Source organism: Ascidiella aspersa, chromosome 2 (genome assembly GCF_963924565.1).
Source record: "Ascidiella aspersa chromosome 2, kaAscAspe10.2, whole genome shotgun sequence".
Taxonomy (NCBI): Eukaryota; Metazoa; Chordata; class Ascidiacea; order Phlebobranchia; family Ascidiidae; genus Ascidiella; species Ascidiella aspersa.
In genome coordinates this window covers 19,843,397-19,915,485 of record NC_139448.1, presented here as the reverse complement: position 1 = coordinate 19,915,485, position 72,089 = coordinate 19,843,397, and the positions used below count along the sequence as shown (strand labels likewise).

General features: G+C 35.2%; 3 protein-coding genes and 1 pseudogene across 8 annotated transcripts in view; 2 read left to right on the top strand and 2 right to left on the bottom strand.

Moving 5' to 3' along the window:
• Nucleotides 1-26,499, top strand: part of LOC146164247 (dynein axonemal assembly factor 1-like) — a 32,945-nt gene extending 6,446 nt beyond the window's left edge. The window contains exons 3-19 of one of the 2 annotated variants that reach the window (XM_083381045.1): nt 13,232-13,262; nt 13,365-13,460; nt 13,895-14,113; nt 14,215-14,314; nt 14,383-14,460; nt 14,534-14,625; nt 17,065-17,173; nt 17,526-17,638; nt 18,087-18,253; nt 18,620-18,720; nt 19,495-19,606; nt 19,744-19,813; nt 20,094-20,297; nt 21,663-21,787; nt 21,967-22,065; nt 22,163-22,232; nt 25,541-26,499. In XM_083381045.1, the coding sequence (XP_083237171.1) occupies nt 13,232-13,262; nt 13,365-13,460; nt 13,895-14,113; nt 14,215-14,314; nt 14,383-14,460; nt 14,534-14,625; nt 17,065-17,173; nt 17,526-17,638; nt 18,087-18,253; nt 18,620-18,720; nt 19,495-19,606; nt 19,744-19,813; nt 20,094-20,297; nt 21,663-21,787; nt 21,967-22,065; nt 22,163-22,232; nt 25,541-25,587 (1,833 nt within the window). In that variant the 3' untranslated portion in view covers nt 25,588-26,499. The remainder of the gene's footprint in view (nt 1-13,231; nt 13,263-13,364; nt 13,461-13,894; nt 14,114-14,214; nt 14,315-14,382; nt 14,461-14,533; nt 14,626-17,064; nt 17,174-17,525; nt 17,639-18,086; nt 18,254-18,619; nt 18,721-19,494; nt 19,607-19,743; nt 19,814-20,093; nt 20,298-21,662; nt 21,788-21,966; nt 22,066-22,162; nt 22,233-25,540) is intronic. The other variant, XM_083381046.1, reaches the window with a different exon arrangement.
• Nucleotides 15,154-15,671, bottom strand: LOC146164248 (uncharacterized; annotated as a pseudogene).
• Nucleotides 26,500-29,853: 3,354 nt separating the features above from the next.
• LOC146164246 (protein Hook homolog 3-like) lies at nt 29,854-63,174 on the top strand. Of its 4 annotated transcripts, none has more exons than XM_083383052.1 (22): nt 29,854-30,209; nt 36,970-37,055; nt 40,352-40,424; nt 40,850-40,900; nt 44,970-45,102; nt 45,246-45,310; nt 45,414-45,581; nt 48,483-48,646; nt 48,860-48,970; nt 49,045-49,162; nt 53,009-53,122; nt 53,188-53,298; nt 53,417-53,574; nt 53,703-53,843; nt 54,227-54,314; nt 57,637-57,671; nt 57,845-57,927; nt 58,247-58,325; nt 58,732-58,861; nt 59,872-59,943; nt 60,071-60,195; nt 62,750-63,174. In XM_083383052.1, exons 1-22 carry the CDS (start codon nt 30,171-30,173, stop codon nt 62,808-62,810), a joined length of 2,205 nt encoding a protein of 734 aa, XP_083239178.1. In that variant the 5' UTR covers nt 29,854-30,170; the 3' UTR covers nt 62,811-63,174. The 4 variants fall into 4 exon arrangements, with proteins under 4 accessions (XP_083239178.1, XP_083239179.1, XP_083239177.1 ...); XM_083383053.1 differs by having other exon boundaries at nt 62,420-63,174; XM_083383051.1 differs by having other exon boundaries at nt 62,075-63,174.
• Nucleotides 63,175-63,387: 213 nt separating this feature from the next.
• LOC146164245 (retinol dehydrogenase 7-like) lies at nt 63,388-70,332 on the bottom strand. Of its 2 annotated transcripts, none has more exons than XM_083383055.1 (8): nt 70,193-70,332; nt 70,066-70,115; nt 69,858-70,014; nt 69,624-69,782; nt 69,452-69,554; nt 68,746-68,909; nt 68,436-68,608; nt 63,388-64,800 (listed from the first exon to the last, which is right to left on the bottom strand). In XM_083383055.1, the coding sequence occupies exons 1-8, from the start codon at nt 70,296-70,298 to the stop codon at nt 64,702-64,704; spliced, it is 1,011 nt and encodes a 336-aa protein (XP_083239181.1). In that variant the 5' UTR covers nt 70,299-70,332; the 3' UTR covers nt 63,388-64,701. The 2 variants fall into 2 exon arrangements, with proteins under 2 accessions (XP_083239181.1, XP_083239182.1); XM_083383056.1 differs by lacking the exon at nt 63,388-64,800 and adding an exon at nt 67,374-67,471.
• Between the last annotated feature and the right edge of the window lie 1,757 nt (nt 70,333-72,089).

Here is a 72,089-nt window from a genome sequence, read left to right as displayed (position 1 = left end):
AATTAAAAATTAAAACAAAAATCAAAAAAAACTAAATAAAAAAAATAAATAATAACAATAAAAACATTAAAAAATAAAAATATTGAAAAATAAAAATAAATAATTAAGTCAATCAAAAATATTAAAAAAAAAATTGAAAAAAAAAAAAATTAAAAATTAAAAAAAAATAACACTAAACCTTGAAAGTATACCCCCTGACAAAATAAACAACAACCGCACCCCCGTCTAGTTCTTTTTTGGTTTCCTATGGTATGTTTCAGACCGCTTTTTGTCCGAAGCTTTATAGAAAAAGTAGACATCGTAGAACCTTCAAATTTTCAGACATGGCGTAAAGTGGTATGTAGGTGCTTTGTAAAAGTTTATGAGGCTGCACTCCCAGGGGCCTTTGCTTGGGGGGTAAAAACCTGAAATATTGCGTTTTAGCACTTTGTAGCTAACGACAGCCATCTAGCAGCAGAAAAACTTTCATACAGAATTCGTTCACATTCGCTTGCTTTGTCCAGCTCGCGTCGCGACGAGGCGGCTGCTGGCATCCCTGCTGCGCCCTATTGTCCCGCGCGTGCAACATTTGTGTTGGAAGTGGCTTGCCTAGTAAAACTATGCACATGCGACTTGCCTTTCATAAAGAGGCCTCTCTAAGTAAAAAAACCTATTGCTCTTACAACACAAAATATTTTACCACCGCAAATTTAAATGCGAATCCTACAGGCAGTGTACACATCTCTGTTAGCACATGTTGTAATTGTTGCACCATTCAAACATATCAACACCAGGTCTAAGCAAATATAATTATACAAGGGCCGCAACAACAAAAAGCTTAAGTTTAACGCATTCTTAACGACGACGTTACAAAGCTACGTCATAACATGGCGTCATAAATAAATAAATCTTGCGTTTATTGGATTTAAATTGGCAAAACTTTCAATATAAAACGTGGCTTATTAGGCACATAAACGTGTTTGCATATTGCTCAAAACTACAGATTTAAACTCTGTTTCAACAGTGATTGCTCAGACCAAGGCATGGTAAAAATTTACACAGTAAAAGTTGGAAAAAGTATAGCAAACCATAGACGTTAAATCATTTAGAGAGAATGAAAATATTGACTTTTTAAACATGCTAGCTGACCAAAATGTAATAACATGGCCGTAAGCATTATCTACGTAAATTTTTATTGATCTAATGTATGTTTCGATCATTTGCCAAAATCTACGCCATATTTGAACCCCCTTCGCTTCAAAGCCATAAGTTATTGCATTATTATACACAACTTATAATTGTGTGTAGATATGTTGGATTGGAGTAACATACAGAACAGGTGCAAATAGCAAATATTCTCCAAATACGATGTTTCCAATATTCTCCAAATCGTATTTCATCGTATTGTCGCGGTAATACACAAAGAGGTAAGGCCGTGAATAAAGTTTCACCCACCGTACAATTAACGGAGGGAAGCATTTCGAGTAGGGATGTTCAAGGCAGAATATCGGCGACACATTTATAGTGCTTGCTTTAAATGCGGCGTCAGCATTTTTTGGGGCGACCAATTACTTCGCGATAAGCTTCGCCTAATAATTAAGTGTCAATAGGGTGTATTTACCGCCGCAAGTTTAAATGCGAAATCTTAAGGCAGTCTACGCCTCTCTGTTAGCACCTGTTGTGCATCTTGCTCCAACCAGCATACCAACATCAGGCCTAAACTTATCTAGCAAAACTTTCGATTTAATAGTTTGCGTATTAGGCACGTAATAGTGTTTTTCATATTGTTTGAAACGACAGATTTAAAGCCTGTTTTAACAGTGATTACTCGGACCAAGCTATGGTAAAAAATTACCTAGTGAAAGTTTGCAAAAGTATAGCAAACCATAGGCGTTAAGCCATTTTTAGTCTTTAAGAGAATGATAATATTTGATTTTCAAACACGTAAGCTGGTCAAAATTTAATAAAATAGCCATATGCATTATCTAAGTAAATTCTATTTATCAAATATATGTGTCGATCATTCCCCAAATTCTACGCCATATTTGAACCCCTTTCGCATCAAAGGCATATTTTAAGTGGGGAAGTTTTCGGCCCATATCTGTTTTTGCTTGCAGAAACAAGTTAAGGAAAATGAAAAACAAAATATATAATATAAAGTACACAATACAAAATATTAAAAAAAAATTAAAAAAAAAAAAAAATTAATATAAAGTAAAAATTGAAAATAAACACTAAGCCCTGAAAATATATCCCCTGACAAAATATACAACAACCGCACCCCCGTCTAGTTCTTTTTTGGTTTCCTATGGTTTCCTATGGTATGTTTCAGACCGAGTTTTGTCCGAAGCTTTATAGAAAAAGTAGACATCGTAGAACCTTCAAATTTTCAGACATGGCGTAGAGTGGTATGTAGGTGCTTTGTAAAAGTTTATGAGGCTGCACTCCCAGGGGCCTTTGCTTGAGGGGTAAAAACCTGAAATATTGCGTTTTAGCACTTTGTAGCTAACGACAGCCATCTAGCAGCAGAAAAACTTTAATACAGAATTCGTTCATATTCGCTTGCTTTGTCCAGCTCGCGTCGCGACGAGGCGGCTGCTGGCATCCCTGCTGCGCCCTATTGTCCCGCGCGTGCAACATTTGTGTTGGAAGTGGCTTGCCTAGTAAAACTATGCACATGCGACTTGCCTTTCATAAAGAGGCCTCTCTAAGTAAAAAAACCTATTGCTCTTACAACACAAAATATTTTACCACCGCAAATTTAAATGCGAATCCTACAGGCAGTGTACACATCTCTGTTAGCACATGTTGTAATTGTTGCACCATTCAAACATATCAACACCAGGTCTAAGCAAATATAATTATACAAGGGCCGCAACAACAAAAAGCTTAAGTTTAACGCATTCTTAACGACGACGTTACAAAGCTACGTCATAACATGGCGTCATAAATAAATAAATCTTGCGTTTATTGGATTTGAATTGGCAAAACTTTCAATATAAAACGTGGCTTATTAGGCACATAAACGTGTTTGCATATTGCTCAAAACTACAGATTTAAACTCTGTTTCAACAGTGATTGCTCAGACCAAGGCATGGTAAAAATTTACACAGTAAAAGTTGGAAAAAGTATAGCAAACCATAGACGTTAAATCATTTAGAGAGAATAAAAATATTGACTTTTTAAACATGCTAGCTGACCAAAATGTAATAACATGGCCGTAAGCATTATCTACGTAAATTTTTATTGATCAAATGTATGTTTCGATCATTTGCCAAAATCTACGCCATATTTGAACCCCCTTCGCTTCAAAGCCATAAGTTATTATATTATTATACACAACTTATAATTGTGTGTAGATATGTTGGATTGGAGTAACATACAGAACAGGTGCAAATAGCAAATATTCTCCAAATACGATGTTTCCAATATTCTCCAAATCGTATTTCATCGTATTGTCGCGGTAATACACAAAGAGGTAAGGCCGTGAATAAAGTTTCACCCACCGTACAATTAACGGAGGGAAGCATTTCGAGTAGGGATGTTCAAGGCAGAATATCGGCGACACATTTATAATGCTTGCTTTAAATGCGGCGTCAGCATTTTTTGGGGCGACCAATTACTTCGCGATAAGCTTCGCCTAATAATTAAGTGTCAATAGGGTGTATTTACCGCCGCAAGTTTAAATGCGAAATCTTAAGGCAGTCTACGCCTCTCTGTTAGCACCTGTTGTGCATCTTGCTCCAACCAGCATACCAACATCAGGCCTAAACTTATCTAGCAAAACTTTCGATTTAATAGTTTGCGTATTAGGCACGTAATAGTGTTTTTCATATTGTTTGAAACGACAGATTTAAAGCCTGTTTTAACAGTGATTGCTCGGACCAAGCTCTGGTAAAAAATTACCTATTGAAAGTTTGCAAAAGTATAGCAAACCATAGGCGTTAAACCATTTTTAGTCTTTAAGAGAATGATAATATTTGATTTTCAAACACGTAAGCTGGTCAAAATTTAATAAAATAGCCATATGCATTATCTAAGTAAATTCTATTTATCAAATATATGTTTCGATCATTCCCCAAATTCTACGGCATATTTGAACCCCTTTCGCATTAAAGGCATATTTTAAGTTGGGAAGTTTTCGGCCCATATCTGTTTTTGCTTGCAGAAACAAGTTAAGGAAAATAAAAAACAAAATATATAAATATATAATATAAAGTACACAATACAAAATATAAAAAAAAAAAAATAAATAAATAAAATAAAATAAAAAAAGTAAAAATTGAAAATAAACACTAAGCCCTGAAAATATAACCCCTGACAAAATATACAACAACCGCACCCCCGTCTAGTTCTTTTTTGGTTTCCTATGGTTTCCTATGGTTTCCTATGGTATGTTTCAGACCGACTTTTGTCCGAAGCTTTATAGAAAAAGTAGACATCGTAAAACCTTCAAATTTTCAGACATGGCGTAGAGTGGTATGTAGGTGCTTTGTAAAATTTTATGAGGCTGCACCCCCAGGGGCCTTTGCTTGGGGGGTAAAAACCTGAAATATTGCGTTTTAGCACTTTCTAGCTAACGACTGCCATCTAGCAGCAGAAAAACTTTCATACAGAATTCGTTCATATTCGCTTGCTTTGTCCAGCTTGTGAAGTGACGAAGCGACTCACCGCCTGCTGCGCTTTATTGTCCCGCGCGTGAGACTTTCATTGTGCGAAGTTGCACGTCCAACTGGGCTCGTGCGACTTGCATTTTAAAACGAGGCTTCTCTTTAGTAAAATTACTTAATGCTGTTAAGAAACAACTTATTTTACCGCCGCAAATTTAAATGCGAAATCTGGTCCAACATATCAACACCAGGCCTACACAACTTAAAATTGTGTGTTGATATGTTGGATTGGAGTAACATACTAAACAGGTGCAAATAGCAAATATTCTCCAAATACGATTTTTCCAATATTCTCCAAATCGTATTTCACCGTATTGTCGCGGTAATACACAAAGAGGTAAGGCCGTGAATAAAGTTTCGCCCACCGTACAATTAACGGAGGGAAGCATTGCGAGTAGAGATGTTCAAAGCAGAATATCAGCGACTCATTTATAATGCTTGCTTTCAATGCGGCGTTAGTTTTTTTTCGGGCGACCAATTACTTCGCGATAATCTTCGCCTAATAATTAAGTGTCAATAGGGTGTATTTACCGCCGCAAGTTTAAATGCGAAATCTTAAGGCAGTCTACGCCTCTCTGTTAGCACCTGTCGTGCATCTTGCTCCAACCAGCATACTACCAACATCAGGCCTAAACATCTAGCAAAACTTTCGATTTAATAGTTTGCGTATTGAGAACATAATAGTGTTTTTCATATTGTTTAAAACTACAGATTTAAAGCCTGTTTTAACAGTGATTGCTCGGCCCAAGCCATGGTAAAAAATTACCGAGTAAAAGTTTGCAAAAGTATAGCAAACCATAGGCGTTAAACCATTTTTAGTCTTTAAGAGAATAATAATATTTGCTTTTCAAACACGTAAGCTGGTCAAAATTTAATAAAATGACCATACGCATTATCTACGTAAATTCTATTTATCAAATATATGTTTCGATCATTCCCCAAATTCTACGCCATATTTGAACCCCTTTCGCATCATAGGCATATTTTAAGTGGGGAAGTTTTCGGCCCATATCTGTTTTTGCTTGCAGAAACAAGTTAAGGAAAATAAAAAACAAAATATATAATATAAAGTACACAATACAAAATATTAAAAAAAATAAATAAATAAAATAAAAAAAATAAAATAAAGAAAAAATTGAAAATAAACACTAAGCCCTGAAAATATACCCCCTGACAAAATATACAACAACCGCACCCCCGTCTAGTTCTTTTTTGGTTTCCTATGGTTTCCTATGGTATGTTTCAGACCGATTTTTGTCCGAAGCTTTATAGAAAAAGTAGACATCGTAGAACTTTCAAATTTTCAGACATGGCGTAGAGTAGTATGTAGGTGCTTTGTAAAAGTTTATGAGGCTGCACCCCCAGGGGCCTTTGCTTGGGGGGTAAAAACCTGAAATATTGCGTTTTAGCACTTTGTAGCTAATGACTGCCATCTAGCAGCAGAAAAACTTTCATACAGAATTCGTTCATATTCGCTTGCTTTGTCCAGCTTGTGAAGTGACGAAGCGACTCACCGCCTGCTGCGCTTTATTGTCCCGCGCGTGAGACTTTCATTGTGCGAAGTGGCATGTCCTAAACTGGACTCGTGCGACTTGCATTTTAAAAAGAGGCTTCTCTTTAGTAAAATTACTTAATGGTCTTAAGAAACAACTTATTTTACCGCCGCAAATTTAAATGCGAAATCTGGTGGCAGCTCCAATCCAATATATCAACACCAGGCCTACACAACTTAAAATTGTGTGTTGATATGTTGGATTGGAGTAACATACTATAGAGGTGCAAATAGCAAATATTCTCCAAATACGATTTTTTCAAATATTTTCCAAATCGTATTTCATCGTATTGTCGCGGTAGTACACAAAGAGGTAAGGCCGTGAATAAAGTTTCACCCACCGTACAATTAACGGAGGGAAGCATTGCGAGTAGAGATGTTCAAAGCAGAATATCGGCGACTCATTTATAATGCTTGCTTTCAATGCGGCGTTAGCTTTTTTTCGGGCGACCAATAACTTCGCGATAAGCTTCGCCTAATAATCAAGTGTCAATAGGGTGTATTTACCGCCGCAAATTTAAATGCGAAATCTTGAGGCAGTCTACGCCTCTCTGTTAGCACCTGTTGTGCATCTTGCTCCAACCAGCATTCTCACATCAGGCCTAAACATCTAGCAAAACTTTCGATTTAACAGTTTGCGTATTGAGCACATAATAGTGTTTTTCATATTGTTTGAAACTACAGATTTAAAGCCTGTTTTAACAGTGATTGCTCTGACCAAGCCATGGTAAAGTAAAAGTTTTGCAAAAGTATAGCAAACCATAGGCGTTAAACCATTTTTAGTCTTTAAGAGAATGGTAATATTTGATTTTCAAACAAGTAAGCTGGTCAAAATGTAATAAAATGGCCATACGCATTATCTACGTAAATTCTATTTATCAAATATATGTTTCGATCATTCCCCAAAATCTACGCCATATTTGAACCCCTTTCGCATCAAAGGCATAAGTTAAGTGGGGAAGTTTTCGGCCCATATCTGTTTTTGCTTGCAGAAACAAGTTAAGGAAAATAAAAAACAAAATATATAATATAAAGTACACAATACGAAATATTAAAAAAAAATTCAAAAAAATACAAAAAAAAAAATTAAAATAAAGTAAAAATTGAAAATAAACACTAAGCCCTGAAAATATACCCCCTCACAAAATATACAACAACCGCACCCCCGTCTAGTTATATGGGCCGAAAATTTATTTTCGGGACATATCTTGTTTTTGCCGCTATTCTTTTTTGGTTTCCTATGGTTTCCTATGGTATGTTTCAGACCGATTTTTGTCCGAAGCTTTATAGAAAAAGTATACATCGTAGAACCTTCAAATTTTCAGACATGGCGTAAAGTGGTATGTAGGTGCTTTGTAGAAGTTTATGAGGCTGCACCTCCAGGGACCTTTGCTTGGGGGGTAAAAACCTGAAATATTGCGTTTTAGCACTTTGTAGCTAACGACAGCCATCTAGCAGCAGAAAAACTTTCATACAGAATTCGTTCATATTCGCTTGCTTTGTCCAGCTCGCGTCGCGACGAGGCGGCTGCTGGCATCCCTGCTGCGCCCTATTGTCCCGCGCGTGCAACATTTGTGTTGGAAGTGGCTTGCCTAGTAAAACTATGCACATGCGACTTGCCTTTCATAAAGAGGCCTCTCTAAGTAAAAAAACCTATTGCTCTTACAACACAAAATATTTTACCACCGCAAATTTAAATGCGAATCCTACAGGCAGTGTACACATCTCTGTTAGCACATGTTGTAATTGTTGCACCATTCAAACATATCAACACCAGGTCTAAGCAAATATAATTATACAAGGGCCGCAACAACAAAAAGCTTAAGTTTAACGCATTCTTAACGACGACGTTACAAAGCTACGTCATAACATGGCGTCATAAATAAATAAATCTTGCGTTTATTGGATTTAAATTGGCAAAACTTTCAATATAAAACGTGGCTTATTAGGCACATAAACGTGTTTGCATATTGCTAAAAACTACAGATTTAAACTCTGTTTCAACAGTGATTGCTCAGACCAAGGCATGGTAAAAATTTACACAGTAAAAGTTGGAAAAAGTATAGCAAACCATAGACGTTAAATCATTTAGAGAGAATGAAAATATTGACTTTTTAAACATGCTAGCTGACCAAAATGTAATAACATGGCCGTAAGCATTATCTACGTAAATTTTTATTGATCAAATGTATGTTTCGATCATTTGCCAAAATCTACGCCATATTTGAACCCCCTTCGCTTCAAAGCCATAAGTTATTATATTATTATACACAACTTATAATTGTGTGTAGATATGTTGGATTGAAGTAACATACAGAACAGGTGCAAATAGCAAATATTCTCCAAATACGATGTTTCCAATATTCTCCAAATCGTATTTCATCGTATTGTCGCGGTAATACACAAAGAGGTAAGGCCGTGAATAAAGTTTCACCCACCGTAAAATTAACGGAGGGAAGCATTTCGAGTAGGGATGTTCAAGGCAGAATATCGGCGACACATTTATAATGCTTGCTTTAAATGCGGCGTCAGCATTTTTTGGGGCGACCAATTACTTCCGCGATAAGCTTCGCCTAATAATTAAGTGTCAATAGGGTGTATTTACCGCCGCAAGTTTAAATGCGAAATCTTAAGGCAGTCTACGCCTCTCTGTTAGCACCTGTTGTGCATCTTGCTCCAACCAGCATACCAACATCAGGCCTAAACTTATCTAGCAAAACTTTCGATTTAATAGTTTGCGTATTAGGCACGTAATAGTGTTTTTCATATTGTTTGAAACGACAGATTTAAAGCCTGTTTTAACAGTGATTGCTCGGACCAAGCTATGGTAAAAAATTACCTAGTGAAAGTTTGCAAAAGTATAGCAAACCATAGGCGTTAAACCATTTTTAGTCTTTAAGAGAATGATAATATTTGATTTTCAAACACGTAAGCTGGTCAAAATTTAATAAAATAGCCATATGCATTATCTAAGTAAATTCTATTTATCAAATATATGTTTCGATCATTCCCCAAATTCTACGCCATATTTGAACCCCTTTCGCATCAAAGGCATATTTTAAGTGGGGAAGTTTTCGGCCCATATCTGTTTTTTCTTGCAGAAACAAGTTAAGGAAAATGAAAAACAAAATATATAATATAAAGTACACAATACAAAATATTAAAAAAAAAATTAAAAAAAAAAAAATTAAAATAAATAAAAATTGAAAATAAACACTAAGCCCTGAAAATATATCCCCTGACAAAATATACAACAACCGCACCCCCGTCTAGTTCTTTTATGGTTTCCTATGGCATGTTTCAGACCAATTTTTGTCCGAAGCTTTATACAAAAAGTAGATATGGTAGAACTTTCAAATTTTCAGACATATCGTAGAGTGGTATGAAGGTGCGATGTCGAGGTTGATGAAGCTGTACCCCTAGGGGCCTCTGACTGGGGGGCCAAAAACCTAAAATATTGTGACGTCATCGTTTTAGCTCTTTGTAGCTATCTACTCCTACCTAGCGGCAGAAAACTCGATACAGAATTCGTTTATATCGCTTCCTTGGTTCAACTCGCGAAGGGACTAAGTGGCTGCTGACATCATGCTGTGCTTCATTGTCCCGCGCGTGCAACGTTCATTATTCGAAGTGGCTGCGTTAGTAAAACTGGGTGCCCCAGTTGTGAAGTTGCTTGTTAGCAAAATGTGCAAGTATTGGCGCATGGTTGTTTCTCGACTCGCTCCTCTCAGAGCCTGCATAGCTCAGTTGGTAGAGCGACGGTCCCGGCTTGACCGGAGGTCGTGAGTTCGAACCTCACTGCAGGCCAGTTGTTTTTCTGGCTTGCTCTGCTTGCATCATAGATCGACAGATTCGGCGAGTCTGCGATGGCTTTTCGGTGTAAAACTGGGTGCGTGCGACTTGCATTTAAGAAAGAGGCTTCACTTAGTAAAATAACCTACTACTGTTATAAAACAACATATTTTACTGCCGCAAATATAAATGCGAAATCTGGTGGCAGTGTACGCCTTTCTATTTGCACCTGTTGCGCATTTTACTCTAATCAAACATGTCAACACCAGGCCTAAACAAATTGAAATTGTACAAGGGCCGCAGCAAGCAAAACATAAAGCTGAATGCGGACCAAGCCAGGGTAAAATATTACCGAGCAAAATTTGCAAAAGCATAGCAAACTATAGGCGTTAAATAATTTTAAGAGAATTATTATATTTGCTTTTTAAACAAGTTACCTCGTCAAAATTCAATAACATGGCCGCACTCATTATCTACGTAAATTCTATTTATCAAATATATTTCTCGATCATTTCCCAAATACCTTGCCGTATTTTAATTTATTATCGCGGTATTACATGAAGAGGCAAGGCCAGTATAAAATGAAGTTTCACCCATCGTAAAGCAGGGAGGCATTGCTAGAAACTTCATTTATATGACGTTCGTGAACTACGTCGCCAGATTGAATCATCAGTTAAAAAAGCCTGAAAATTTTCTTGAAGGTAAAGCTTTCAGGCGTCAAGTGCCAGTTTGTCACTGTCTCTGGAAATCGAATTTTTGTTTTGAAGCGGCCAAAAAAAAAAATAATAAATGAATAAAATATTTTGATTGTAAAACGATTCTAAAATTAAACCCTGGCAACTACCCCTTTCGTATCTGAGACATAAGTTAAGGCGGGTGATTTTCGGCCCATATCAATCTCTCCCCCCCCCCCCTAAAAAAACGCATAATCGCGTGCAGTGTTTTTAATTGTTTTATAAATACTAATTACATGCAGTTAGTTTGGCTGTCCTACAATAAAATCTTGGAAGTATAATATCGTCATTTTACTAGACGAAATACCTGCTGTTGCTAATTTAATTGTTATTTCCCAGTTTAATAACATGACCCCTAAACTTGGGTTGGCAAAAAGGCTTGAACTAAATGCGTTGCCCAATCGATATAAAGTAATTACCGTTGTAATTAACGCAATACGTTGTGTGTTTAAACAAAGCTGTGGCGTCTTTATACTTGCTATTCCCTGTGTATATTAAGGACAGTCGGACACCTCTGTCGATGTTAGATACTGTAAAGCAGTGGTCTCCAACCTTTTCAATAGGTGACCCCAATTTACATAAAATCAGATAGAAATAAAAATATTTTAAATATTGCTGGAACTAAGTAATACCAGTAAATATGCATAAATTATAAACATTTCCAGAGAACTGTCGCTACATATATGCACCAAAATGCTTTCGTTTAGGTAGTTTTATTCAAATTATGAATTTGAAATTGGCACACATAGTGTCCACCAGTTTTTGAATACGCGGCTCCACTTTGCATAAGCATAACCTCCATACTCCACTTCAAGCGATTTACGGTTTTCGCTTTTAATATGCTCGTTGCGTTAAATTTTGCTAAAAAACAAAGCGATGTCGTTGAAAATAGTAACTCACAAAATAAAAATTAATTGCGGGTAAAAATTAATTGCATCGAAATCCAAAAGTAAATATTTTTTTGCTAAAATCTTTGTAACCTACCAGTTCTTAAGAGCTAAAACACCTATTTTATTTAGAAGAAACAAACTTATTTTTGCTACTCAGTCACGTTTATTAGCTTAACGTAATTGTAAAGGAAACAAAATATATAAATCGTACTAAAACAGCAAACATTTAGTGAGTTATGGCGACCCAGAAAAATTTGATGTACGCATTCACGTTTATTAGCGTGACGTCATTGTAAAGAAAACAAAATATATAAATCGTACTAAAACAGCAGAAATTTAGTGAGGCATGGCACCCGATCCGTTAGAAAATAGTGCATTTCTAAGCAAAAAGGTCTACGACAATTAGTGCATCCAAAGGATCAAAAAGTCCGACTTTTAGACTTTGAGGTCTCAGACAATGCACTAATTTGACCTAACAATGTGCTTAAAAAGATTAAGTTTAATAATACTTGACCCACCTATAAACCCAAACGCTAGCCAGCACCCAAATAAAGTGCGTTGAATTTTTAATTACATAAACGCTTTAGGCCCCATTATCTCATTTTGTGACGTAACAATCCTATATACCATGGACAAGAAACTATCTTATGCCCACCGAAAGTTTTTTTTCCCCCCAGCATTCTAATAATTATTACATTAACGCACTTTAATTGGGTTAGGGTTCGGGTTAGCGTTTGGGTTAGGGTGGGTCAAGTGATATTAATACAATCTCACACTTTTTGTAATCTTTTGTGAATTTTCAGCGAATATTTTCAATTTTTCTAAATATTCTATCTACGCCGGGAGCTTACCTAAAGGTCCAAATTAGTGCATTGCCACGACCTCAAGGTCTAAAAGTCGGACTTTTCTGCCATTGGATGCACTAATTGTCGTAGACCTTTTTGCTTAGAAATGCACTAATTTCTAACAGATCGGGTGGGTATGGCGACCCCACTTGGTTGGAGATCACTGCTGTAAAGTATTTACCAGTTAAACACCATGGATACTGTTTCTCGGTTATTGCGTGCTACAATTGAATACTCACGTCACTTAAACTAACGTAAATCGCCTTTTAGCTGTTGTCTGGGATACACCTTTATTATAAAGCTCCTGGTGTAAAAGCGTTAACTCTTTCATACAAAATTATCACAATTATGTGCGCTGTCGTACCTATTTCTTATTATTAAGGAAAACGTAAAAAAGTGTTAAAACTAAAAAGCAATGTTGTGTGGTGTGTTTGGAATGGATTGAATAAGTACTCGACTATATACAGCGCGCTACATTTAGACTGAGCATGTTACACATACTAACAAAAATGCCTTTAGATGTTTGTCTATGGGTTTGTCTATAAACCCTCTTTATATTATTAACAAATATCAAGCGAAGCCGCTCGATATGGCTCGTGATAACCCCCTTTTTATTTAATTTTGTCATTCATAAAGGTAAACCAATCACCCTTTAAAAATACCCATTTTTATGCTGAATTATGGTAATTATAACACCGAAATATGTGTACTACTACCAGCTTCTGATGTTCTGTATGTTGTCTATGTGTTAAATGTATTTCTTTTTCAGGAAAAGCAAAATCTGGAAGATACGCGGGAAGGTAAGTCACTAAAAGCATATCCACTAACTGTATTTACAGTTAATGAATTTACATTTACTATTAAAACCGCCACTAATTATAAATCACTATGGCATGCTTTAGCATCATTGTGTGATATCGACATGGACAAGCTCGAATGTCTCTACCCCGGGTGGAGACTGTCATCTGATGCGAAAAGCGTCCAAAAACGGAGATTTGGCAAGTTTAGGAATAAAAATGTCTCTTCTTTTTCAATAATGAGACGAGTTTATGATACTGATTAGCAGTTTCCGTCACCTTAATAAACAATGTAGCAATTTGTAGCAATTGAATTATGGATGTTATATCCTGTGTTATTCAATTTGATTTACTCAGAATTTTAGTCTAAAGTATGGCTTAGTTGAACATTGGAATAGCAACCTAGATTCCCAATCGAACGGTTAAACTAATTGTGATTTTGTATATAAAATAATTATACTTTGGTATACTTTTTTTTAAATTACTTGTTGATTTAAAATATACCAAGCGTTTCTTTAACATTTAAAATTGAAAAAAGTTTTACCCACTATGAGTTTTATTGTAAATATTACCATTTGGCTTCCAAAAGATTTTTATTTTTTTTTATGTTTTTTGTAAAAACTGTTATTTTTCAGATGAAGCAAAAAAACTCATCCCGTCTGGTCGCACGGTTGAAGATTTCGTACAGGAAATGAACCTAAGGGCACATGAACATGCAGTGCCGGAACAAACCACAATTTCTAACATAAGCACCGAACCAGCAGAGCAACATGCACAACCTGAATGCGAAAAACTAATAAATACTTCTAAGATTATTCCGGATGTAATTGATCAAGATAAACAAGAAGCCCAAGGTTTGTTTTATAAATAAATTAGTTCATATTTAAAGTTATATATTTTTCTAAGTGTATATTTATTTCTAAAATTGGTGGATGATACAGTGAATTACTTTTAGAAAAACGTGAAAATACCACTTCTGTCTACCTGGAGATTGGTGAAAACGATAAAGCACCGATCTCTAAAGACATTTCTAAGAAGATTGAGCCCGTAAACACGTAATAAACTTGGGTTATTTTACAAATTTAAGCAAGTGTGTACCTTATTTATTTTTGGTAAAATACAGAGAAATTGTCATCGCTGAAACCGCAGAAGAGAAAGCGAAGAGGGAAAGAGAGGAAAAAGAAATGCTGAACTATCCAAGGTTAAAGTTGATTTTAACATGCGCACAGTAATAACGTCTATATGCTTTTAATGGGCAATAATGTATTTTACAGAATGACCAAGGAATCATTAAAAAAAATATGCAAGGAGCAGAAACTTTACTCTACACCCTATCTCAACGACAACTTATATCTTCATTACAAAGGTTTCTTTGATTAGTCAAACGACCTATCCATAGAGACCTACACGGCCTACATTTTAACGTCCAAATAAGCTACTATATGTTTCGTTAAACACATCTTAAGACCAAATAATAACAATTATAGAAGCTTAATGAACCATTATAGCTTAAATTTCTTTTAATTTCTAGCTACCTGTTGTCGTTAGATTCACTAGGCGACATTTTTCAACTTTTTTTTCATTTTTTTTAAATAATTTATTGAGTTTACCTAATTTAACTATGCTGATTCCGAATTTGCAGTCAGAATTTACCCATCACGTCACACTTTTTTGCAAAAATTGAATGAAAATTTTACTCAAAAACGGTTGTATTAAGGGCGTTTGTGCCACCTATTACAGGTCACGAGCTCCGTACGTAAAACGAAACACGCACCTACGAGGTGCTTAACTTCTCAATTGAGTTTGAGATTGTGTTAGCTTAAACCTTAACCCCAATAGCACATGATCATGTTTATTTACTCAATAAACTTTTCATTCAAACAACTTTTCTTTATTATTTCTTATTGGTCTTTGGCATGAATTTTCTTCTTTTAGCTTCGCAGTCACGTTTCAGGCACCAACAGTAGTCCGCCATCATCGTTACATCCCATCACCCTTGATACCGCGTTTCCATGGTTTTGATGTCCTGGTGAAAACGTTCACCTTGCTTCTCACTCATGTCACCCAAGTTTTTAGGAAAATTGTCCAAATGTGCGTGTAGAAAATGAACCTTTAAACTCATAAGACACCCAAGTGCTTGATAAGAAACCAACATGTTTTCTACAATATTTTGGCAATCCAGGTCTTTAGTATTTCAAAGAAATTTAGATACAACTTCTGTGAAAGAGAGCCATGCTTTTTTTTCCACATCCGTCATGCTAGTAAGAATTTGGGTTTTTTGGTGAGTGTTCTGATTTGAGGTCCAACAAATACACCTTGTTCAACTTTCTTGGCACTTAAGTGAGGAAACTTTTCCCAAATGTATTTAAAACCTGCACCTGCTTTGTTAAGAGCTTTTACAAACTGTTTCATGAGACCCAGTTTACTATGTAATGGTGGAAGTATAACATTACATCTGTCGATAAGAGCGGGCTGTACAACATTTTGATAGCCTGGTGTAAGAGATACTCCCTCAACGGCCACTCACGTTTAATCCAATGATTTCTCCTGTCTCGGCTGTCCCATTCACACATAAAACAAGGGTACTTTGTAAATTCAGATTGTTGACCCAGTAGCATATCTAGGACTTTAAAATCAACGCATACTTTCCGTGTATGGGTTCTATATTGCAACTTTGAAAGCAAAAGTTTCATATTTTCGTAAGACTCCTTCATGCTAGTTGAATGAGCTGCAGGGATAGAAGCAAATTGATTTGTATTGTGCAACAATACAGCTTTTAAGCTTGACTTTGATGCATCAATAAAGAGGCGCCAGTCACTGGAAATATACTCTGTTCCCAATTTCTCTAAGACCTTGAACATACACACAATAGACTAAAGAGGGTTCGGAGGCAATCAAGCGTTCTCTCACGATGCTTATACCAAGCAAAATTGGCATCGGTGCTAAGCATACGTTTGGCTTTTAATCTGGAACCCACAATAAGAGCAAACTCTTTTGGCAAATTTAAATCTCTGACTAAGCATTTAGTTCCGCTTGATTGAACTTTGGTTGCTGATAATCATCACACTCATACTCGGAACATTCTTCAGACAAAGTCTCTTCGCTGAGAAAATCTTCCTCAGCTGTTTGGAGGCAATGGAATTGGGACATCTGGCCCATGGGGAATCGGTCGTATTGCGCAAGGCAAATTAGGGTATTGAATTTTATGCTTATTGTTTACATTGAATCCAAAAACAACACATGAGCAAAAGTAACATTCTTTTCCATGTCCATTCGGTTCTCTCCAAACCATTGGCACACCAAATGCAAGATTTTTTGTTTTTCCAATGCTCCACTGCCTTAATGATGACACACAAGTACGACACACTTTGTGCGGGGCCCACGGCTTGTCTTGGTCCCCTAATTTTACACCGAAATAGGCATAATAGACATTTTTGACAAAAGGTGTTATATTCTGCTGACTATGGCAATAACAACTATGACCCAACAGCAAGAAATACTTCATAGAACATGCTGCTATTAGTAGTGAAATGCAAAATTTTAAATCACAAATTATAAAAAATCTTGACGTGATAGAAAAAAAGCGACTTCATATTCGTAATCAGCGTAAGCAAATTATCTTACAAGTCACCATTTTAGCCAGAAAATAAAAATCATGTCGACCAGTGTTATGCTTGTTTTATCTCACAATCACATATTTACCAGATTAAATACACCTGCCTTTATTCTTGGTAAAGCGCGAGATACCAATCTCTAATTACCTAAACATATTCTTGTAACAGTTTAAAAAATATTTTTGTCCAAGGTTGGTGGAGGATCGAGAACCTTGATGAATACACCGGCTTGAAATGCATTTGGTTGGAAGTAAATGGTTTGCGCAAAATCGAGAACATTGAAAAGTTGACTCAACTTCGGTATGGTTAATTCAGTACTTTATTGTTATTTTAAAATAGTTCCATAAATATTTTCATTGCCAGGTCAAATATAAATCTATCAGTTTTAGCACTTGTAAACAAAAGTCACTCTATACAGTTTTTCTGTGAGCTCACAAATGGCTCCAAAATTGCAGTTAAATTGTCGTCTGTTATTCACAAATGTTTTAAATTACAAACTAAAACTAAGTTCAGTAAAACAATACTCACTAATGGAAAATGACAATCGATTTGTTAGTGTTTTATAATATCCATTTAAGTAGCAAGCTCAGATAACATATTTTATTTCGTTATTTGTTCGCTTTTAACGACACATTTTACATATTGCTTGCAGGTGTCTTTATTTACAACAGAACCTTATCGACAAGATTGAAAATTTAGAAACACTTCAAGATCTACGGGTGCTGAACATTTCCAACAATCAACTGTTGAAAATTGAAAATTTATGTAAGTTAAATAATGTCGACCAGTAACTCATTAAAAATATAATAGCGAGTACAAATAACATTTAAAAAATAGAAGGCTCGCCTTTGTTATCGCAATCTATACTTCTTTTATGTAATTTTTTTTGTCTTACTATAGAATTATCCTCCAAGCCAGCATTACTGTTAACGCTGCCTCTGAAATTATTTTGTTTTAAGATACAGCTTAATAAGGCAAATAAAAGGTTTTTCTGTGTTGTAATTACATTTGTATGTTTTTGCATTCGCACAAAAACACTGATTTCAAAGTATGAGCTTTTTAACTTGTGATTTCAGTCTGTTTTATGTCACGGTTTCTATGTTCCAGGTATATCCCGTTTCGAATTAGTTGTACGATTTCATACACTAATAAGCCGAAAAACGCTGGGATTTTTACAAACACAAAAAGCAAATTTGTTGTAAAATTTTAACAGCTTGTCTTCCTCGCCTTGAGAGCTTGCAACTAGCGCATAACCATATATCCACGGTTGAAGCTGTTGAACACCTAAAAGAATGCAAAGCCGTCAGCGTTCTTGATCTTTCTCACAACCACATCGAGGATCCCAGTATTGTTGACGTGCTTGAAGCTATGCCGAATTTGGTAAATATTTATAAAACATATTTACCTTCTATTTAGTAAGTAAGCCGAAACGTTGGTTAAAGAAATATATACCAGAGGAACCTATTTTAAATATACTATGCCTGGTAGCAACAGCATATTTATATTTACCTTCTAACTTAGCTGATTTTTTTCGCAAATACGATCCAGTTACTCGTAGATACATGTATTTGTTTTACGTGACAAGATAACCAAAATAGCGATACGCGTATACAGATGGCCAACTGCAGCAAGTTAACCTAATCTTAAGATTTATTTTTAGCTTGTCAGTATTAGTAATGCGGATTACGACCAAGATTTAACTAGAGACACTTCGAAACAAATAAACATTTAATTCTAATCTAACAGAGAGTTCTTAACTTGATGGGAAATCCCGTAATCAAAAAAATCAGATTCTACCGAAAGAATCTAATTGTTCGTCTCAAGGAACTCACCTATTTGGATGACAGGTGAGACTGATATCATGCATTCTACATTTACACCGATTTACGAAATTATGTACAATTCATTTCGTGGCGTCCATAGACTTTTGCAACGTTACTGGGACAAGCCTGAGTGCTTAAGACATTCTACGTTGCATTTAATACAATTAAATTAGTAGAAATAAAGAAACTCAACTTTGCAACTTCTGCCAATTAATCAGGTAAAGTTTGCGCGCCGTAGAGTTTGAAAACGTTTGAAATTTGTCATACGTAAAAAAATGTTACAGCACTAATCTCCATGAAGACTTGGTATGGAAGACATTTTAGCCAAAGTTTTCTCGTAAAATTCTAATAAACAATGATTTATTGTACAATTTACAAAATATACTTCTCAATTTCCCGCTCCCTGTTAAGCACATAGATTTGTTTTTATTAGAAAGCATGCCAAAAACAGACATTCAGATGTTATGTTGTCTCCTTGAAAATAAAGTGATTTTATCCCAATTTTAGAAATCAAATTTTGGTATGATGGCATTTTGTTGTTATTACAACAGGCTTGTCATTATCTAATATATATCATATTCTTGGTTTATTTTGTTTAACTGTTAAATAAAACGGTGTATCACTTGTTGCATATACAAAAAGTGGTGACAAGATTTACAATTTGTATTTTGAAAGTTAAGTATTTAATTCGGAAGGCCAATAACTTTTTTTTAACATCATATTTATCGTATTGGCAAACATTTCTCAGATGATTTTAAGTCCTACAAATTCGTTACAAAACTGCATTTTATTTCACAGGCCAGTGTTTCCTCGTGATCGCGCATGCGCAGAAGCCTGGCATAGTGGCGGTCACGAAATGGAGAAAGCTGAAAGGCAGCGATGGGTGAACATGGAAAGGCAAAAAATACAGGTTCCGTATTCTTATTATTTTCTGTATCTTTTTTATTTCTCTAAAAACCTTTTATTGATTCTTTGGTTATATATCTTTGTCTCAAAGTGTTTTTCTTTTCTTTTTTTTGACGCATTTTTTTGGTGATCATTTGATAGAAGAGCATCGATTACCTACACAATATAAGGAAAGAAGCCGAAGACAACCGGGATAGCACAGTAACAACAGGTAATTTTAATTGTTTTATATAATTTTTTGCAAAACTGTTTCAATAAAATGGGTCCTAATATTATTTTATAGCTAAAACTTTACATTTATTTTAGTACATATGTTGATAAATTGCTGCCGCCATTGTTCTGAGATCTCTTGAAACATTTTAAAATTTAAAATATAGTGTTTTTTAATATAGGTTGTTCAACCGAAAAAAAATATAGTTTACATTAAACAAATTTTAATCAAAATATTTGATTTCAGGAGTACCTATAAGTCGTAATTTTCTTAAATCTAGTTGAAGCAGCGGTTGCAGCGGTTCCAATGTTTGACGATAAATTACAAAATGAAGTTGATAACATCGAGAACCTCGCGGACGCAAAAGTAGAGAAAGGTGCGAACATCACGCATACTTCACCTGACGAAAGTTGCAAGTTCGTAGATACAAATGTGGAAAGAACTGTCTCGGATAAGGAAAGCAAGTTTATTACAGAGCTTCCAGGTAAAATCAGGTGCTTTTGTAATGTATTCCCGTGTTTTAATGGAATGCATTGGTGGTAAATTTATTTCAACGTTTAGTATTCATAGTTATAGCAATTTGTTTTGTTTTCTGTGATTGCCATGTACAATATTGATAGGCGCGTAGTGAGTTCATTAATTTTAATTGTTTGACTTTTTTATGCTAATTTCTTGTTTTAGTAATGACTTTCATTAGAACAGGGCCGGCGTTTTGTGTAAAAGGTAATGATATACTCAAAATTCCTATTATTTTTTAAAGCACTATTATCACACTCAACAATATGCAGAATAATCGTGTCGTTTTTCATAATGCACTCCAATGCCGACAGGTTGAATAAGTTTACTATTGTGTATTTTTAGTCAAACTGTTTGTTTAAAACAAAATTATATTATTGCTATATCTAAAAAGTATTTATTGGAAACAACAAATCGCGGTGCCGGAAAAGTCCCTTGTTCGTGCGAATGTGTTTCCTCGAACTCAGGTTTCAATGGAATTCGATTCACTATTTTTTTTCATAATTAAAACATTTGATGTATTCAGTTTTGGATTGAAATGACAACTATAAATAGCCCCCGTGTCCTGCGAAAAATGCGTTTATTTGGATTGAGTTGGCAAAACTATAATGTAAAGCAGACCTTGGTAGCTGTTTTTTTTTAACTTCAGTTGTACATTTGCGCATAACTTCTAACGTAATTACAGGTTCCTTAGGCTAACTTAATTCATAGAATCATAGCATGACGTCATATTGTGTGTATTTGAGATCATCGTTTTAACCCGGTCTAACACAACTTTTTTATGTTTCTCATTCGGCCAGCTGTAAAAAATAATTGCCGACCCCTGGTGTATAGATTGCCATGGTACGCCAGCGTTTTAGGGCCACAAAGCTTCTCTGTAACTGGGATAAAATATGCAAGAAAGAAAAATGTGATTTGCGCTAAATGCGAAAAATTATTGTATTTACCGAGTTAAATAGACATAGCAGTTATTCAAAACGACGAATACTTAACACCGCCGGTAAAACCCCAATAGGCCAAGTATTATGTATTAAAACTTGAGTAGCTTTCTGTACTCAAAAGCTGTATTATAACCACTATTATTTGGGGGTTTAAATTAAATTTCTTTAACATAGGAGTGTTTTTTCTTAAAATTAATTAGAGCTAAAGTATTCCATCTTTACACAACTATATTTTCAAGAAGTTTCACGAGCAAGTTAAACACCCAAGATTACCTCCTTTCTGGTTTACATATAAACTTGCCCCTTTTACAATGTCAAATCATGTAGCCTTTAATATAATAAATTACGTCTATTTAGTCAACTTAGTTAAAATGCGGTTTGGTTTAAACCAGACGAATCATCTATCGAAGTTATCAAACTGCAAGAACATGATGAAACGAAGTTCGATCTGGATGATCTTCCAGACTTGGAGGAAGTAGAAATTGACGATTTCCAAAATGAAGAAAATGAATTTCTGGTAGTTAAAATAAATTATCAATAGTGCCACACCATTTACTGCGAAACTCTGTTTTTGACCATTTACTGCGAAACTCTGTTTTGTTATATGCTTTTTATATCTTTATAGCCCTCAACGCATAAGCTTGCACTAAAATAATAGACATTGTTCAAATTTTATTACATTCGTGTGTATTGCAGCAAACTGTTCGACCTAAGATTGAAGTGTTGGAAGATAACTACCTAGACGAACCTGCTGAGAAGCCTTCAGACAAATTGGTTGTAGAATGTTTCCAAAAGGTAAACCTGATTTATACAAGTGCCTTAATAATGTTATAATCTTCAATTTGGTTTGTGATTCTAAGCTTTGAGGTCTTATAATATATTTTACTTCCAGATTGACAAATCCGAAATACATAAAAACAGTTTGAAAGAAAACGGAGAAACAACAAACTCGACCCCCAACGGTATGTCTCGCAATACTTAGTAGAACTTCGTAGGAGAAAAAAAAACACAAATCAAAGGGAAAATGCGTGAACTTAGTTTATTTGCACAACAAACTAGTTCCTTTGGATGAATTTTAGTTTGTAGAAAGTCTGACTCAGCACGTGCGAACTGATTAACATATAAAACAAGTGCAATATAATTGCATTCAGAAATTTTGTAAGTTTGTTGTAAACTTACAAAATATGTTTTTAGACTCTCGAAACTTTGCCAGCTTTTAAACATGCAAAACATTCGCAAAGATCGCAAAAAAACTTTTTTTTATCTGGATAAAGTTCGCATAAATTTTGCTTTTAGTTAGCGCATTGATTTGAGTGTGCGTAATGTCTAAAAGGTCCCTTTGAAGAAAAAAAAGGCTTCGTGTCCCGCTGGATGCCGCCCATAACGACTAGTCATTTATGATACTTTTGACAGCGGTCCGTTTGGATAAAACTATCTCATTATTAGGGGTCGATTTATACTTATATCTTACACACGATCTGAAGCGGTAATTTAATTCTGATGTTTTATTTTATTTTACGCAACCATAAGTAATCCACCGACGACTCTTGCATTCTTAAATATTTTGAAAAAATGGTTGTTCAATCGCCTCACGATTAACTAGCGAATGTTATGTTGCGAAAAGCGTTGTTGGAAAAGGTACATCTTTTCTAATGACCGCGAAATTTAAATAAACATGACATAACATAATTTAAGACCTATATGACCGGCATTAAACGTGTTTTATTATTGTCTCCGATATTTGACAATATTTTACATCAAGAATGCGTTTACATAAATAACCTAATATTGTCTGGATGACTGTATTGCTGTCTAAACCTTTCAGCAGGGATGGACAGCAGAAGTATTTCCGGTTTCAGGAGCAGCAAAATATTCCAAAACGACTCTACCAAATTTTTTTTTATATATAACTATGTTGGCAATTCCATAATGTTACGACTTTAACTAGTAATTCTAGAAAATTACCTAGGCCTTCTGTAAAGCCGTTAGTGAGTCCTTATTTTCGGGCATTAAATAACCTACCAAAGAGAACTTATATTAAAGACCACAACAAGAAAACCCAATGTACAGATGTATTGGTTGCAAGAGTAAAATATTACTACACCACAAACAATAATGACACTTAGACACTCACAATTACTTACAAACAACCGACAGACAGAGCATAATGAAACTTAAAGTTTTACTCGCTAATTTCACAAGGCTACACCCAGACGTCTATTGAGCTGTAGGCGGTCAGCCGCTCGTAATACGCTAAAACAAAACTCCTTTTCACGGGAACCGACGCGCCCCCGAAAACCCGAGGCCTGCCATACAGGGTGGCCGTTTCGTGGAAAGATAACATTTGGCGGATCTTTTCGTGAGAAGTTAAACCGCGGCGGAAAACAAGCGATAAATGATCGTGAGATTTGCAGAGTTGTTTAGAGACAGGAAAAACATGTCTAGAGTCCAATTAACGGCGAAAACCAGAACGCACAAAAATATTACGTTAATATACATGTCCCGAAATGCGAAAACCTAATTCCCAGCCCTACATTTAAGAACAAAAGCGCTAAATTAATAATGAATGTTAGAATTTACAGTCGGCGTAATTAGCAACCGGTGATAATTTTGTAGTGCTAATTAAGCACGTAACAATAGGGAAAATTCATCACGTTAGGTCTAAACTCTTAGCGATGTTATTCCAGTATAGGGAATATACATTTAGCATACAAATTAATTTTTTTATGCGAATGTGAATTTTGTAACACCAAAAACTAACACATTAGCCCTCTGTTTCAGACAGACAGCAATATTAAGCTAAAAGCCATATTTTAATTTCCAATAGTGTTTATCACTTCTGTATATACAGGGTTGCCATACCGTGCTTATTTCTAAGATTTGTGCTTATTTTTGAGTTGTGTGCTTAGTTTGTCTTATTTTAGTTTCTAAAAGTGTTTTTTATCAATTATTTCACTTTGACGGAGGAGTGAGAAACGTCATTTTTTTATATTTACCAAGTTATTTGACCCAGATTATAAAACAAAGTATTATAATATTACATAATAACAATAAATTGTGAAAGTAATAATATTTTTTTACGCGTTTATAAAGCGACATTGTGCAGGGCTACAGGCTTCGATAACCATGGGTCATGAGTCACATGCTGCTTTTTATGTAGGCCTATAGACTATAGTGGTCACTGCACAGTACAACTCGCCTAAGTCGTTGTCAATTCGTTATGTGTGTCCCTTGACAGTTAACAAAGTACGTTAAGGAAGAGACAGCGAATTTAGTGACTTTCTAGTTTAAATAAATAGTTTTACCAATTTTCGATCAATTTGTTTTTTTCGCGCTACGCGCAAATAAGCTACGTTTTGCACATACCAAAATAGGTGTTTTTAACTTTTTATTTTACTTTATGACGGTATGCCTAAAAGATTGGATTCCACCCCCGGAATCCTGGATCTTGCCCTGGTCATCAGTAGCGTGCTTATTTTTTTGGTGTAGCGTGCTTATTTTTTGGTCTGAGCAGATGGTAACCCTGTGTATAGAATTATATATTATGGTTACTCTTGTAAACAAAAATACCTAATATATTATACTCCCTAATAGACATATCTGATACTTTTTTATACTTGATATTTCGTTCCAATACCCAATTTTTTTACTTAATGTTTCGCGATCCGACCGACACAAAATGACGTCCTAATCAAACGAGCGTAGATAGGTGAAATTGACTTTTGCTAAAAGGTAAGGTCAAATATACTTTAGCTTTAGAGGTTTAGGTACCTTCAGTTGTTAACCTACTATTTTTAGATAAATTACCTTTCAAGGAAAACTTGCTGCGTTGGAGCGCTAGTCATAACTTATTCCAATATCAATTTGGTATCGGGTCGGCACCGATATCACCCTAATATAGGAAGAGTTCCGAGACTTAGCTTTTGATTTCGGCTTCGATTTGATATTATTGGATCTATCTAGCCCTCACCACAATTATACAATATTTCTATCTGCAAAGTGGGGTATATCCCACTCGGCCAGAGTATCTCAGGGTATTTTGTTTAGAGCAGTACTTTTAAACATTTTTGAAGTAACGACCCACCTAGCAGTGCGGCAATAATATTTTTTAAACAAGCGCGAATATAACGCTGAGCGATATTGAGATGGGCTGCGTTGCTAACTTTAATATATTACCTGCCTGATCAGGCAGAGGTGTTATTTTGTAAAAAAGTTGTTATTGTATTTTTTTAATTTGTTACCTATGGCGTTTACAGTTTATCTGTTTTAGGAGATGACATACTTGATCAAGATGAACTTGAATTTGGACTGGATTAAGTGCTTGGAACAATATCTAAAACTGAGTTTTCACAGGAGTTTTTCGCTGCTTGTAATGTTGTAGAATTTTGTGTTTAGTACTATTATCGTCTTTTATAGGCTATGTTTAGCTTTTTTATTTGTCGACCGAGAGTGCTATTTATTTATTTGTTTTTCTTAATTTTGTTATGTTTTTATATTGAATTTTCCTATACGTTTTGTTATATAGCGTTAAGAGGGTAGCCAAGTAAAACCTATCATTCAGAAATCGCCATACCCTAACAAAATGTTTTCTCTAGTTTGCAAGTGTGAGAAAATGATACTCGGGAACATAAGCTTTTTTCTTTAGGTCTAAATGGCGTTTCTATAGGCGTTGGCCTGCAACGCTTGACATTCCATAAAAATACTATTCAATCTTACTCACTGTTGTCATTCTATTAACTGTGTATTAGTAACGAATAAATGTTTTACTTGAACTTTCTAAGGAAAAACTCCTCAAAATGAAAAACAATGCCTTAAAAGAGTTTTCGATGAGGGCAAATTTTGTAACATTCACAATATCGAAAACGATATTTGTAACAATTTTTTTGAATTTTGTACTGTTTAGTACAGTGGTTCTTAACATTTGTGCTTCATGGCCCCTTTTAATAAGCTCTCAACCCTTGTAGCCCCCCTACTTATAAAATAATAGCATTGTATTTATGTGTTTTCACTTGTGTTACTTCTTCATGTTAATAACAAATACAGCCATTAAACAAAGTCCAACGAATAAATGTACTTACTTTCTAATAAAATAATTCATCAGTCATTTTACACACCATAGTCTTTGCAATTTGCAAAGCATGTTCTTGTACCTACTCAGTCAAGGTATATTTTTAATTGGGCTTAGTTGTGTATTGAGCCTAGCGAATGTCATTACATACGATTTCTGGATTTCGTTTTATTGTACGCCAGATCAGAAAATTCAGCTTCGCAAAGATAGGTATAGTTGCGAATTAAAATCACATTACGATGTCCTTCTAGCTGAGAATTGGGTACGAATCTAGAATATACAAAAAACTGGAGCCATCACTTTGGTTATCAAATGACAGCTTCATTGCAGTAGCAAAAGTGAAAGTTTGTGTTTTTATAACGCCTGATGTTTTCAAGCTGGTCGAAGGTTTGTACCGTGATAGGCTGACTTCTCATAATACTCTTAGCAATAATTCTAGAAAGTTGAACTGGCAAGTAGAAATATGCAAAGAAATTGAAACGTGTTCTAAAACAATAGGCTTCGAATCTAGCGTTACAAATCCATAATATCGAATCCTAATAAGGCCGTAAGAGCGCAGCGCGGTCGTTGTTGGCCGAATAGTCTAACGTTTTCCAAGTAGCGCGATAAGCATACCAACTTGTGGAAACCAAGGTTTTAGTTTGGCCGACATACCGCTTGCCACACTTGTGGTCAGGGCTGTCGAGTCGGTTAAAATTAACCTGTCGGACTCCGGCCAAACAAATAACCCCGAGTCCGACTTCGGCCAAGTTTGCAATCTCGCAAATCCCGAGTCCGGCTGTGACTCTACCGCCCCGCCTATTTACGTTGTTAAATATGGTGAATTTCAGCAAAAATCCACTTAGGGGGGTGTCATATAATTCATGGCGTATTGGAAAATGAACCACCATATGCTATTCCGCCTTTTTCCGCATTTACAGTTGGCGACCGTATCAGCTTGAAAAGAGGGTACAGCGCATTAGGGGGTAGTGTTACGTGGTCTTACTCGAGTCCCGAGTCCGACTCCGCAACCCTGCTTTTGCCAGGTGACTACATAAATGACCTAATTGCTACACGTTAAATTTTGGCGTAGCTGCACACTTCCTGTAAGGGTTGTTAAAACAATAGTGTTTGGCACCATGGTTTGGTTTTGCCAAAATTGCAACAAAGAGCACATTTGCCACATGGATTTATGAACCGTTTTCGCGGTTATCGCTCCTCTTCATTATCGACATTCCTATAGTTGGTGAGAAAATGTGCCAATGTGGGCTGTCTTTCTGCAATATATACCTCTGCAATATTTAATATGTCATCCGTCATTTCCCTATTGAAACCGGAAAGAGTGCATACACACAAGTTTGTACAGAAACTGATGATGCCTATTCATAAGACGAAATATTTCTGTAAAAAAAATATTTTATGATTTACACCTGTTTTTATAAACAGTCTTAACAGTCCTAACATTTTATTAATATGATTTGCTGTATTCTGCTAGATAGCCAAAGCTAAGACAAAGGGTAGTGTAAAAATTTAAACCTATTAGCAAAACACTTCTGATGTTATTACACAAACTCGGCGGCCGGCGCGCCAAAATCACCAAGGTTGCACTGGTTACACAAAATGTAGCACTGTGTTCTGTTTGGAAATAGCCTAAATTAGTCGTAAAACGTAGCAAGCACAAATCCCAAAAATCTGCTAAAAATTAGTAGCCAAAAAAATTCCAATCTCAAAATCGTAAAGCTTTGGGCATTCTTGGCGTTTTTCCAGAGAAAGTCCACTGAGTATTCTATGCTGAGACCAATCGTCTGATCTACGAAACATTATTTTGGAACATTTTTAGGCCGCTTACCACAAAAATAGATTCAACATATTTCAGTAAAAAAATAATAGTAAATATAGACGAACAAATAATACACATCTATTTTTACAAATTACTTTAAAGCAGAGCAAAATATATTTATAGGTTTGATGGTTTGTCAGGACCTCAAGGTCTAAAAGTCTAGAATTTTCTGCCATTGAATGCCCTAATTGTCGTAGACCTTTTTGCTTAGAAATGCACTAATTTCTAACGGATCGGGTGTTTAATCTGTATAATACTGCCTATGGTAAACAGCACAAAATGTTACTAAAATGACAATAAAGAATTTATGGCGTCAGATTTTCTACGTTTTCATAAACAGCGCTGACCGCAATGCTATGCCTATGGTTAACAAACATAGATGATAAAGGCGAATATTTTTTGACGTTAAAATTTTGTCAAATATTACACGTTAGGATATTATTTAAGTCAAAATCGATTAACAATGCACATATATCGTTTACAAAATTAAAAAAACTTTAGTCAGCCTTTAAAAATTGTCGTTTAGTTAAAGTTTTATCAAAGTAATAATAGTGAAAGAGCGCCAGTTTGAGTTATATTCAACGACATTTTAAGTGTATTATATCTTCATTAGAGCAATATATGGTATACGCGAGTTTCCACAATAAACCACCGAGGCCTATAGTTTATCGCGTTAGTTTCAGCTGCAAAGTTAGTTTTTGCATTATATAGTTGTTTATCTCTGATCAAGGCTGGAAAGTATGGCAGATTTCAACGAGATCTCGCGGGTGCACGGCCGAAAAAATCCGGGTGACCGGGTGCAACAAAGGTCAAAAAAGTGCACCTCGGGTGCACTTTATGATTTTCCAATGCACTGTGTGTTGCATACATTGCACTGTAATGTATGCGCACAAGCTTTTTACATAATTGGGGTGCAGTTTATATATTTTTCGGGGTGCACTTTTAAAAGGTTGAAGAAAACTCGCGGGTGCACTTGCCACTTTCCACAGTGGTCTCTGATTTGGACAAATGTACTGAACAACTTGCTATCTTTTTTCGCTTGTAATTTGCAATTATCCCATTGCCTATTTTGATAACTAGGTCTTAGTTCATTTTCTGCAATTATTTCTATGTTGTGTTTCAAAAATTTACACAACATTTGGCGCTGGTCTAGAATCCTACCACAGTTCTAAAATCAACGCACAAAATTTGAGTTAGGGTGCAGGTTAGCGTTTGGGTGTGGGTGGGTCAAGTATTATTATATTCTTTGTTTAATAATAATACTTGACCCACCTTAACCCAAACGCTAACCCTAACCCAAGTGGTGTTTCGTTGTGGTAGGATTCTAGACCAGCGCCCAACATTTTTCTAAAATAACCAGCGCCTTGTTTTCTCAGCCCTTTCATAGTTATTTCTTGTTTGTACATTTAAAATGACAATAATCTGAACTAAGCGTTTTCATGAGTTTTGCTTAAACAGGGAAAAATAGGTGATTGTGTCGACCAGTAGTAAGTAATGTGGTAAATGTTCTAATTCTAATAGGTCAAAATTCTGTCAAAAAAATAAATTTTTAGATCAAAATATTTTGTAGGTCCTATTGATAAGTAATTAACTGTTTTTTACTTTGTTAAATTTGGACAACTACTGTATATTTAAAAAAAATATGGCATTGGTCTAGAATCCAAACCTTTTTCTAGGTACAATAACAAAAACAGTCGCCAAAATTTAAATTACTAGCTATGAGAAATTTAACAATACTTGACCCACCCACCTGAACCCAAACGCTAATGCGCACCGTAACCCAAATAATATGCATTAGTTGAATAATTATTTGAATGTGTGGTAGGATTCAAGGCGAGCGCCGAAAATCATGTTTAATATTTCCCACTAACAGGTAATAGCTAAGCTATCCTTCATTGGCTTCAATGTTTAATTTTTGCAGACCTCTATTTCGTTCTTAAGCAATAGTAATAAACAATCAAGAAAAAATCCATATAAACACTATATGTTGCTGAGGTGGTGTTCAATTTTATAATGGATTCCATTGAGCTTTGTGATTCATTAATCACTTGGGTAAGTCATTAAGTTTATAGTTCTATTTAACTTCTTATTTGCAAAAATGCTTCTAGTGCCTAAATTGGCTCGGCGGAAGACCTTTTTCTGGTCTTCACTTTGTTGGTCTGTTAATATATGCACAGAGATTCACCCGAAGCGACGCAAAGACCATGAGTCTCTGTCTCTTTATTTGGAGTATTACGCTCGCTTGAGATGCAATTTTGCCTGGTGATTTGTGTGGCAGACATAGCCAAGTATAGCGTGATGTTACCACTCAATGTTCAAAGCAATTATAGTACATATTGCAGCGGTTTTAGCAGTAAGCAATGTTAACTTTAAATGGGTTGGGGATTTTTCTTACAGTAACATTGAATGAAATGAGATTTCGCTTTTGCAGCTTTTCTGTTTATAATGACCTAAATTCAGGCTGATCATTTAGTCCATCCATGTTGGACACAACAATAAGCCCGTTTATATGCACATTTAAGCCGGATTCGAATCTGTTTCGTAGTTCATTCTCTCTCGTTTTGGTGCTGGAATGAATTAAGTTCTCTCGTTTCTTAATCGGTCAAAAGGAGTGGTTTTCAATCCGTTCGCCGCTTTATCTGTTCGTTGAGCAGACGGCCGAAATCGTTTAATGTAGAATGACCTGCTTTAACGCAGTAAACATCACGCCACTTTTGGGGCATTATGACGTAACACGAACGGCTAGTCGTAAACAAAACAACAAGGTTAGCGCATAAGGAAAGAATATTACACACAATCGTTAGATACTAATTTGTGACAGAGGGGCTGGTCTAGAATCCACAAAGTCGAACATTATTTGGGTTAAGATGCGGGTTTGGGTAGGTTTAAATAGTAATACTTGGCCCACCCTCACCCAAATATTGTACATTGCTTTAATAATTTCTCAACGCTGTGCTAGGATTCTAGGCAAGCGCCAAATACAGTTCTAAATAGTCATGTTTGGTACATCTTATCCCCTTCTTTTGTCCACTCTGCCTTGTATATAGTGTTGACCAGCACACATAAGCTTAACTTTCCTGCCATTATATTCTGTGTGCCAGGTTAACTGAAGCACTATACAGTCAAAAACATACTTCGGCAAAACAAACTCCATCGGCAAACTCAAGTAATTCTTGTTTTTTTTTCAATTTTTGGTTTATAAAAACGAACAAGCAGCAATAGATTGCTACCGCAAGAAGTAGCTTAAGCCGAAAAATCGGTTGTTCGTCAGAGGTTTACTGGGATATTACGTAATAATGCATATACGTGCAGTTTGTACACTCAAGCTGGCTTGAATTTCGCGCCATGTAATTACGACGCTGGAACAGATTACTTTTCAATCCGGATTGAACCTTAATCTAATCTGCCCGCGAAAGGTGCATATAAACGGGCTTATTGCCTTTTTTACGTAGCACAGACAAAATATTTTGGGTACTCTTTTGTCCACGCGAAGCTCTAATAACTGATTTAGGTACTTTTTTGGTCGTACATTGCTCCAATAAAATTAATTTGGGCACTTTTTTGTCTGTAGGCAGCTTAAATAAAACATATTTGGGTCCGTTTATGTCCGTATGTAGCTCAGATAAAACTAATTTGGGCAATTTTTTGGTTATACAGAGCTAGGATAAAACTATTTTAGGCACTGTTTTCTCTGTACATAGTTTCGATAAAACTAATTTGGGCACTTTTATGTCCGTTCATAGCTCCAGTAAAACTAATTTGGTCACTTTTTTGGACAATACTAATTTGGGTTGTTTTTTGTCCTACATAGTTCAAATCAGTATGGCAGAATGCTGGCGACTTGGCGACCATGTTAGCCAAAGATTTAGATAGAAAACCGAAAAAATTGGTGCAAAAAAAAATTTAAGTAAAAAAAAATATTTTTTTAAAAAAAATGTTTTAAAATTTTTTTTTTTTAATTTATATTGGAAAAAATTTATTTTCCAAGATCCAATTTGCAAAATATCACATCTATTTTTGAAAAGCGGAAATATGTTATAACATTACACACTATAATTGTCAGAAATTATTTTTGTTGTCCCATTTTTAAAAAAGTTACGGTAGTGTGAAGCACGTTGTTAAGTAAGAAAACGCCAGTGTGAGGCATATTGGTTGTTTATTATTTTAAAAAGATACACATTTTTGATCATAGAGTTGTTATGTGTTTGCAGTTTTACTTTTGGCAAGTACTCCTATATTGGAGTGATTTGGCAAGTACTCCTATATATACCCCTAAGGCCTTATATTTTTGGTTGTTTTAAATACGAAAAACGAAAAAAATTTCCGCGCTTCTCGCAAACTTTAGCCTGGTTTTCCTATATCTATCCCACAGGCCAGGTTGGAAAGTTTGGCCTGCGCGGGGGATTTATCCCCCGCGCAGCAGCACCTTCAGCCGCGGTCACAGCCGCGCATTTTATAGAAAATGTGTTCAGCCGCGCAAATCTGACTCAAGCAAACGCGCAAAACTTCAGCCGCGCAAACTTCTGTATGGAACTAAATTGCCTAAAAATGAGTAATACTACTAAAATATAAATACGGGCTTTAACAAACTTTACTATTTACGAGAAGTATATTAACATAATAGAAACGTTAGTATGGCTCCTGTAATACTGACGTCACATTTATTCACTCATCACTCGTGTATGACCGAAAATGTGTCACCTTAAATCACTAAAATGGTACAAGGGCCACAACAAGCACAAAAAAATTGGCGGGCCGCATACTGAAGTTGCATAACATTTTTAAGCGCTAATCTATAAGACGTATATAATTATAATGCATCGGATAGAATTCCCTGCGAAACGCTAAAAACGCACAGTTCGGCGTTTTGGTCACGCATCAGTGCACAACGGTCACGTGTTTAGTGACGTCAAATTAGGCAATATCGAGTAATATTGCATCTTAAATGCTACACTATCAAACTTTTTAAATATTTAGCTGTGCCCACGCAACAACCAAAAATTTCTCAGTGCTTCAAGTATTCCATGAACGCTGTAAACCTGTAAGTTTATTATAATGTCGCAACTTACAACGTTCGGTAGCATGGTGGTTTATTTTCAGCCGCGCAAGTTCAAGTCGAAATTTTATTTTCAGCCGCGCATTTTTTCAGCTGCAAAACATCTCCCCCGCGCAATATCCAAAGTTTCCAATCTGGCCCACAGGTAATATGCATACTATGTGTCAATGTGCCATATTGCACTGTGACTATGACAATTTCTATTAAATTTTATTATAAATATCATTATTTCGAGTAATATAAATTGTAAATTTAACCTAATTTATCCAAAGAATATTTTTTTTCGTGCTTTTCAATCTGGTTTTGAGCTGCTTGTTTTCACACAAGCTCGCCAGAATACAGCTTATCTATGTAACGAAAAGCAGACATATACACCCCAAGACCCCAGGTTGTACCTTCACATGCCTCTTGTGTATTTGTTAATGACTTACTTTTTTTTGTAACGTTGTGTTGTTTGATTTACTTATTAATAGTCTTGTTTATTGCCAAAACATGGCAAGGTTCATACATTCCTTAGCTGGACACATCATTTAAGTTTAGGGCACAACCAAAAACCGATGATATAGGCCAAAAATGCTTGTCACCAGAAGGCTAGCAAGATTCTGCCAGCCTGGTTCAATGGTTGCAAAATTCCCGGGAATTTTCAGAGCGGAAACTTTCCATGGGAATTTTGGGAAATTTTCGAAAAATTTTTAAAACAATCTTAGTTTGATATTGAAACAGGAAAATAATGGCCTTATACTGTGAAAACAACACTGACCGGTCTGGGCCGAAATATCCCCAGCTTACGGTAGCTAAATCTTAAAAATTTGTTGTTTTGTGAGTTACAAAGTTGTTGTACTAGTTCAGGGGTCGGCAACCTACGGCCCGTCAAAGTAATTCATCCGGCCCGCCACCTATTTGACAAAATAAACATGAGTCCATTTCACATACTTTTTGACTATTTTAACTACGTGAGTTCAAAAAATTTTCCCGCTTCTTCGTACATCCGGTTGGTTTACGTTTTGTAATGTCTTTTCAAAAGATTAAAGCTTCTTTACCATTGCGGCGTGGAAAGCTGACGAGTGCGTCACGTACAAACGAAAAACGTATTTTCAACTTAGGGAATTCCCCGTTTTTCCCACTGACGTTAATCGCATCATAAAATAGGGACAGGAATTACTAATCAGAAGCCGTCCATTAACTTCCAGCAAAAGCGAAACCTAAGATGCAAATCGAACAGGTGCGTCGTCAACAATTCTGCCAGGCGCCAGCTGCAAAACCGCTATGTATGCAATTGTTAACTTTAGGCGAGAAACTAAAACAAGACCGTGAAATATGTGTGATTGATTTTGCTAGATAGGGGAGTACGCTAAATTGCAAGCACGTCTCTCGCCACCTGCAATACTACATGAGGATCGTTTTCCTGGGTGTTATTCGATTAGCGCAACATCTGTGCCAGTGCCAAGTCGGCTAAAATATAAGCACGTCTTGCGGATATTAGCGCGGACAGCGAATTGCAAGGAACATCAGCTGCGCCTAACTCAACGTTTTTAGCGATAGAAAAACGAAAACCGCTTGATTTATTGTTTTTAATTGTCAAACACACTTGAACGGTCGACCAGACAAGAAACGAAAAACAGTGTTTTGCGTTTGATTTTGGTTTTGCATTAGCTTAAGACGCGTGACCTAATTACATTAAAAACATTGCTGCTTAGGACAGTGAGTAAAACCCGGACAAAAACGAACAAAAAACGATAATATCACCAACGAAAAAAGGGGGGGGGGGTCCGGACACCCAAATCCCCCCCTGGATACGCCAGATGTCCGCATTTTGAGTTAGTTGCTCATACTTTTTTTTTTGCGCTAGCTCTAAGTTAATATTTAATTTTTGCAATGATCCAATGGTTTCGCTGTGTTGTACACCACTCCTACAGCGCTGTACAAACTCTGTTTTTGCCAACTTTAACATTAAAACGACAAAAATTTTTCGCGCTTTCCGCGAATCTTTTCTACTTAGATGTTAACTTTTCTTAGCACAAAGTCTCTTTCAGTGCCATTGCATGTTTTCATATCATTGAAGGTATAACGGCCCTATTTAAAGTTTTGCTAACTTATAGATAAACGATAAAATTCATCCACCGTTCGAACTATTTTTTATCCATGTTTTATTTAATTGGATAACAGGCTAGCAACAGGGGACTCAAACTTTTTCACGCGAATCGATAATGTTTTTGCAATATTGCTGCTATTGTTGTGTGTTATCACATCTTTTGAAACACGATAACGCAAAGTTTAATTTTTGCGCTTACATTTTTATTTGCGGTGACATCGAAGCCTTATAACTGTGGAGTGAATGCCTCACGACACGTTTGTCAAAATCATCTCGTGCACGAGCAATTTATTGTGTGTCCAATGCTCCTCCTGAATTTACAGTTTAGCGCCAATTAAACCCAATTTTTTTTGCGCTTTGCGCGACCGACGACAAACTTCACTATTTTCAATTTGTCTCAGTGATATTTAATTAAAAATGCTTTTCGTAGAGAGGGGGGGGGGGGCGCAAGGCAGAGAAAATTACCAAGGGGGACACGGCTGAAAAAGATTACGAACCACTTGTCTATGGCATCAGGTGGTTCTCTGCAGACGCTTTCTTTAAATTTAGACAACAATAAAGCAAAATATAAGCAATACATTATAATGCTGAAAAGGAAAACTCTGTTTACTGCTGAGCTACGCCAGAAGTATCCGTGTTTCAGAAAAGGACGTGTTAATTTTGAAGCTGAATGAATACTTGGAGTTTTTCTCAAACGTAAAAATTCTACTTTTGTTTTACTTGCAGGCAAGAAAATGTCCTCTTTTGAGGTGCTGAAAATATGGTAGCCTACTCTACAGCCTGTATTTTACCCATTTACGCAACTAAATTAAGGTGGATTGTTTGCAATCCACTCATATTGAAGTCATAATTGATCCACCCGCATTACATGGTTAAGAAATATTTCACCATTTGCTATTACACTTTTATAACTTACATTTTGCCGCCTTAACAGTTTTAAAATTTGATACTGTGCATGCGCACGTCGGACTCGGGACTCTGGTAGTTTTACGTGGTCTTTCCTGAGTCCGACTTCGGCAAAACAAACCGACTCTGTCGAGTCCCGAGTCTGACTCCGCAGCCCTGCTGTTTACCATTAAACAAGTGACATATGAGCTGTTTAAACTTCTGATACCTGACTATTTATATAAATACAATTGTCATAACTTATAACAAAATCTTGCTGAAAAAGTTGTAAATTATAGCAGTAATTGTTAATTTCTTATTAGGGCATTTGTGTACACTGTGCAAGTAAGCCTTATTTTTTGCGGGTAAACAGGTATTTTTTTTAAATTGCTTACATTTTTTATTACGAGAGTCTTAAAAATACTGCACGCTCAAGAGATAAGGCGGAACATAAAAAAGCATTTATTAATGAATTTTTTTTATGTTGCTTTATCATTATTCCTTGCAGCAAACCTGGCATCCTCTATGGAGCACCAGAGTGTAGGCTTCACTAAACCAATTTCAGTTTTGAAATAAAACATGGGCTGCATGGATTTATTTGCTGACTATAACAAGAGGAGAGATGGATTATTTTATTTTGTTGGCGTTTAAAAGCTCATGCTTTGGATTATAATCTTTTCTTATCTTATGGTTTGCTTTCAGCCATCTAAATAGGGGGTTGAGTTTAGCTAGCTCTCATATAGAGTTAAGTTATTAAGTATCTAATAATTTGTTTACAGATATCAAGGTTTGAAATATCCTCACCAAATAAACACAGTCATGACCTAACAGATGGCATTGCTATGGGGAAGATTTTAAACCAAATGTAAGTAATATATCTATAACAAATCTTTGTTTCAACAAACTCCTGCTCTTTGATGCTTTTTTGGGGCTGCTTTCCATGTTGAATTACTTCGATTGAACTTCAAGATATTTTCATGGGTATAAGCAAATGATGTGTTTGATTTAATAAAAGGTTAACTTAAAAAGTCTGTTTATTCAAGTCTGTATAACATGGGATCAATTTTAGTTTGAATCTAATTTCCAAATTTACCTGAAATCCTTTTTTTCCAAAGGGATATCAGTTTCTCAGGCAAAACATGCCATTTGGGCAAATTAAACAGCCCAAAGAAATAAATCTTGGCTAACAAATCTTTAGGATTTATATTTTTTGAGAAAAACTTCTAGTGGTCCCAGTCTAAAAGGGAAGAATCATAAAAAACCCTTGCCTTTTTATCAAATAGTGGGAGCAGTCTCTAATATTTGTTGCATAGCAAGTGAATAGAAAAGCATCAATAGAGAAGCAAAATAGCCCCACAATAGTAATAACTTCAGGGTGATTATGGTCACACTTATCAGATGCAAAAATGTGTTTATGTCGAACACATTTATATAAAACCTTTCTTTGTACAAACATAATATGGGTTAAACATTTTATCTCAATATCCAACTCTGAACGAGGGTAGTGTTACAGAAGATGAACGATAACAATACGCTTCGCATTTACAGAATTGTACATCTCCTTAACCTCAATGGTGGATGAGAGGTACAGATTACTGTAAGAGTGCGGCAGTGCATATATATTTTGGTAACCATTGGCTTTTAATTAAACTGTGTTTTTATGATTTCTCCGAAATTACCACCCTTCTCCTATTTCTAATTGTTATCTATAGCTTAAAATCAGCAATAAATAAATATAGTTTGAATTTTTAAATAAGTGCACACCACATTGACCAGGGGTTCCCAACCTGGGGTCCATGGCCCCCTAGGGAGCCATGAGCCTTACTCAAAAGTGGGTCATGAAAAAAATTAAAAATAATATGTTTATTGTGTGTTGTATTTACATCATTTTATCATTCTAACTACTACTGTTTAAACCAGTTTTTTAGTTAAAATTGATTTCTCCAAATTTTCAAAGGGGCCGCAATGTAAAAAAGGTTGGGAACCCCTGACATTGACAAATAAAGCATTTTAATTTTTTTACATCAAAAACTGCATTTTTATAAAATTATTTTTTTGGTTCAGTTGGGTAAATGTAAAAGGTTGGTAACAATTGACATAACAGGACAAGTGTGATAAAAAAACTTTTGGCCTGCTGTGAATTTTAATATCATGCCATGACACTGTTGTAAACAAGTCATTAGAGTCTCAACCAAGTAATTTGCCGAATAACTTTAAGTCACAGACAAGTCAATTCCAAGTCATGTCACATAAGAAAAAGTTAAACTATTAAAATAAGGGAATTCATTCCATTCCAAGCAAAATTTCAACAGACACCAAAACAAATATCAGTTCCCCATGGACACTGCCACACACTCTAACTTATTTTAGCAAACCTAAGTCATACAACTGGAGGCATATCTTTATTATATTTTTTTCTGAAATAAAATTTGCACACTAATCGTGAGTGTAACTTGGTAAAATTCTAGCCGTTTTGATGCACTGTAAAAATTTCAGGGTGTCTAAAAACGTTCTGCATACCCACATTCGGCTCCTATGATATAAACACTTTAGACCCTATAATACATCAATGTGTGACGTAACAATGCTATAAACCCTGGACAAATTAATTTATGCCCACCCAAGTTTGTGCTTTTCCACCATGATCAAGTAATTATGAAATCAGAGCACATTGTTTGGTTAGGGTGGGGGTTAGCATTTGGGTTCGAGTGGGTCAAGTATTATTAAATTTAATTTTTATTTTTGTGAATATTCAGCCAAACGTTTTTGAATTACCTAATGGTTCATATGCACCAAAATTTCAAAAGTCCAGGGCATTTTTTTAACCAAAACAAAATGCTTAATCACCAACAAAGTGTAGTAACGCATATTGCTAAAGAACCTAAACTGATTTACTAAGGGCGTATGTTGCATTATCTTATTATTGTTCTCCATGTAACTTAGCCGAATACAAAGGCGTTTTGGCGCTGTGCAAGAAATCCAGGGCGTCGAAAAACACTCTGCACACCCATGTTCGGCGCAAATGGTCCAATTAGCACATTGTCACAATCTCAACATCTGTAAGTCAGACTTTTTGGTCCTTAGATTCCTTTAACTGTAACAGACATTTTTGTTCAAAAATGCGTAAATTTAGGATGGATTGCGTAAAATAAGTGTACATTTTATTTTAGTAGGGGTAAAATTTTTGACCAATTTGTACAAGGCATATGCATATTGATGCAAGTTCAAAACAGAGCCCTTTTTAAAATCTTTTTCACATGCCAAACAAAACGTATGCTTCAAAATAATTATTTTTCAAATCTATCTGAAGTTTGTCTGGTCAGCAAAGTTTAAGAGTCTTATCAACCTATGGATCACTACTGTAGGCGCGCCAACTTTTAAAATTTTCAGGGCGTTATTTTCTTACCAGTGCAAAATTGCTTACTAATTACAAAATGTGAGCTTAGATAGCTGCTTTTGGGTTGTTGTATGTTATCACTGAAACAAACAGTTTCGCCTTTTATAATTTTTTTCTAGTGCATTTAGGCTAAAAAGCTTCAATTTTTTTAAAATGACCCAAAATTGTGAATTTACCCTCAATTCAAAAAAATGCTAAGGGGGTTCTTTGGCCTCCTGCCTATATGGTAATTCGGGAAAGTTTTCAACACTTTTGGTTAAAGCTGTGTTACAGGAATTAATTTTGCACATTTATTTATAACTTGGTCAAATTCCAGGACGTTTTGACGCCCTGTCAGAAATTCAGGGCATCTCAAAACGCTTTGCACACCCACTGTCGGCGCCTATGATCACTGATCACTACTACATATTATGTTGTATATATTTCGTCTGTGTATATTTGCTTAAGCTTTATGTTATGGCCGTTGTTTTAAAAATTGATTCTAGCAATTTAATGTATATCTGAAAAGCAATAATACGTATTGTGTCTGAATTAGATTGACTAAATGCTGTGTGGTAGCATGCTACATTTTACTAAGAATGTTGCATATACTATCAAGGAAATGTTTCCCTTTAATATTTGGAGCAACCAGATTGATTGACTGAACAACTGACGGACAAACTTGGCCAATATATTATATATGTAACTGGCCTTCGCAGTCAACACTAGATAACATTTTCTGGAATATATAAAATATATCCTATAATATAATATACTGTTTTTAGAGATTCAGACTATTTTAATGAAACCTGGCTGGGAAGATTAAAAGCTGATGCTGGTGATAACTTCAGATTAAAGGTAATACAAACTTTTTCACCTATCAGTATCACTCACGTTAAACAGTTAACCTGTATTTTTCAAGCACGGAATGCTGCTCCCTTTGTATTCCTAATCTATGTTACTTAAATATGGTGTTTGTATTTTGACTTTAATTTTAATTTGGTTTGTATAAATTGTTAAAAACTGAATATAACGTGTATGAGTAAATATTTAATTATAATTATGTCATTATTGTATTCAACTAAAGTTTAAATTGAATAGAACAAATAGTATGGTTATCTGTAGTTTTTTAATAATTTGGATTGGCATTGAAAAGTTTAGTTATGTTTTTATTAATTACTTCCATTTGTGGTCAAACTTGACTATTATAACACCTTACAACTGGAAGGTTGGTTATGGCTATCTGGTAGCGGCTCTGATTTTATAAACTATGCAATTTTCAGACAAACAATCTCAGAAAAATTTTGAATCATATTGTGGATTATTTTCGAGAGGTGAGTTGGTTGTTTTTTCTATGATATGAATATAACTTATTATGTTATTCAGCTTATAATACTCTATTTGATGTGATTTATTTTATTATACTAACATTTAAACAATTAGGTATATAATTATTAAGTGTCAAAATTATGCGATGTAGTGGCAGGTGCAAAGGTTTAACAATTTTTTATTCCTGTTACATTTAAAATAATAAGTTAGTGTAGTAATAAATTTGTTAATGTAGTGCGCAATTTAAGGGTTTTGTTTCGCATTGGGTTTTACCATAAATTTTAATGATGCCTAAAATGTTTAAGAGCTACTGTTTTAACTAGGGGAGTGGGTATTACAACATAGCCTTTTAGAGTAAATTAGCATGTTTTGCCTAAGAGTATTTAGTTTGTTAAATAGCCAAACAGTATTTTTGATGGAATTTTACTTTTGCAACAATTTATCAGAAACAAGAATATTGCTAAAAAACATAGGGTTGCCCTAATAAACACTCATTGGAAGAATACTGTATATAAACATTAACATATCATTTGCAACATGGCTCTTTACTGATCTTAACTTGACATATTACTTGATTGGTTAGTAAGACACAGGGTAATACTTACTACTGCCAGTACTGCGTTAAGTTTACACACTTTTGATTTTGGCCTAATTTTGACTTCTAATAGCCAACCTAGGCAAACAAGCTTTGCAAAACATTCCTAATTTTATAACATGTGCTTTTTATAAAGGTATAGGAAAGGTTTAAAACATGTCTGTTTAATTAAAACAAGCTGCTCATGCAATAAATAGAAACATATGCTGTGACTAGCAATGTTCGTAGTAGAATATTGAAACCTTAGAATCGCATCCAATTTTTTGTTTATATCGACTCAATAAAACCAATATATTCTACAGATATGCTAGTGGCAAGTTTGAATTAAGGTCTGTAGGCGTATGAAACAATTACAGTACACGCTTTAAATATAGCAAAGTAGTGCGGCGTCAGCCTTTTTCGAATGGCTTGCAGATAAACTTCGCCTTTTTATTAGGTCTCAATCAAATGTTATTGGGTGAGAGGCCAAAGTGTAAAGCAAATGTGGGTGTGCAGAGTGTTTTTTTGACAAACAATTAATAAACAACAATTAAATTTGACAACAATTAATAAAACTTGTTATTTTTGAAAACTAATGGATCCGATCCGCTACTGAAGTCTTTATCAGTGTACACGTACAGGAATTTATTAAAACACGTCTTAAACAAGTGGATTCCTTAATTCGAATGAATCAATACAAAACAATGTTAATAAAACAGAAACAGAATCAGTAAGTTAAACATCATTGCCAAACACTTACAAGTAACTAACAAAATGAGCTCCTACCGCGACAAGGTAGTAACACCAACTGCCGTAAGGACAACTACAATGTCAAGGCACCATGTGCTCAGTGACCTTTGACCGCAAGTCATAGAATGATCACACAATTAAATAGGTCATAAAGTACTTACATAAAAATGCGGTTTAGCAAGCTCACTGTTAATCTTAACAAACTCACTGTTATTTTTTTTCTTAAAAAAGTGAATCGCAACGATTAGAAAGATTAACGAACACTCGGCAATACATGGCAAACGCAAGAATAGAAACAACAGTCCGTCCCAAACACCAATTCATTTACTACGTTGATGTGACACGCACAATAGGGCCGCCAGTACGGCAATGTACCTTGGCTCCCTCGTATACCATCACGGCAACCGATCAACCTCAAGTTGACTGACGAAAAGTAAGAACCCGATGATATGTTGACGAACTCATCTGTCGCTCAACGACCACCGTACTTATCATCTGGGCGAAGCATCCAACCATTGGATATATTTCCTTTTACCTTCTTGCATTCTTTACACGCGTTGAAGTAATATCGATTCCGGTCATCATTGGCGAGATGTGGACATTCACCACAGTTTTCGCACTGCGCTGCATCTGTGATTTTACTGATTACACGCACAACTCGTTTAGTGTGCGCTTTACTAGGTTTGCTGACCTTAGGAGCCGCTCTTACTGGGCACGACGATCTGGCCAAATTGCCAGGGCTTCTCCATGTCTTCCGATCATGGAAGTGATTGTCACCAGGGTTGTGTCTCCTCGGGATAACACCAACACAGTAGTGACCACTCGACGACAAAAACAGTTCAACGTCTTTGTTGAACATTGTTGCTCGACCACGAGCAAGATCAAGTACAGCACCTGCTTTCTGGAGTGACGACCTACTAAGTAACAGAGGCAAGTCGTTCTTGACGACAGAAACGTCAATGCTGCACAATTTTTCACCAACACAAGCAGGAATTAGGGCTTGGGATTTGGAAATGACTTTCTTTCCGTCACCAAACTTAAAAACTGTACGCGAAGGAGTGATTTTAACGTCACGTTTAAACTTGAAATGTAAATTACGTAAATAATTTCGCAGCCACCGTTCACCACAGACAGTTTTCGAACAAGCAGTGTCTATAACTGCCGACTTGTAGGTTTCAGCTACGCAACTGTTGGTTACACTTGAAAATAGCACAATGTTGACTTCACCGTCTGAAACATCATTAGTAGACGTATTAGAACTTTTGTGAGGACATTTTGCCGCCCAATGCATTTTAGAATCGCATATGACGCATCTAGATATTTTTCCAAACTTATCAATAGGATTGAACTTTCTTTTATCATAACCTTTTCGATGACTTGGATTACTGGCTACGTAAGATTCTTCTTTGACGTCAATATATTGTGACAGTTTATTAGAAATTGGGCTTTCAGTAAATATGCGTTTTAGAGCAGACTTCATGGATTCAAACCTAAGGTCACTTGCAAATGTCAAAGCCAATTGTCGTTCTTTAGAAGTTAAATTTGCGCCATCCAACAGTTTAAAAGAAAGAATTGTATCTGGCAATTCCATCTCGTGAAACGTCATCTTATGCGATAAATGTTCAAACTCTAGAATGTAGTCAATCATCATCATATCAGTACTCTTATCAAACCTTGTAAACTTGGTGTATGTAGAGTAAGCATCATCTACGGACTCCGTCTTGAACGCTGCATCGAGTTTTCCAATCAACGTGGACATTCCATTCTCTGCGTGTAGTTCCTCGCGCGTTAATTGCGAAACAGCCTTTTCCGCTTTCGAGTTGCCCTCTAGGCCCTCCAGTAGAACAATAATTGCTTGTTCTTTCTTGACGACGCCCGTGACAAGCTGCCACATTTGTACCTTGTTCTTCCATGCAGAATAAGGCAAGTCGTCTTTAAACTTTGGTGGAGATCTCTTTGCACTTGTTGCCATCTTGTGTGTTTACAACTGGTTTCCTGTAACCATCCTATGCTACCATGAAAACTAATGGATCCGATCCGATACTGAAGTCTTTATCAGTGTACACGTACAGGAATTTATTAAAACACGTAGAGGCTTAAACAAGTGGATTCCTTAATTCAAATGAATCAATACAAAACAATGTTAATAAAACAGAAACAGAATCAGTAAGTTAAACATCATTGCCAAACACTTACAAGTAACTAACAAAATGAGCTCCTACCGCGACAAGGTAGTAACACCAACTGCCGTAAGGACAACTACAATGTCAAGGCACCATGTGCTCAGTGACCTTTGACCGCAAGTCATAGAATGATCACACAATTAAATAGGTCATAAAGTACTTACATAAAAATGCGGTTTAGCAAGCTCACTGTTAATCTTAACAATTTTCTCACTATTTCTGCCTTAAAACCAAGTTATTCCATGATTTCAAAAAAACAATTAATGCTCGGCAAAATGTTAAAAGGCCTTATTTCGGAAAATTTTACTTCAACTCTTTAATCACAGGTGGAGGAAATATTAATTTAATTATATACAGTTAAAAATACCAAATAACCTAGTTACATTAAATTAAAAACGATCTGCTTTTTATTAATAATTCTGGTTGGTGTAATTTGTAAGATTTACATTTTTAGTTTAGTTTCTGTTTTGTAACCCTGTACTTGCTAATTATATATTATCTATTTTAAACAAGTTCATTTTTATTCATATAGTTATCATAGTAGTGATAATTCCTAACATTATCTAGGTCAGTGGAAATCAAATTGTTGGATACGACATGCCTGATGTTTCTTTAATTAGTGAAATGGCTGACAAACATCACCTTGGTAGACTTTTACAACTGATGCTTGGAGTGGCTGTTAATTGTCCTGGAAAGCAAAGTATGTTTATTGCAAAGGTTAATGTACTGGAACTGTGCTAAAATTTTTCTTTAAAAAATACACCTGGTTTGGATCCCAGTTTACACCTGCTTTCAACTTTGTCCTTTTTTGACACTTGGTAATCGTGTATAATTGCTTTGCAGAATACATTGAAGAAATTATGCAGTTGGATGAAGGTGTACAGCATGTTGTTATGACAGCAATTCAGGTTAGCTGTAATAAAATTTGTGTCAATTTATGAATTTTTTACAAAATTTTAACATATACTGCAAAGTCACAGTGATTATTAATGATTATTAACATCATTTTAGGAACTAATGCAACATTATCGTCCATGTTCCACTTCCAATGACCAGTCTAGTCCCACTGATGTAGAAAGTGATCTGTCCCGCCAGTTAAAAGTTTTAGAGGAAAAACTTTCAGATGCAGTTGCAGAGAGGGAAGAGATGGCTCAAAGATGCCACGACCTTGACATGCAGGTATTTTTGATAAAGTTAAAAAATATATTTTTGATAGCACAGTTACCCAGCATTTCACAAGATAGAAAAAGGCCTTTCGAATATCTTAAAAAAGATTAAATAATTGTGAAATATCTTTATCATTTTTTAACTTTGTAAGTAAAAGATATTGTCCTAATCTATATATAATTGATATACTATTAGTATTGACATGCTTTAATCATAGGCTGTTAAAATCATTGGTTTACACTTTACAACCTTTGTTATGGGACAACTGTTATTCTAGTAAGGTTTTCAACATCTTAAAAAAATCATAGACAAATGTGTCTTTTCTAATTGAGATACACAAGCTACATGGTTAATCAGGTCAAGAACCGATCCTAGCACTGTAGGCTGAATCCTGTTAATATATGCAACTTTACTTGGAGATTAACAGTGCTGTATAACTTTGTGATTCATTGAAGTCACATGCAACAAGGATACTGTCACACTTATTTTTGCAGTGTTAATAGTAGAGAGTCAACTTTAAAAAACTACTCTCGCCAAACTATTGTCATAATATGACTTACAGCTTTTTTACTACTTTATTATGATTTACAGCTTTTTTGCTAGTTTATTATGATTTACAGCTGTTTTGCTTGCATGGACAAATAATATTACTTGTAAGGTAGTTCAAAATTAACTAACATGTTTATCAGAAAATCTAATGCTCGCAGTTTAAACTATTTATTAATCCCAAACTTTTAGTTTTCAACTACACTAAAATATGTTTTTCTATAAAGCCTGCAAATCATATTCTATGCTCATATTTCTAAATACAAAAAGGTCCAAAACAGACAGTAGTGAAAGGCCATCTTGCTGTTCAATAAGTTTGCCGTAATAATGTATAATGTTGTGTATTATTGTATCTAACTTAATAATATTCATATTTTGTACCCTCTCAGTGACACTTCACTAAATTACTGAATGCGGGTGGGATTTGGCCAGCTGTATTAATGTGTCGGCCGCAGCATAATTCCCTAATAAAGATAAAGTACAGTTAAATTGTTGTCAGATACAATTTTAACTTGAAAAAATTAGTAAACAAAAATTTCATAAAGCTTACTACGTTTTTTGATGAATAATTATTAGATTTTCCTTAATTTAATTCCCCTGTTTTCAGTCTGACGTTAATGAATAATAATGTCATAAATAGTGATTGGTATGACATCATAAAATTGTGATTCTAAAGACGGCATAAATAGAAAAAATACTTATCACAGCTATTAACGTCCAGAAAAAGCGAGCCTTTAGATGCAAAGCGAACATGTGCGCCATCGACACACTCTAGCCAGGTGCCAGTTGCAAACCACTTTGTGTGCAATCGTTAACTTCTAGCAAAAAACTTAACCAAGATTATGAAATATGTGTGATTGATTAAATTATGGTAAAATCATGTTTCCACTTTAAGCAGCGCCGTTTCCTAAGTTATTCGGAACTATGCTAAATTTGAGCCGCACTTTCGCCACCTGCATTCGTATATAAAGATCGCTTTTCCTGAGTGTTGTTATGCCACGACTAGTGCCACATCTGCGGTGAGCTGTGTGCCAAGTCAGCTAAAATACAAGCACCGTTTGAGGGAAAATAAGTTGCACCAATTAAACACTAAACATGTGTCTTAGAATATGCTTATAAAGAATAATTTTGCAGTTTAACTATTATTAAATAAAAATGGTGATTTTGAAACGCACACAACAGTCACACTTAAACAAGAGAAAAAATCTACTTCTTATAAAAAAATCCGTTAATACACCAACATTGTGTATTACCACAGACCAGTGATTCCCAAACTGTGTGCCGCGGCACACTAGTGTGCCTCGAGAACTTGCCAAGTGTGGCGCGAAACTTTCTGTAATTTCGGAAAATAGAGTTTTTGTATTACCAATAGGCATACACGCAAACATTTTAGACTTAAATACACACTACCCATTACAAATTATTCTTTTTGACACATTTACATTTCGTTTGTCGTGTGTTAAGGGCGATTGTAAAATGACTCTATTGTTGTTCTGTTAAAAGTGTGCCGCAAAATATTTAAGATATTTTTAGTGTGCCGCGAGCCAAAAAAGTTTGAGAACCACTGCCCCAGACAGTGAACAACAAGGGATATTAGCTTCCCCTAATACAACGTTTTAAGAGAGAAAAAATTAAGAAGACTTGACTTAGCGTTGCAGTTTTTCGGATACATACTTGCTAATTAGCCAACCTTAACAAATACTAAAAGGGAAAAAATATTTTGTGTGTACGGTTAACACTTGTGCAAAGAAGATATGAAAAAAAGCCTTTTGCGTTTCATTTTGGTATCGAATTAGCTAAGACGAGTGACCCAATCATTAAAAACATTGCTGCTTCCAGGAATAAGTTAAACCATGACAAAAACGACAATATCACTTACAAAAAGGGAGGGGATTGGAACCCCACCCTCCCCCCGCCCCCCTTGAATATGCCACTAATTTGAGTTATCTAACCTTGTAAAAAAGTTTCAAGCACCAGCTACTCCTGTTCCCTGGATACCTTGGCTATTACTCTACAGTACTAACTATGTCAATGATGTTGTTAAATTGTTTGCACATTGGAGAAAGAGCTTTCAGATTTAGATCATAGGTTAAAGCTATGGAGCTGAGTTGTGTAATTTGTTTGCTGTAATCTTGCTCCCTGAAGGTAATTTGGCCAATATAGTGGCTAATATACTTTTTTGGCAAGTAAATGCTAAATACTACATATGTTTTTTGGGTGTTATATAAGCTGTGCAATTCATTAAGTTTGTAAAATAATGACACTGAAATATATTTTAGTTTGGCCCCTATTGATGATCTTATATTCGTATGCAACTGATATAAAATTTGAAATCCGTGTTATTCTGTTTTTGTATTTGACATTCAGGTTGCCATGGTTCATGAAGAGAAGGCAAATATACAACAAGAAACAAATGAACTGAGACAACGTTTAAACCAACTGGAAAATTTGGATGACCCTTCTTCCCCTGCTGCATTAAGACATTCACAGATGATGAATCAGATTTCTGAACTACAAGAAGAAACATACAAGTAATTAGCTACCATGTCTAAAATGATTAAATTTCCAAAGCCAATCATTTAATTTAAGACAAATTTTACAAAAAATATGCGTATCATTTTAAAGTGTCATTTGTAAGGAATATAATTATAAATTAAAGCTATACTTATAATTATTAATAATATAATTATTAAGCCAATGTTTAATGTAGTTGCAATGTTTAATTTAGTTAATTTTTTCTTTAGACTGGAAGCCTCAAGGGATGACTACAAATTAAAGTGTGAAGTTATTGAGCAAGAGTTGATTGACACACAAAACAAAGTTGACGAGCTAGCCACTCTTGCTGAAGAATCAAGGTTTTGAATTTAGCTGTCTGACGTTTTTAATGTATGATAGTTTTTTAATTTTGTCTATTACGTTTTTTCACCAGGTTACTGAAAGATGAAATCGACTACCTTCGATCGGCATCAGAAAAAGCCTCAAAATTGGAAGCAACTATTGAAGCCTATAAATCTAAGTTAAAAGAACTTTCAGATCTCCGTGGTCAGGTATTTGTAAATTAATACTTTATTTGGTTATGTATTAATTTTTGCATTGAAGAGCTTTTAACAACACAGTGAGTTTAAAATTTACATTTGAAAATACTTGCTTGACAAAAACAGTGCCAAAAAGCCTTTTTACAAATAATAGCCATGGACATTCAGATAATGTGATAATTTGTTTAAATTTTTTTTTACTCTCTTAAGCCAAGTTTTTTTTACATATTTTGCAAAAATGTGAATTTAGCAAACAAAAGACTCGCAATTCACCATGATTTTTTACAGTTACATGGATAATAATTGCAGTATCCTCCTTATAAGGTTGTGCTACACAATTGGTATGCCGTGAGACTGTGGCAAGTGTGCCGCAGTGTTTCCCAAGGTTTTTACTTGTACAATTACCTTAAAAGTACTAAGACCAGAACTTTGGCTGTTGACAATAAGCCAGGTGTAATATTTTTACTTTATTAATTTTACTTGATATTTTAAAACGTTATTGCATCGCAAACGAAAAAGGTTGCGAAGCACATGTGTTATTTTAATTTAGAAAGCAAGCAAGGCTGGGGAGCAGGAGCTGGAGGTATCCAAAGCCAAGTATTTTCGCTAGAGCAAGAATCCGGTATCAGAGCCATTTTATTTTTACAGAGCTGGGCCATTTTTAAATTTCGAGAGCTGAAGCTATGAAATTTTTATCTGCTCTTGAAAGAATTGTGAATTGCTTAACTGAAAACTATTAAACAGTTTAGTGTGACAAATGTAACTTAACTAATGGCAACTAAAATAAATTACGGGTATGGATTAGCCATTGCTTATGTGTTTGGTTGCTCTAGAGCAGTAGCGGGCAAACTGTGGGCCGCAAAGCCATTTTTAGTGGGCAGCGAGCTACCTTTTAGTATAGCTACTTTGACCTGATGAAGCATGGTTGTGCGAAAGCTTGTCGAGAATCTAATATAATTTGTCTTTATACAGTGCCACCTGATTCCTCCTTTTAGTATAGTTATCTCATGTAGTTGTGGGCCGCATGAATCCTGTACATATATTGTAGTTTAAAAGTTGTTGTGGCTAATAGTTTATTATTGTCTCACTGTGGTTAAGGCCGGCATACCAAATGAGACTCTGTGAGCAGGGTTGCGAAGTTGGACTCAGACTCTGGAATTGGTTTGTTTTGCTGGAGTCGAACTGGGGACTCTAGTAAGACCACGTAAAACTACTCGAGTTCCGAGTCTGATATGCGCATGCGCAGTACCTAATTTTAAAACTGATATGGCCCCCAACTAGAAATTGTAAAGGTCGAATAGCATATTGTGGAATATTTTCCAACCATATATTGTGAGTGAATGAATTATACGACACCCCTATAAGTAGATTGCTGAATATCCACGTTATTTTTATTACGTAAATTAGCGAAATACAGGCTGTAGAGTCGGGGCCTGAATCGGGATTCAACAACACATTTGACCGGAGTCGGACTTGGTTTGAAGTCGGGCTCGGGTTTATTTTTTTGGTCAGAGTCGGACTCAGTAGTCTCACTCGGGTTATTTTTAACTCCGCAGCCCTGTCTGTGAGTGCCTGTTCGAGAACAACAGGTGTTTTTAAGAACAATTGCTTTATGACATACATTTTTTACGTCATCCTAATGCCTCCAAATCGAAACAAATATCCTAGGTCTGCCCCTGTTTTCTTAGTGATTTTACGTCAGGGGCGTATCCAGAAATCCCAAAAGGGGGGGTCCCGAATTTTCAACGTAGGGAACTCCCCAATTTTTAACTTAGGGAATTCACCAATTTTTGACTTAAGAAATTTCCCATTTTTCCGTCTGACTGATGTTAATGGTGACGGATATGACGTCATAAAATAGCGATTACAATAACATCATAAATAATGTAAAAAAATCATCAGAAACAGCCAATAAACGTCCAGCAAAAGCGAACCTTCAGACCCAAAGCGAAAACTTGCATCGTCCAAACTCCTGCCAGGCGCCAGCTGCAAAATTGCTTAGTGTGCAATCGTTAACTTTAGGAGAAAAACGAAAACAAAACTGTGAAATATATCTAATTGATTTTGCTAGATCCATGTACGGAACAACGCTAAATTACAAGCACGTCTTTCGCCAACTGCAATACTAAATGAAGATCTTTTTCCCGGGTGTTATTTGATTAGCGCAACATATGAGCCGAGCTGTGTGCCAAGTCAGCTAAAGTACAAGCCCGTCTTTAACCAAGGGTCGGCAACCTTTTTGTAGTCGCGCACCAAAACCAAACTCAGAAAGGTATTTGCGGGCCGCACAAAATTTTAACAAAGAATTGTGTAATTAATTATTACATTAAAGGAGGCAGGAAGTGTTAGAGCAAAGCGAGAAAAAAAGTGTTTGTTTGGTTTAAAATTTGATTTGTACGTGCCACACCTGGCAGCTTTCCACGGCGCAACAGTAAAGAAGCGCTGATCTAGTTCAAAAGACATCATCAAAACGTAAACAAATCGGACGTAGAAAGTTCATTTGCGCGAAAATTTTTTGCACTTACGTAGTTAAAATAGTCAATAAGTATTTGAAATGGACTTGTGTATAGTTTGTCAAAGAGGCGGCGGACCCGTTGAATTACACTCGGTTGCCGACCCCTGTCTTGATATTAACGCAGACAGCAAACAGCGAGAAACATCAGCACCGCCTAACTCAACGTTTTCAGGGAGAAAGAGACCGCTTGATTTATTGTTATTAATTGTCGAACACACACTTGCTGATCAGCCAACCCGAACGAATAACGAAAGTAGAAAATATCCGACGTTTACGGTCGACCAAACAAAAAATGAAAAACGGCTTTTGCGTTTGATTAGGCCTTCAATAGCTCTGAAAAGACCCAAATTTAATGGACTCAAATTTGGATCCAACGACTCAAATTTGGGTCGCAACCCACTATTTGCAGACCCGTGGTGTAGAGCAGTGCTCCACAACACTTTTTAACTTGCGGCACACCAACAGAGCTAAAATAATTGGGCGGTATGCCTACAAAATATATGTCGATCACAAATAGACAACGTAAGTAAATATTCTAGGCAGCCCATATTCGAAAAATGAATCCTGACAATTGTGCTTTTGATTTTTCTCCTAATTTATATAAACAATCATGAAATGTCCAAAATACATTTACAATGATATTTCAGGGCTTCGAGCTTATGGATGAAACCCACGCTGGTGTAAAGTTTGAAAAAAATTGCTGTTTACTTATACTTCAACGTAATATAACATATAGTTTTTTTTTGAGAGCTCATAAAGCTACACTTGGATTATTGCATATGGACGAAATGCCTGTCTATATACAATTATCATGTTAATTATTTTGAATATTAAAAACTACCCTTAAAAAATGCAATTAAAATCCTACGGGAACCTAGCGGCAAACCTGGCATGGTCTCGCGGCATATCGGTTGCGGAGCACTGGTGTAGAGCAAAATGTTTTTACCGAAAAAATGTTTTTTTGTTACCTAGTACGTAGCCATGTGCCTTGTTTGTAAATTGGGTATGTCTTTTTTCAAATGACAACATTAGTTTATTGGTATACATATGGGCCTCAATCTCGTTTTAGTCTAATTCAGCTAGCATTTAACATAAACAATCTAAAGTAAATAAATATCTTATATTTATTTCAAGGTACTTTTCATGCATGACATATAATTGTTACATTAAGCATACAATATGATACACATTTGCTGAGTCAAATAGGATGGCCAAGTTATGTTCAATGTTTTAGGGAAACAGAGTTTAGGTTGTTAAAGAATGTTTCACCTTTTATTTAATAAAATTTTTGCGGCATATTAAACTTTATTCTAAGGTTTAATTTGCAACCTATGTTATTAAAGGTAAAGTTGCTAGAAGACAAAAACACCTCGTATATGGAGCGAACTGTTGATTTAGAAGAGGAATTGAAGAAAGCCAATGCTGCTCGATCACAACTTGATACTTACAAAAGACAGGTGGATTTATTATGCTGTTTTTCAAAAAATCAAAGATTCAAGTAAAACTAAATTTAATTTAATAGGTGATTGATCTACATACAAAGTTGTCAGAGGAAACCCGTAGGGCGGACAAAGCTGAATTTGAAATTAAAACAAAAACAGAAAAGATTAAAAACTTAGAAGGTGAAAAGGAGGTAAGATTTCTTATTGAGTTCTACAATACTTTATTTGTTATGTTTCTGTATGATTATGATAATTGGAAAATGTTGAATAACCACAAATGGTACTATTTGTTATTATTGTTGTTTTTAGAGGTTACAAACTGAGCGTGATTCGCTTCGTGAAACGAATGATGAATTGCAACTAAATTCACAGCATGGCGGCGGATTTTTAAATGAGCAACTTCTTGGGAGTAATGTTTCCGCCAGCCCTGGTCAAGAACCTTTAAATCTCTCTCCACTTGAAATGAAGTAAATATGTTTAGATTTATTGCCAGATGCAAGGGCAATATTGACTAATCAGCTTTAGCAGCCTCCAAATATAAATATAATAATAAACTATCCACTTGTTTGACATGTTTGTAATGCATTACTTAAAGGGAAAAGTTGATACGACTGCAACATGAGAACAAAATGTTGAAAGTACAACAGGGTGAGCTGGGAGACGAACGCGTTTTATCCCTGAGTAGTGATCTTGAACTCGCTCTTGCCAGGATAAATGAACTAGAAACCGAAACAAGGTAAGAATATTTTTTGTCAAGCGTCAGTTATCTCAAGAGAAATATAACCTGACCCGTAATACAATGCTATTTTATTTTTTGTGTAAAACATTCCAGGGCCTTATGCTGTAACATTGTGCCCCATCTCTTTTAAATAAAAAAACATAAAAATGATAAAGTTAGTGTTTTAAAACACTTGGGGCTGCAGATTGGAAGCAACATGGGGAAACCTTTAAAATTTTATGTTTAAGGAAATAAAACTGTCAAATTATCAAAATCCAAAATTCTTAGCATTTAATGCATGCAATATTTCTTTACACATTGTCCATCATTTTCACTCTTTTATTGTTGATCTTGATGTTTCGCACATTTTACTAATTATTAATGTAAATATCAACTTGAAGGTTGGGAACCCGAAGAGTTGTTGAACTGGAAACTCAGATATCTGATCTTCAGTCTGAACTACAGGTTAAGGGTGCCAGCTCCGAAGATGTAAGTATGCTGTTCTGGACAATCTTTATTTTTATCATGTATTTCCCCATTTAAAAAGGTTAATCATTTACCTTTTTTAAAAAAATCACTTATGGGCACCACTAATATTTTCAAATAACTTGCAAGGATTTTATAAAAAAACAACATTGGAGGTTCCCATAGACTTAAATAGGCATTATTAATATTTGCATGAGAAATAACCTCCAAGCAATACATTTAAATCGCATTAATATTTGCATTTGCACAGATTTATATATTAATGTTCACTGTATGATAACTAACTGGTGTGGATGTATTGTGCATTGTTTTGCTTTTCTGCATGATAAAATTTTTATTTTTATTGCATGTATCCTGTCTGCAGCCACATGTGAGTATTGACTTGTGTTATCACTATTCAAAGTTTTTGCAACACTAAAAAAAATCTACAACGGCAATTAAAGTATGGTTTCTATTTTATATCAATATGGTGTGGAGGAGTGTTTCTCAACCTTTTTAACCTCTAAACCCACTTTGGCTTTTTAGCCTAATTTTACCAAATATTCTGGAGTTGAATTGTTTCAAGTGGCTAGTGTCCCTAGATTAAAAAACCTGCAAAGCAAATCTGCAAATCATACATCCCGCAGGCTGCATGTTGCAACCTTTTGGTATAACACACAACGTATAAATATTTTTCTTATTGTTGCTTTGATTTAAATCCTCCCTAAGGTTGTCTAGCACCAACATCAGGAAAAACTTTTTTTCATGTACGACATTATTGTTGAGATGATTCAATACCCAAGAAAGCCTTAATGGATTTAAAATCAAAAGAACAAACTGAGAATTGTGTTATACACTCCTTTTACTATACAATATTATATACCTTTAAAACAATACCTTTTAAAACATTATGCTTTTGTTTTACATTGCTTAAATTACTGCCTTCTCTAAATGCCCTGTTAAAATATTAATCAAAGTTGTTATATTAACAATGCTTGTTGCATGACATTACACGGAGGATATAAGTTGGTGATGGAACGTGAAAACCTGCCTTTTGATATACAAATATTTTACAAAATTGGAGTTGTGAGCCTACTACATATAATCCCTTGGGAATTTTTATAAAGAACTTAAGTGACAATTAATGAACTATCTTGTGATGTGTATGGTTTCAGAGCACTACCTCAGAATATCAATAAATAGCATATAGATGAAAATATTCAGTTTTAAGACAAAATCTTATAGTTTGTAGTACTTTCAAATTTTTACTAGATAGTCAACTTTTTTACGCTAAATGAACTTACTGCAATATCTCATATTACGGAAATGCTGAATGTCAAATAACAGAGAGCTCGGTATGCACTTCCTGGTTGGAATATCAGCTTTATACAATTGAACCTTTTTTTAATTGCAGCGTTAAATATGATATTTAAATGCACCCTTGAAAGTGGCTATATAAATTATACAGTAGGCAATTAACGATGTTTAATAGAAAAGGAGCTTGCTGTCTTAGTGTTGTAAACCATAAAAGTGATGTGGCCAAGTAATTATACTTCATATAACCCCTCACTTTATTTCACAGTATAATTGTTCTATCGTAATAAAGATGTTTTGAGTTAATGCCCCAATTAGCAGTGTGGTGAAAAAATCAGAGTAATATATTTTAAAGTCAAGTCCAAGTTAAATTAAAGTACAAAGTTAATAAATGTGGGTCACTTTATAAAAAACAAGTATTTAACTAGAAAAAAAACTTCCTTTGTTTGACTTACCTTACTCTAAACTAAAACAAGTTGTTGTTTTGCTATAATAGACTACAAAGACTTGATGAATAAGTCATTAGCATGATCACTACAACACTGCTAACTATTTGGCTCATTGTGCGCTGTTGGCTGGTGATCAGAGTAAATGTGTGATTTTTGTAGATTGTGTGATTGTGTGATTTTTTTTTGGACTAGAAAATCTGTTTTTAATATTTTTGTTTAACATATTGTCTAAGCCAGGGTTTCTTGACTTGAGTTACGGACAGCATTATAGGTGGTAAGCGAGTACCTTCTGTACTTAACTGATATAGTTTTGAAGTAACATAAGTATGGTGCTCAATTATTCTCCTAAAAGTTTTTTTATTTAGTTAAAAAGTTTGGATTATTTGTTAAGAGGTGTTAACTGTTTAGCTATTTAGTGGTTAGCATAATTGTTTTGCTATCTTGCAAAACTTAAAACGCACCTAATGTTTGTAAACCATGTAATGCAGCATTATTAAGTAGAATAAAATGCCTTTTTTAAAGAGCCTTTATTAACAGAAATTATTTATTGTATCAAAACAGTGGGACAGAAAACAGTTGCACAAGTGCTGAAAACATACATAGATATGTATGTTGTTAGCAAGGTTGTAGATTTTTTTGAGTTACTTTTTAGATCTATAAAAAAATGGCATGTGCGTACAATTTTTCACCTGATACTCAGATGCATGTTCATTTTATGTTTTGAGTTATATCCACTAAATAACCTTCTGGCAGGCACTTAATAATTATCTATTCAATTTTTACCATGAATTTTGTTTAAAAAAACTTTTTAGACTTTTCCAATATCTTACCCCAGGCATCCACATACAGTAAAACTCAAACTATTTCATATAGACTTAATTAAACAAGCCTAAAAGTTTTTTATTTATAATTGGTTTTAGATTTCTCTCTTACTAGTTGTATCCAAATTATTGTTCATGACTGCTTAAAAAAACCTGTGAACATTAATAAAAAATGTTTATTCCAAAGTAATTTTGTAGATGTGCTATGTGAATTAGGACAGTATACATTTTTTGAAAGCTTCGAGTGTATTTTAAACCTATAGGTGATTTAAAAAAATATCATTGTTGCTAAAAGTGGTAACTGTTATTTAACATGTTTTAAAATTTAAAACATTGATTTGATTTTGCTGCAATATGGACTTTATGGATTAAAACGAAAAACTGTGGACTTCTATTTGTAAATTATTGTTTGTTTTTATTTTAGCTTAGTGATTATATGCCAAGTATGTTTTAAATTATCTACTGGAAATCCATTAATTCTAAGCAAATATTTAATAGACAAATAAATAAAACTTTGCCAAAAATACTATGTCTACCTAATACATACATACCAACGCACCAAACAAATTACAATATTGTTGCACTATTTATATATGCTTATCCTTTTCTGCTGTCTTGGATTGATTGAAATTTTCTCCTGCTAGCCTGTGACATTTCTGCCCAATGAACAGGTTTGAAGCTTGCGTATGTCTGCAACTTAATATTTGCATAGTTCGATGTATAATTTTTAATTGCTTTATATTTACATTGAATATTTTTTAGAACCAAGCTCTTCGGCAACGGCTTCAAGAACATAAGTAGGTTAATTTTTTTATATGAAACACTACTTATCATGCAAAGCATAAAACTTGCAATTAACAAGTAAAATATTAATATTCCAATTAACTTACCAATACTGAAACAAAAAAATAAATATCAAGCGCATAGTTGAAACACTAAATACTTATTCAATGCCATTTTTTATTTGTAGAAAGAAGTTATTTGACACAAATGACGAGTTGCAAAAGAAGAAAGCTTACATAGAGTCAGTTGAACCTCAGATTGCACATGGAGGTATTATTGTGATTGTAAACTCATAAGTTACTAGATGCACTTAAGAACTAAATGTAATATTATGCCAATAGCTAAAAAGTAATATTGTGACAATTTGAGTACAAAAATATCAGTTTATGTAAACGCATTATTACCAAAAACGTGCACTCATAATGCAGTGATAACGGTCCCATTGTAACATAAACTAGCATTGATTTAAGCACTATTGTTATTATAAGTGGACAATAGCATTTCATGTTGCCTTATCTTGTTTCTAGACATAGCCCTGTGTTGTACTGCTTGATTATCTTTCAATGTGTTATTTTGCTTCCAAACCTAGATAAACAGATTGTTGAGATGAAAGAAATGTTACAAAAGAAGGAAAACGACATGCGTGCCATGGAAGATAGATACAAGAAGTAATCACTTTTTTTTGACAAATCTTTTTATAGAAATACCTTAAATAAATGTGAAATTAATTGCAAAACAAGTACTCAAGTTTCAATAAACCTTACTGTTTTTTTATATTAAGGGCCGTAGATTTAAAAGTATCGTCACCATGCAAAGCACTTTATAGCATTTTTATTTGTGAACACAAATGAAAAAAACTTTTTAAATAGCTTGAGTAACACCTAACAAGTTTTGTAAAGTTATTCCTTCGGACAAAAGGAACGCTTTATTACATGGTGTTTGGTTTTTCTTTCCTTTTTTGTTATACATATAGATAACATGACCCATACTTAATCGATTTTTTGGAAGAAAGAAACGCTGTAATCCATGTATGGCCCATTGCCCTAATCTTACCAATGCTTATTCTAACTTTAGATATCTAGAGAAGGCAAAGAGTGTGATCCGTACTTTGGACCCAAACAAGAATCAACAGAATATGACACCGCAGATAAATAAGCTCAAATCTGAATTGAATGAGAAGACAAAACTTATTAAAGAAATGGAGGTAAAGTCTATTAGATTATATACTGCCTAGTGTCTACCGCATGGGTGGCCGACCTGTGGTACATGCACCAACCGTGGCACTATGCACAATGATGAGTGGGGCGCTAAACCCATGAGAAAATTTTTGTCTCGTAAAAACAAGAATACCCGATTTCTAGAAAAAGTTAACAAGATTTTGAGTAACTACTCTCTAGGATTAACTTTATTAGACATTAATTCTAATGTTAAACGTAGCAATAATTTGAATTACTTAATTCCTCCTGTAATTAGTCATTTTCCTTATATATTATACAATAATAATGTGTCATCAATGTATAACAAGTCCTGACTCCTGACACTTATAAAATTTTACTCATGACTAAGGAATAGGGCCTTATTTTATTGTTTCTCTACTGAAATAAATTGCCCAGTGAGGGTGCAGGGCGACCTATCTAAGAGGTTGAAGTAATATTTCAACAGTGACTATTCCAGTGGTTCTCAACCTTTTAAGTGTGATTGACCCTTTTGATGGTTTAACTGACTGCTGTGGACTCCCTAACTAAACCAGATAATCTGCAGAGAACGATCTAGCGTTTTGTCTGAGGGTTGCCATGCAAATATTTAAAAAATACGTCACAAAATTACTTTAAAAGATGTCTTTAAGCGAAAACCCTTAAGGGTGCTTATGTTGTCAGTCAAAATCAGGTTAAATATGAATGTGAGCCTAAGAAGTCCATGAACGAAAACTAGTTGAGAAGCCCTGGCATAATAGAAGAACGAAATGCCAAATTAATGCATAATACGTATAATTCATGGATATGTTAATGCAAAATAAATCTTGATTGGATGACGAATTGCAACCTCTGCGCGATCTTTAGGCAACCGATATCAAGTGCTAACCCTACAATAATCGCGCATTGCGGTAGCCGGAAACAGAACCATTGGCCAATAAACTGCTGTGCAACTGATGCTTGTTTTTCATTATGCCGCCTTTATCATTATGAAATTTTAACCGTATTTTTGCATTCGTAGAAGGACAGCGAACGTGTTAAAGGAGTTCGAGAACAAGAAGAAAAGATGATTGTAAACGCGTGGTACAACATGGTAAGCGTAAGCCAGATTATTACTTGGTTTCATTAAATTAGGCTGATGTTCTGTAATCTAACTGCACGTTGTTAATTTCTAGAACATATTTCACTGTATCTTTTCAATTAAATGTGTTTGTGTCCAGGGCATGCAAATGCACAGAAAAGCTGTTGACGAACGTTTGTCGCACACCAGTCCCGGTCAGTCTTTTCTTGCCAGGCAAAGACAGGTGTCTTCTGCCCGACGCTCCCACCCCGGCACAGTGCAAAGGTACGAATCATGTATTTTTGACGTTTTATAATAGTACATCGTGTGTTCACGTTTTGTTTTTAGTTTTTAGTTTTGCTCCATAAGCCAACTTCACAACGTAAATAGTCGATGCCGCGGTTTGTTTGGATTATAAACCAAACCCCTTGCATGCTGTGTCACTTCTTTGGATAGTTGATGCTATTTCATTTGGTTTCCAAAGTAAAGCACTTAGTATTTAAGTAGTATGCTGTGTTTGTGTTACTAACCACCATAACCACATTTTTTGTTTTGTTGTCATTTTTTGCATGACCTGAAACAGTTACCTGACCACAGCTGGCAACTAGCGGATAACAATCGCCTCTCATCTTCCGCTCCTCTTATTTGGATAATGTTTGTGTGTGTCGAAAAGCGCATGTCGTGTTATCAATTGCATGCTTGAGGTGTATTTTTACAAATGCTTTTTATTGCCAGTTCGACCCACTAATCGAACCTAAAAATGCAAAAAAACGAAGCGATAATCATATTCCAAATATTTTGTACAAAACAGTTTTTCTGACCCTGCTTTAATCTAATTCTCCAGTTTACAGTTTGGTTATGTGTGTTGAATGCTATACAGTATACACCATATTTCATTTTCCCTTACGTGTGAAAAAGTTAAACTGCGATAAAGTTGTGTCTAAGGCCAGGTCAAGGCATTTGGTTATATAAAAGCTAATAAATCAATGTGTGTCAAAATTTACTACCGTAATGTTTCCAAATTGCTAACTTTTTAAAACCGTTTGTACGCCATTTTCGTCAGTCTACAAGGTGCCTAACTCCTACAGGTTGTTTTTGTTGCCCGGTTCAAACTCTTTCGAACAGTTTTAGCTCCCATAAGTAGAGTTCAAAATATTTGCCGTGATGTCCAAGGGTCAATGGATACTTGGGTGAAAAAAATGAAAGAACCTGCGCATATACCTAAATGCTATACTGGCGCACAACGTAATTTTGGTCTTTTTCATGCATGCTCATTGCTAAACCTAAAAATTAAGAAGGACTCAGTTTTTGTTTATGTGCATTTTAAACAAAGTACAATAAAATGTAAACACTTTTTACCCACGTAAGCTTGAGGGTTAGTAAATTGGGACACTATTTAGTGGTTTCACTGTCAAGCAGGGGCCACTTATTTCCCTTATAACATAAAAAAAGTTTTGCTGTCTCTGTCAATGTGAACTGTTCAATGTATTACACGTAAGTGTGCGAATTACGTCGCGTATTCAAAATACGCTTGGTTTTAAAATACTTATGCTAAAAAAATTATACACTAGCTCAAAAACAACGCGCTTAAAGGAAACCCAGTATTTCGGTAATGTTTATTAAATTTTATATCGCATCGTCCTGGTTTTTTCCGTACTGTACGGTTGGACAATTTATCCCAGACGCAAGGGATAGGTTACTAACTTCTTAAAACTTTTGCATGGCTTTGTGTTATTCTTTTATAGTAATTTTTACATTTTCGGAATGTTTTGTAAACATTTTACCGATTCTATCGTGATCTTGTTTAACTGACTGACAATCATAAAAATACACCGATAGTTAAATATAACGTACAATTAATTATTGGAATTGTGTTGAATCGCGTTGATGCTATTTTATTTAGTTATTGCATGCCTAGATTATGGTATCGTCATGATATTTAGTAAAACCTTTGCGATTTTTTCCTATCATCAAACGTTTTCTTTGGCAAATTCGAAAAAAAATAACATTAATAGTAGTTTTAAATGTCAAAGTTTCACATCACTATGATTGACATATTTGCGTGACCTAAGTATCAATGGCGCTTTAATGCGCCTGGCATGCTGACTTTGATTTGTGCTACATTTTCTTTCATTGTTTTATTTGTTGCTGTGGTAACAAGCAGGAAGGAATCGGACTCACAACGCCATCGCATGGCTGAAACGCTTGCTTCGTGGACGTACATGTGACGTTTTTCCCCTGTCTTCTTGGATACGGAGGCTTCTGTTTTGATCGATTTTAGTAAATGTTGAAAATTTGTAAAATAAATGTGTCATTCTGATTCCTTATCGGCTATAGGTTTGTGCATGCATGGCAAGATTTTTTTTATTTCTTGACTAATGTCATAAGTAAAGTCGGATAAACTGCGCTGAATGGGATTTTAATTTCGTGTGTGGTCAATTCTAATACCCACCGTGCGTTTTTGTCAAACTCGTGTTTTTAGCTTATGTTAAGTCGACATTTGCCACAGGGAGCTCGACGCGGAGGGTCTTATCCCGCACCTGTCTTTCGTCGTATGACAGCGTCAGCCTTTTCGAGTTAGCACACATACAGTGTTTGTGGATGCGGAACTTCCCAAATCCCAGTTGTTCATTCTGTTATGTCATATTCCACAGAAACGTTTTTCTGCGCACTTTAATGCTGCAATTTCCTCTATGCAGTTATTTTTTCGTCCGCTGCTTTGTGTTGTGTGCACGATGCTGTTTTTAAATGTTCTTTTCATGCTTGTATTTTCTGTGTGTGAGAAACGTGTTCATAAATTGACGATTCGCAGTTTTAACTCATTTTTGTTATGCTTTAGGCAAGTGGTGTTTCCCGACACAACTCAACACGCACCAGGTTACGTCACTTGGTGGCCTTGAAATCTGTATTAACATGGCAATTTTAGCATTCGCTAAAATGCGTAAAAAATGCTCATTAAAACGTCGTTCTGCTTGTTTTTTATTTTAAATCGTTTGTTCTGGCTAAACGGTACATTTTCAAAAATCCGGTAGTTTGCCAAAATAGAATCAACAGTGAAAAGTTGTCCTAAATGTTTTTTTAAATTAGTGCCTTGCCAATTGTATATTTTAATCCGATATTTGTGTTGACTTAAATTTGCCGTTTTTCCGCTCTTTCGTAAATCATTTATTTTATTTTGTTCGTAGCAAGATCATTATATTATTGCGAACTTATTTTAATGCCCTGTTTTGCATACGCGGTGACTTTATTACAGTTTTTAAGGTATTGATGACGTGCTGAACTAGCTATATTGACCGACCTTAATTTTCTGATGTTTTATACATCCGAAAAAGTGACACCATTCGTATTTATAAGTAAACCAATGTGATCATTTTCCTGAAGTGCCGAAACATAGTTTCCTATTTTAAACAGGGAATATTTCCTCTAATTGTTTTTAAACTATATATGGTTGTTTTAAAGCTCCTGGATGTCGACCTACTAGTTGATTCCAACCTTAATTAATGCTCAATGCCTTAATTGCCAACTCTTCACTAAAACACAAGGGTTGACTGTTAAAAAATGTTTACTAAATGAAATTGAATAACAATCCAGGATCATAAGTAAATAAGTGTCGAAAGTGCAATACACGCAGCAAATGGTTTGACAAGACATATTTTAACAGAATTTTTCACTTAAATCAAGGCTTTTTAAACTATTGGCGTCCCTCCCCCCTCACATTGTTCATATCTGGTCCTGGTTCGAAATATACATCTAAAAGCTATGAAACTCGTGACATAAACATTTCGTATGCCCCCCAACAAGGTAAAAACAGTTCAATATTCCCATCTGCCAAGTCTGTTGTACAATTGACTCTACTTTTTCTCTTATAAAAGCAACGTTTTACAAAATAGTTAAATGTTACAACAACCAAAAAATGACGTAGTAAAAATACTAACAATTGGTAGACAGATCCAAATATAAACAACAAAAATAATAGCATTGCTATTTTTTCATCTGGCCAAAGATTTCGTGCAAGCAAAATATCGCTTGTGTCGATGTTCGAGTTACGAACTCGGCGATACCGGGAATGTCGCTCTATAGCTTTTTCGCATAATTTTTTCACTTAAAGGCCAAAAAACGTATTAGAATCGTTCAACGTTTCATCTAAAATATGTTTAAGCTAGCGGACCAACAGACATTGCAGGTATTAAATAGCACCCGAAAAATGAACCTGTTAAGTGTCAACTATGCTTGCATGTATATATCTCGACTGCCGAAAAAATATTTTACAACGTAAGAAAAATTATAAAAAAAATTCCTCCTTTGCGCTTTGGTATCAAAATTGTAAATCATTTCTAATCGCCTGCATATGTAACTTTGAAAAAGCAAGTAATAAACCTGTGGATCTCGCACTTTTTAAGTTTCAAAATAGCTCGTATTCGCGACACATTTTCTACAAAAAAAAAATTACAACTTGATAATCGCCCTAGGTGCACGGCAAGACGATAAATGTCTTGATATATCAGTTTTCTAATGAATATTATGTATAGCTTTTCACGTGCCTGCCTGCATGCATTTGAATAGCCTACATGAGGTAATTTTCAAAATAAAAAGCGCGGCACACACACAATAAAATGTATCTATGCTATGGCGCTGGTAATCCAAAACCCCATACTGTACTGTGCACCGGTAGTAACTACGGCACTGGAAAACTTGAATTTATCAGGTAAGAATATTTAGTTTAGTTAATATACACAATTTAATGCGAAAAAATACTTTTTTTTTTAAAAGAGATATTTTAAAAAAGTTTTTTTAACCGATGTTTTCCTGGCAGATTTTTTCAAATGCTTTTGGCCTTTTCACGGTCGGCTTGGTTTTAGTTTTTCCTTTTATGAGATGAACGATCCACCACTGCATGAAATAAATATAAGTTATTTGCTCCTTTAAAAAAACAAATTATCGTAAAATCATTCGGCCTACGAATCGCTGGAAGCGCAAAAACATATATACACATTACATACAAACGCGTAATAGGCAAAGGTTTTTACAGCAGGCCTACCTTAGACTACCGGCCAGTCGAGCACAAATGTTGCAAACTGCAAGTGTATGGTGCTAAGTAGGCTTATGACCAATACTTTACAATTCACTTTGACACCGATACCTAATTTTTCGACAAAAAGGATCGCGACCGATGTGATACCCAAGTGACGTCATTTTTATGCCAAAAAACAGTACACGATAGACTAAAATTGAAACCAACATTTGATTTAGCGTTGGAGAGGAGCTAAGAACAAGGGCATTTTTCCAACTGTTGTAAAAACGATGTTCTTTCATTTAAAATACTCTCTATATTTGGTGAATTTGCTGCACTATTTATTTGCTTAAAATATAAAATTATCTAAAAAAATCCTTTTTTTGCAATTTTTCTAAAACGTGGCATTTTCAGGACTTTTTAACATCAGGCTACAATTTATGTGGGCGCACCTGCCACTCTGTTACTTTATATTTGTAAATGCTGAACCTGTCGACATATCTATAGGCCTACTGCAAAGTTGGCGAAGTTCAGATTAAATAAAAATAATTGACCATAAAACAGTTTTTGTCTCGTAGGTCTGTTAGTACGGCCCGTTGACTTACTTAAATCCATTCATATGGGCCCCAGTGAGATTTAAATGTAGCACCTCTTGTGTAGACGATGGAGCCTCCTAAAGTAATTCTTAATGCTAATTATATTTTTTCGAGTGCCCCTAAAAGTTTCCAAAAAATTGTCATTATGGACACAATTAAATTTTTAATATCTGGCCCAGATACCATTTAAGATTTGCTGTCAACAACAACCAGACAAAATTATTCCCGTAGAGGTCATTTATTATTCAACTTAGGCAAATAAGCTAAAAAGAACCAAAATATTGCAATTGTTTATTATCAAATTGGTGCGAAAAACTTGATTTTAAATCGACTGAATATTTAAAAATGATTCTAAAACTGAAGTTTAAAATAATTTATTTATCGAATTTAACCAAAAGTCTATTTTGTTTAATCGAATAAAGACCTATGTTATATAGGAGGTTCTCAGTCAGGGGAATAACCCCTAAGGGTAATATCTAGTGTGGGGTTGCATACGTCAGGATTTTCCCTGACATGTTCCCAATAGGACGAGGTCATCTAATCTCTTAATTCAGTTAACCAAAATCGTTCGAAACCATACAACCGTAACCGTAAAACTCTTTTTTTGCTTCTATATTTCAGAGGTGGATTTAATGTTAAAACCACCAAGTTATAGCAATAACAAGATTACATAATATTACCAATGTAAACCAATAAAACACTTTTTAGTTATGGGAGTAATCGTGTACATAAGCATAATGAGGCAAGAGCATGAGCAGAGTCAACTACAAACTCTAAACTTATAGGTGTTTTTCGCAAGGGAGAAAAACTTATGACTGAATTGCACAGTTCTTATTATTACGTCACAGTATGTGTGCTTTGTCATTTACTGTAACTGCTCATACTGTTTTCATTAAAATATCATTCAGTCAAGTTTATTACTTATAATTTAGTATTAATATAGCGGATAAAAAGCTTGCAATTTAAAAAGTGGCATTTTTAGGACTTTTTAACATCAGGCTACAATTTATGTGGGCGCACATGCCACTCTGATAAAAAGCTTGCAATTTAAAACGGGTTATACTCTCATTTGTATTGACATATTAGGTGCTATCTTTCTTGGGGGGATTCGGTTTTAAATAGCACCAATAGCGGTTAAAGGGGGAAGAAAAAAAAGAACCAGCATTGGCATAAACATTATAGATTTGTGCTAAAACCGAAGTGGCGATAGCGTCTATGGTTATATAAAAATAGTAAGAAATAAAAATACTCTGAAAGTGCGTAGAAGTTTATCGTCTCACGATGCTATGGCCACAGTTAAAAATCGCGCGAAGCAGGTAAAATGCAGTTGTGCCAAAATGATTTCCCAAACAAGTTTAAACATATTACAAAAACATACAAGATTAAACGCGAATCAAATTAGGCATAAACTATAGATTGGGACATGACCGTTTGCCATCCGGGATCCGCCCCTGCCTACGTAGATCCCTGTTTGAGACAACTTTGTAATGAAATTCATTTCTTGGTTTTTCCAAAAGCTTAGCCTCCATTAATTTTTTAAGCTTTCTATGTTGCATGTTATGTGAGTCACAAAAAGTCAATAGAAAATTTTATACTAGGCTTGCGAAAGTCAATATTTACAGTTATCCAGACCTTTATGTAAAAAGTCTGGTGACCACTGTCTTAGAAGGAGGATTGGCGCAATGGGCACATGAAAATATTAGGACATTGCTTGAGGATCATTATTTAACAGCTGAATGACTGAACCAAAATCAAGTAAAAGTTCGCACGAAGTGCAAAAAACTTTAGTTTATCTAGCTCTCCAAAGTTGGATAGGGTTGAATCAAAACAACTTCCATATCGCAAAGACGTACGGTATAAGTTTGCTCTACAAACATTGCAGTAACTAGATAATTCGCAAAATTGTCTTTTGAAGGGTGACTGAGTTCAGTCTTCACACATGGATATATTTAAGCTGTGGACACAAAGAAGCGATAATTATATCACACGACACCTTCGATGTAAACATATTCCGTTTACATGGTTAAATATAATAAATAAAAAAGTAAAACATCCGTTTTTGGATTTAGGATGATATAACACCTGAACAAATAAAGGGAGAGGGTGTAGGACAATCGGTCTGGTTTTGGTTGTTTTGGTGTCGACCTTTTGGCGCCCTAGTATAAACGGTGCCGTTTGGGCGATGCAGTTTAGCACCGGTTGTTTGTCCCATTTTGTGGGTCGGTGGTGGGTATGGGGGAGTTAGAAATTGGGTTAGGGTTAAAAAAATATTAGGGGAGTTCGTGATGAAGTTAGTGGTGGGGTTTGGGGTTAGGTGAAAGGTTATAGGCCTTGTTCCGGCCATTTAGGTCCTATTGCGACGGGTTTAAGACTTATTCCGAATTTGTGCAATTGCCACTATGTTAAGTATTAGTTTTAATTTGGTCTTAGTCCAAACTGTGTTTTATTTCTACTTTAATGTGGTTGTAATGGCTGGTGTCCCTTGAAACTTTGGACTTCAGTAATATTTAAGTCACTAGAAGCAAAAATGATTTAAGTAAATCAATTCCTAATGTTTATCTTTCTAATACCGGTATACTTTGCATAACCTTTTCGCTATTGTTTTCCCATACCGCTATTGTTTTCCCATACTAAAAGTTTATCAGGAACCTAAAAGTTGTAAATCGCATAAATGGTAGCTTTAATTGTAATTTTAATATGCTGTACACGTTTCTGGCGAAAATGCTGAGGATTTTTGCTAAAATTTAGGGACAATCCTACCAGAAATGTCAGCGTTTTGCCAATTTGAGTATGCTTTTGATTGACCCTTTTTGGTGTAATGTAATGCATCGAAACCGTGGGTCGCATAAGTATCTAAAGTAAACACTGAAAAGGTCAAAATAATATATAGGTTACTAATCACTGACATAAGAGCTTACCTGCCAAGAAAATGGTAGCAATGACAGTGGTCGGTAGAAGAGGAAGGCATCCCAACCAACCACGTATCGGTTTTGGGCGTACTTCGCTGCTATTGCGTGGAGCATGGCATTAACGACAAGTTTTAGATTTCCCGAACAGTATTTTTCCAAAGTCTCTTTCGTTTCTTTCAAGTCTGACAAAAAAACACACATAAATCGTCTAGCATACCATGAACGACAAAATGTTGGATTCAAAAAGAGTTTTTGTAGATAGATAACAGACAAAATCTATAAGATACAGTGACAATCGCGTTAAAAGGAAGTTACTCACACAAGGCTAAAAACCTATCCCCATACTCTTCTTTTGTTTTAATATCAAGAGATTTCCATCGTCTACATATACTTTCCGAATTTTGATTCCACTCAGATATGTTAGTTTGAAACATGCCAGGTTCAATTGTGTGAACCGTAATATTAAAAGGCTCCGTGAAATAACTGAAAAATGGACGTGAGAATGGAAATGGTTGCGAGGCTATAAAACAAAATTTAACGAGCAAGGGTGTAAAGGAGTAATGTTCAAGCTGTATGCAACACACTCCTCGAGAGATTCTATAAGTAGGTCATATAATGTCTTGTAACTTGGAAAAATAACTTTTTCGTGTTGGAAATAGCAGCACAGGCAAGTAATCGAGACTGAATATACTACTCCTTAAATAACTGATAATATCATGGTATTTATAGCAATTGCCTTGCCGTATATTAGAGCCATTTTTCAAGTGATAATATGATGAATTTAAAGACTGTATATTGATTATCTTGGTATGCTGCAAGCCAGAAATGACAACCACCGTGTAGGGTAAGGAATCATGCAAAAAATATTATCGACTAATTAGCATGTGTTATTATGGTTCAAAAATGTATTTCGACTATTTTAGCGACGAAAGTGTAATAAAAACTCTGCATCAAACCCGATTCTTTAAATTGCGATATCACAATAAAAAAAACTTTGTGACTTAACGCAGGTCGCATAGTCTTACCTCAAGCCGTCGGAAAACGATTCAACAGCGTACTTTGATGCACTGTACGGAGTTGGCTCGACCGAAAATCTACCATTTTGACTTGCCATGTTTACAATTCGACCTGACCCGTACGAAAAGAGGTTTCATGTTTGTTACGTACGCCAACTACTTGGGTTACAGTTATAAATACCTTGCTTCCCTCTTTTGATCAGCGGTAGGAATGCCCGAGTGATATCAACCATCCCGAAATAATTAACGTCAATAACTTTTCGAAAATCTTCACTTGTAGTCCAATCAAAAGGAACGAGCGGCGACATTATTCCAGCGTTGTTTACCAAGCACCAAAGAGCTTTAATCCGCCAAAACAATTAAATTACACATTTATATGTTTAAAATAGCTATCATGCGTTAAATAACTATTTACCCTTTCCTTGCAGAATATCGGAAACGTATTTAACAGCATCGTTTATTTGCTGGGGATTTGTAATGTCGAGTTGTATAGCTTTAAGTTTTGAACTACCGCAATAATTTAGTTCATCAACTGATTCCTTTAGTAAGCATCCAGCAAACACATTTAATCCCTGCGAAACACAAATGTTTTTTCGTCCCAGATGCTTAACAATTAATCATACCTTTCTGTCCAGTTCTGCAACAAGAAGTCTTCCAAAACCGCTATCGCAACCTGCATGGCAGTGAAAAACGACTAATTCATTTACACCACCATCGAACATGTTATATGAAAAAAAGTAACAAATATACCTGTAACAAAGACGTGTCTTTCACTCAATTGTTGAATTTGTTGCTTGCTTTTGTATCTTTTCCACAGAAAACAAATTCCACATGCCGTTAAAATAAAAGCCCACATAGCCTACTATTGAAACATGGTATTTGGCCTCCAGTGGCGTTCACCCTATTTGTCACATTGGCTGCAACTAAAGACAAATGATCTTACACCGCGTGCCGTGTATCGATGACGTCCACAAATGTTTTTGTTTTAGAGTAGGCTACACGAACATCGTAATGTCGTGTTTATTCACGAGTTTAAATCAAGCTACAAATTTAGATAAATCTGTTTGGCGCTTATTAAATTATTATCAGAAGTTAACTACATATTTTTTTAACCTGCTGCTCGATGGTCTTGTTACCCAGTTACCGCGTAGGTACCTGTCAACACTTGAGTTATACAAAAAAAATCATATCCGGATAACACTACTGTGAAACTGTACGCGTGGATTTGACACCCCAACCACAGAAACCTAAAAAAAATGGGGCAGCATACTTAAAAAAATAGAAACAATGTTACTTATCATCTGGCCACATTTTATGTCAAGCGGAAACAATTCCAGTAACTAAAAACCAGGTTGATTGAAGGATCCAAGGTTGACAGCATCGACGATCGCAATATTCTTTGCAACGCTATATGTTTTGCATATTGCCGAGTATGGCTTCATGAGTGTAAGCAAAAACGTAACGTTGCGAAATTTATAAGCCCTAAAAACCTTGCGTAATTAATAACTCGTGCGAAAATGTGCAAATGGAAACGACTGTAAGTAAGTCTTGGGCAAATCGTTTGCTCGAAAAAACGTATTTTTCACAAAACTTGTAATTTAAGATGAGACGTGCACACAAAAAGATTCTTGCATTGGTCCAGTGCTCTTCCAACATCGTTGTATACCTTTAAGTTATCAATAACTTTGTATACTTCGCCAATAGAAATGCACAACGACCTAAAAAACAATTAAGGGATGACGTCACAAATTTACGCAATAACGTGACTCCATAAAACAAGTAGGCTATCCTTAAAGTCAAACTCATGTGCGCTAAACAACTAGTATTAAATAATGTAGGCCTACTTTAAAAAGGAGGAAAAGCGTTGATCGCGCGAATCCCTAAAAATTGCGTTTATTAGCTTTAATTCACCCGATCCGTTAGAAATCAGTGCATTTCTAAGCAAAAAGGTCTACGACAATCAGGGCATCCAATGGCAGAAAAGTCTAGACTTTTAGACCTTGAGGTCCTGGCAATGCACTGATTTGGACCTTTAGGTAAACTCCCGGCGAAGATAAATTAAATATATTCTTTAAAAGTTCAGAAAAGATAACAAAAAATATGAGATAGGATTAATAACACTTGACCCACCTAAACCCTAACGCTAACCCGAATCCTAACCCAAATAATGTGCGTTATTTTAATAATTATTTAAATGCTGGGGAAAAAAGCCCAAACTCGGATGGTTTCTCGTCCATTGTATTTAAGATTATTACGTCACAAATTGAGGTATTGGGGCCTGAAGGCGTTATAATTATTAAATTATCGCACATTATTTGGGTTAGGGCGCTGGTTAGCATTTGGGTTTGGTTGGGTCAAGTATTGTTAAACTTAATCTTCTTATGCACATTTGTTAATGCAAATTAGTGCATTGTCCAAGACCTCAAAGTCTGAAAGTCTGACTTTTTGATCCTTTGAATGCACTGATTGTCGTAGACCTTTTTGCTTAGAACTGCACTGATTTCTGACGGATGGGGTGTTTGATTTGCTATAATTTTTATTTAGACAAGACATGACATATTGATCGTATGGTAAACAGGTTGTGAGCCATTTAACCGACAGCTGATGGTTTAACCTAAATTATCGTTTAAGTTTGCTACGAGCGCAA

What these genes read in the sequence shown, in the direction of transcription:
- LOC146164246 (XM_083383051.1), top strand. Translation starts at nt 30,171, where the DNA reads ATGGATTCCATTGAGCTTTGTGATTCATTAATCACTTGG. An exon ending in TTTCAGATCTCCGTGGTCAG is followed by an intron (nt 49,163 to 53,008) that starts GTATTTGTAAAT and finishes ATGTTATTAAAG; the next exon opens with GTAAAGTTGCTAGAAGACAA. An exon ending in AACTTATTAAAGAAATGGAG is followed by an intron (nt 58,862 to 59,871) that starts GTAAAGTCTATT and finishes TTGCATTCGTAG; the next exon opens with AAGGACAGCGAACGTGTTAA.
- LOC146164245 (XM_083383055.1), bottom strand. Translation starts at nt 70,298, where the DNA reads ATGTGGGCTTTTATTTTAACGGCATGTGGAATTTGTTTTCTGTGGAAA. An exon ending in TTGCAGAACTGGACAGAAAG is followed by an intron (nt 70,015 to 70,065) that starts GTATGATTAATT and finishes TGTGTTTCGCAG; the next exon opens with GGATTAAATGTGTTTGCTGG. An exon ending in GGATAGGTTTTTAGCCTTGT is followed by an intron (nt 68,609 to 68,745) that starts GTGAGTAACTTC and finishes TTTTTTTGTCAG; the next exon opens with ACTTGAAAGAAACGAAAGAG.